At 44.5% G+C, this 72,089-nt stretch overlaps 2 protein-coding genes across 3 annotated transcripts; both read left to right on the top strand.

The window, feature by feature from the left end:
- The first annotated feature begins 12,860 nt into the window (after positions 1–12,860).
- TMEM106C (transmembrane protein 106C) lies at positions 12,861–58,646 on the top strand. Of its 2 annotated transcripts, XM_069758676.1 has the most exons (9): positions 12,893–12,979; positions 14,717–14,807; positions 35,929–36,144; positions 36,634–36,697; positions 38,580–38,739; positions 41,247–41,387; positions 49,156–49,205; positions 49,899–49,952; positions 56,823–58,646. In XM_069758676.1, exons 3-9 carry the CDS (start codon positions 35,946–35,948, stop codon positions 56,935–56,937), a joined length of 783 nt encoding a protein of 260 aa, XP_069614777.1. In that variant the 5' UTR covers positions 12,893–12,979; positions 14,717–14,807; positions 35,929–35,945; the 3' UTR covers positions 56,938–58,646. The 2 variants fall into 2 exon arrangements, with proteins under 2 accessions (XP_069614778.1, XP_069614777.1); XM_069758677.1 differs by lacking the exon at positions 14,717–14,807 and having other exon boundaries at positions 12,861–12,979.
- On the top strand, positions 42,914–45,410 carry LOC138671494 (lamina-associated polypeptide 2, isoforms alpha/zeta-like). The gene is made up of 2 exons (XM_069759669.1): positions 42,914–44,090; positions 44,169–45,410. Exons 1-2 carry the CDS (start codon positions 43,902–43,904, stop codon positions 45,408–45,410), a joined length of 1,431 nt encoding a protein of 476 aa, XP_069615770.1. The 5' UTR covers positions 42,914–43,901.
- Positions 58,647–72,089: the final 13,443 nt, after the last annotated feature.

Here is a 72,089-nt window from a genome sequence, read left to right as displayed (position 1 = left end):
TATGTAACACTCTGCTCTGTATGTAACACTCTGCTCTGTATGTAACACTCTGCTCTGTATGTAACACTCTGCTCTGTATGTAACACTCTGCTCTGTATGTAACACTCTGCTCTGTATATAACACTCTGCTCTGTATATAACACTCTGCTCTGTATATAACACTCTGCTCTGTATATAACACTCTGCTCTGTATATAACACTTCAACAAAGAATCATGAAGCACAAAAGTACTATAGGGCCGAGAGTAGTGCAATGCATCTCTCCCACTCGTAATACCCAGATAAACTGGTTTAATAGGGCCACTCCAAGGGTCATAAATACGAACAAAAAAATGGAGTAAGAAAATCCCAGATACCATAGTAAAAACAAATACCTTTATTTATACCATATAAACATTACAAAAAGTTCCAAAAATATAGCACCAATAAAATTGCAGATAAGCACCGTAACAGATGGAAACTAAGGAGGAAAAACTCTAGTAGTACAGGTGTACATGGGGAGTATAGCGTACATCCGGGGATAAGAATGTTACTAGTATAGGGCCATAGACATAGTTATATTATAAGGTTAAATCCTGCATATATCCCCCGCTGTCAATAGACAGTATTCTATGGGGTGAACCCTAAATCCATTAGTAAATGAACAATACCCACTGCATGCTTACCCATATGTAAACCGGACAGCTCACCCACTGCACACCAGGAACCCCTTGACGCACGTTTCGCCGCCAAGCTTTTTCAAAAGGGGATACTAGTCAGCTGTTCTGATGCCTTAATATAATGCCGAAACCGGAAGTGCCGCTAGGCTATTGGCGCATGCGCACCTGGATCCGGGCACCGCATCCCCAGCGGCCGTCACTGCCGTGCGAGCATAAAGGCGGAAGTCCGCCGTGTGACGTCATGACATGCGCACACACCAGTTCCAGATAGCCACAGGAGAGGCGGAGATAACCGCACCCAAGGAGCGCATGCGCCCACATAGCGGCCATTGAGATGGAGACCAAAGCTGCGGCCATACTTTGAAAGACCCATTAGTGTACGAACGTACTATAGATACGGTGGGGGCGGCCAATGTAACCAAAGCACCTACTCTGCCCCACCTCAACAATGCGCTGCGAGAAGCCTCAAGATAGTAAGAATACCAGCAGGTACTAAGTGTGACACAGTGAAAAAAATATGATATACACATATAGTGATATAAAATCTTAAATATACATAAGTGAACATATGTAGCTGCACCAACTACGGCTACAGCCACACATGGAACAATAAGGATATACAAGAAACATCCTATACTAATAAACAACATGAAATACACCATGGTAGCCTAATATTATAAAAATATATATATATATATAGTGCAGTAAAGTACATAAGATACACCATAGTAACCTATTATTATAAAAATATATATAGTGCAGTAGATGAAACCACAAGGATTCATATCAGTGATGCAGCACAGGGGCGATTCTCCAGCAGCAAAGGAAGACGATAGATGAAACCACAAGGATTCGTATCAGTGATGCAACACAAGGGTGATTCTTCAGCAGCAAGAAAAGAAGGCGGTCTCTAATAGGTTCCGCTAACCGGCAAGGCAAGAAAAATAAAATTAAAATAAGGAAAAAAGAACAATAAAATTACATACACATTAAAAACAAAGCGGGGACGATCCCACACAATATATTGAGAGAGGATGAGGACTCAGACTCCCAAATCTAATACCCTGCCCATATATATACCCCATCCAAGTAAAGAGGATAATTGAGATCATAAAAATGGGACAAAACTGATAGATTCATTTAGGCCCTTTGGGGCCATGGTGTCAAGGGTGACAATCCACCTACATTCACGTTGTGCCAACAATTGGTTTAGATTGCCACCCCTGACACCACCATGTACTCTATCAATACCCCTAATACTCAAGCCACTGGGATCGGACCGATGAAACTTTCTGAAGTGCCTCGGTAGAGTTTTAAGTAATGACACATCCAAGACATCCTTACCGGCTATAATATCCCGGACGTGTTCGCGCGTCCTAATCTTGAGTTCCCTAGATGTGAGACCCACATAAATGAGGGAGCAGGGACAAGTAGCATAGTACACAACATGGGTAGTACTACACGAAATGTAATCACGGATTTTATATTCCCTGCTCCCATCAGATGTTTTGAAGGTCCCACATCTAAGGATGTTAGGACACGCGACACACGACCCACACGGGAAACATCCAACGCGGGGAGGACAGTTGGTAAAAAAGGGTTTTTGTGCTGCCACATAGTGGCTATGCACCAAATTATCCCTAAGGTTTCTCCCTCTGCGTTGTGTCATCAATGGAGTCTGCGGTAATTGGGCCGCAAGAATACTGTCAGTTTTTAAAATTGGCCAGTGTCTAGTCAGAATTTCTCGCATCCGATCCCAGTGGCAGTTAGAGGTAGATATGAACCTAATTTCAGATCTGCCCGTAGATCTCATCCTCTTTGACTTAATAAGGAGATCCTCCCTTGCTGTGGCCTTTGCCCGTCTATAACCCGCCTTAATACATCTCCGACTGTATCCTCTGTTCCTGAATCTCTCAGCAAGGGCCAATGACTGCCCCTCGAAGCGGGCACTGGTAGAGCAGACCCGCCTCCCCCTCAAGAATTGACCAACTGGGATGGCTTTAATGACAGAATAGTTGTGTGCCGAGGAGGCGTGCAACAACGAATTAACAGATGTTTCTTTCCGGTACAAATCCGTTTCAATGGTACCGTCCTCCGCGACACACAACGTAATATCAAGAAAATTAATTTCCTTCTGATGCCAACAATAAGTAAACTTTAAATTAAAACAATTATCATTAAGGTACCGCATGAATGTGGATAGGCTGGTCTCGTCACCGCTCCAAATCATCAACACATCATCGATGTACCGAAACCAGCCCACCACTTGGTCCGCGGCATGTGCCCCGTCTCCCTGGAAGATAGATCTCTCCCAGTATCCAAGAAATAAATTTGCATAAGCCGGGGCACATGCCGCGCCCATCGCGGTACCTTGTAACTGTAAAAAAAACCGATCTTTGAAAACAAAATAATTATGAGTCAACACAAATTGAATCAAATCCAAAATAAACTCAGAAAAATGGCCATCCCAGTTTGTCGCCTCGAGGAAGAAGCGGGCCGCCCTAAGACCATCCTCATGCCTAATTGAGGTATATAATGACTCAATGTCTATGGTCACCAATAACATGCCCGCCTCGAGGGACAAGCCATTGACCCGAGACAGCACGTCAGTAGTGTCTCTGACATAGGAGGGGAGGGTTTCAACCAATGGTTTGAGATAGAAATCAATAAATTTACAAACCCCATCACTCAACCCTCCTATGCCAGAGACAATAGGACGGCCAGGGGGATTGATCATGTCCTTATGTACCTTTGGTAAAAGGTAAAAGGTCGGGGTTTTTGGAAACTTGGGCAATAGACCATCCAGGACCCTTCTAGGGACAATACCAGACTCACCAGCATTTGATAGAATTAAGTCCAACTCCCTAGAAAAAGTTGGTGTAGGGTTCTGTGATAACATTTGATAGGTAGTTTTATTTCTCAATTGCCGAAAGGCCTCTCTCTCATATTTGTCAGTTGGCCAGATCACCACATTCCCCCCCTTGTCCGCGGGCTTGATGACTACAGATTCCAATGCTTGCAATTCACTCAGGGCTCTCCTCTGTGGGCCCGTGAGGTTCTCATTACGTCTATACCCCGGGATCTTTCTCAGATCCTCCGTAACGAGTCTGCAGAAAATTTCCACTTGTGAACACAAGGACAAGGGGGGGAAAGTGAGAGATCTGGACCCAACAGGAGTAGGAAAATTACCTATATCCTCAGCATCTTGTTCCCTCAATAGATCTTCCAATGCTTCAAGAGCCTCCTGTTCCATATCATTAGAGAGATGTGGGTCTCCATTCCTTTGGCAGTGTAACTTCTTAAGAATAAGCTTACGACAAAACAGGTGTGTATCTTTCACAGCTGTGAAAAAATCAAAAGCAGCGCATGGAACAAAATTAAGACCCAGTCTCAATACTTCTAACTGTGTTTCTGACAAATTATGTGAGGAAAGATTTATTACCTCTAAATTTGTGTTTTTGGCTTTACGGTCATAAGTTGGAGAGGACAAAGGTTTTCTCTTATTATTATATTTCTCCTTGGCTAGTCTTCCTGGCTGTTGTTTTCTTTTTTTAGCACCCCCCGCTGTCCCAGATACATCGGAGGCTATGCTTGATTCATCTGCAGAGGTTAATGATGAAACAGAGCCTGACCTTATATGAGATTGAATCGGACGGGCCTTTTTATTGGCCCTCCAGCGGTACACTTTATTCTCTTTATAATCCGTGCCGTCTCTCTGTAGCTTTTTAGTTTTCACAGCTCCTATCTCCTGCTCCCACTTGGAGAAGTCTTTCTCCAAATCACCGTTAAGTTTATCCAGTGCCTCTGTTGTCAAATCATTTTTAACGGTGATCTGGATACTATCTATCTCCTTTTCAATATCCATCAATCTTGTCTCATCAAATTTCATCAGTAATTCCATAAACCCCCGGGAACATTTGGTGGCCAGATCTTCCCATTCTTTTTTAAAATTCTCATCCTCCACTGGAAATGATGGGAAAATCTGGACTCTTAGACCCCTTGGAATCAAGCTGCGAGCCAGGTACTGTATATAACACTCTGCTCTGTATATAACACTCTGCTCTGTATATAACACTCTGCTCTGTATATAACACTCTGCTCTGTATATAACACTCTGCTCTGTATATAACACACTGCTCTGTATATAACACTCTGCTCTGTATATAACACTCTGCTCTGTATATAACACTCTGCTCTGTATATAACACACTGCTCTGTATATAACACTCTGCTCTGTATATAACACTCTGCTCTGTATATAACACTCTGCTCTGTATATAACACTCTGCTCTGTATATAACACTCTGCTCTGTATATAACACTCTGCTCTGTATATAACACTCTGCTCTGTATAAAACACTCTGCTCTGTATATAACACACTGCTCTGTATATAACACTCTGCTCTGTATATAACACTCTGCTCTGTATATAACACTCTGCTCTGTATATAACACTGCTCTGTATATAACACTCTGCTCTGTATATAACACACTGCTCTGTATATAACACACTGCTCTGTATATAACACTCTGCTCTGTATATAACACTCTGCTCTGTATATAACACTCTGCTCTGTATATAACACTCTGCTCTGTATATAACACTCTGCTCTGTATATAACACTCTGCTCTGTATATAACACTCTGCTCTGTATATAACACTCTGCTCTGTATATAACACTCTGCTCTGTATATAACACTCTGCTCTGTATATAACACTCTGCTCTGTATATAACACACTGCTCTGTATATAAAACACTCTGCTCTGTATATAACACACTGCTCTGTATATAACACTCTGCTCTGTATATAACACTCTGCTCTGTATATAACACTCTGCTCTGTATATAACACTCTGCTCTGTATATAACACTCTGCTCTGTATATAACACTCTGCTCTGTATATAACACTCTGCTCTGTATATAACACTCTGCTCTGTATATAACACTCTGCTCTGTATATAACACACTGCTCTGTATATAACACTCTGCTCTGTATATAACACTCTGCTCTGTATATAACACTCTGCTCTGTATATAACACTCTGTATATAACACACTGCTCTGTATATAACACTCTGCTCTGTATATAACACTCTGCTCTGTATATAACACTCTGCTCTGTATATAACACACTGCTCTGTATATAACACTCTGCTCTGTATATAACACTCTGCTCTGTATATAACACTCTGCTCTGTATATAACACTCTGCTCTGTATATAACACTCTGCTCTGTATATAACACTCTGCTCTGTATATAACACTCTGCTCTGTATATAACACTCTGCTCTGTATATAACACTCTGCTCTGTATATAACACTCTGCTCTGTATATAACACACTGCTCTGTATATAAAACACTCTGCTCTGTATATAACACACTGCTCTGTATATAACACTCTGCTCTGTATGTAACACTCTGCTCTGTATGTAACACTCTGCTCTGTATGTAACACTCTGCTCTGTATGTAACACTCTGCTCTGTATGTAACACTCTGCTCTGTATGTAACACTCTGCTCTGTATGTAACACTCTGCTCTGTATGTAACACTCTGCTCTGTATGTAACACTCTGCTCTGTATGTAACACTCTGCTCTGTATATAACACTCTGCTCTGTATATAACACTCTGCTCTGTATATAACACTCTGCTCTGTATATAACACTCTGCTCTGTATATAACACTCTGCTCTGTATATAACACTCTGCTCTGTATATAACACTCTGCTCTGTATATAACACTCTGCTCTGTATATAACACTCTGCTCTGTATATAACACACTGCTCTGTATATAACACACTGCTCTGTATATAACACTCTGTATATAACACTCTGCTCTGTATATAACACTCTGCTCTGTATATAACACTCTGCTCTGTATATAACACTCTGCTCTGTATATAACACTCTGCTCTGTATATAACACTCTGCTCTGTATATAACACTCTGCTCTGTATATAACACTCTGCTCTGTATATAACACTCTGCTCTGTATATAACACTCTGCTCTGTATATAACACTCTGCTCTGTATATAACACTCTACTCTGTATATAACACTCTGCTCTGTATATAACACTCTGCTCTGTATATAACACTCTGCTCTGTATATAACACTCTGCTCTGTATATAACACACTGCTCTGTATATAACACTCTGCTCTGTATATAACACTCTGCTCTGTATATAACACTCTGCTCTGTATATAACACTCTGTATATAACACACTGCTCTGTATATAACACTCTGCTCTGTATATAACACTCTGCTCTGTATATAACACTCTGCTCTGTATATAACACTCTGCTCTGTATATAACACTCTGCTCTGTATATAACACTCTGCTCTGTATATAACACACTGCTCTGTATATAACACACTGCTCTGTATATAACACTCTGCTCTGTATATAACACACACTTCTCTGTATATAACACACACTTCTCTGTATATAACACTCTGCTCTGTATATAACACTCTGCTCTGTATATATCACACTCTGCTCTGTATATAACACACTCTGCTCTGTATATAACACACTCTGCTCTGTATATAACACACTCTGCTCTGTATATAACACTCTGCTCTGTATATAACACACTGCTCTGTATATAACACACTGCTCTGTATATAACACTGCTCTGTATATAACACACTGCTCTGTATATAACACACTGCTCTGTATATAACACTCTACTCTGTATATAACACACTGCTCTGTATATAACACTCTGCTCTGTATATAACACTCTGTATATAACACTCTGTATATAACACTCTGTATATAACACTCTGCTCTGTATATAACACTCTGCTCTGTATATAACACTGCTCTGTATATAACACTCTGCTCTGTATATAACACACTCTGCTCTGTATATAACACACTGCTCTGTATATAACACTCTGCTCTGTATATAACACACTGCTCTGTATATAACACACTGCTCTGTATATAACACTCTGCTCTGTATATAACACTCTGTATATAACACTCTGCTCTGTATATAACACTCTGCTCTGTATATAACACTGCTCTGTATATAACACTCTGCTCTGTATATAACACTCTGCTCTGTATATAACACACTGCTCTGTATATAACACACTGCTCTGTATATAACACTCTGCTCTGTATATAACACTCTGCTCTGTATATAACACTCTGCTCTGTATATAACACACTGCTCTGTATATAACACACTGCTCTGTATATAACACTCTGCTCTGTATATAACACACTGCTCTGTATATAACACTCTGCTCTGTATATAACACTCTGCTCTGTATATAACACACTGCTCTGTATATAACACACTGCTCTGTATATAACACTCTGCTCTGTATATAACACTCTGCTCTGTATATAACACTCTGCTCTGTATATAACACACTGCTCTGTATATAACACTCTGCTCTGTATATAACACTGCTCTGTATATAACACTCTGCTCTGTATATAACACACTGCTCTGTATATAACACTCTGCTCTGTATATAACACTCTGCTCTGTATATAACACTCTGCTCTGTATATAACACTCTGCTCTGTATATAACACTCTGCTCTGTATATAACACTCTGCTCTGTATATAACACTCTGCTCTGTATATAACACTCTGCTCTGTATATAACACTCTGCTCTGTATATAACACTCTGCTCTGTATATAACACTCTGCTCTGTATATAACACTCTGCTCTGTATATAACACACTGCTCTGTATATAACACACTGCTCTGTATATAACACTCTGCTCTGTATATAACACTCTGCTCTGTATATAACACTCTGCTCTGTATATAACACACTGCTCTGTATATAACACACTGCTCTGTATATAACACTCTGCTCTGTATATAACACTCTGCTCTGTATATAACACTCTGCTCTGTATATAACACTCTGCTCTGTATATAACACTCTGCTCTGTATATAACACTCTGCTCTGTATATAACACACTGCTCTGTATATAACACACTGCTCTGTATATAACACTGCTCTGTATATAACACACTGCTCTGTATATAACACTCTGCTCTGTATATAACACTCTGCTCTGTATATAACACACTGCTCTGTATATAACACACTGCTCTGTATATAACACTCTGCTCTGTATATAACACACTGCTCTGTATATAACACTCTGCTCTGTATATAACACTCTGCTCTGTATATAACACTCTGCTCTGTATATAACACTCTGCTCTGTATATAACACTCTGCTCTGTATATAACACTCTGCTCTGTATATAACACTCTGCTCTGTATATAACACACTGCTCTGTATATAACACTGCTCTGTATATAACACTCTGCTCTGTATATAACACTCTGCTCTGTATATAACACTCTGCTCTGTATATAACACACTGCTCTGTATATAACACTCTGCTCTGTATATAACACACTGCTCTGTATATAACACACTGCTCTGTATATAACACACTGCTCTGTATATAACACACTGCTCTGTATATAACACTCTGCTCTGTATATAACACACTGCTCTGTATATAACACACACTGCTCTGTATATTACACTCTGCTCTGTATATAACACTCTGCTCTGTATATAACACTCTGCTCTGTATATAACACTCTGCTCTGTATATAACACTCTGCTCTGTATATTACACTCTGCTCTGTATATTACACTCTGCTCTGTATATAACACACTGCTCTGTATATAACACTCTGCTCTGTATATAACACTCTGCTCTGTATATAACACTCTGCTCTGTATATAACACTCTGCTCTGTATATAACACACTGCTCTGTATATTACACTCTGCTCTGTATATAACACTCTGCTCTGTATATAACACACTGCTCTGTATATAACACACTGCTCTGTATATTACACTCTGCTCTGTATATAACACTCTGCTCTGTATATAACACACTGCTCTGTATATAACACTCTGCTCTGTATATAACACACTGCTCTGTATATAACACACTGCTCTGTATATAACACACTGCTCTGTATATAACACTCTGCTCTGTATATAACACACTGCTCTGTATATAACACACACTGCTCTGTATATAACACACACTGCTCTGTATATAACACACTGCTCTGTATATAACACTCTGCTCTGTATATAACACTCTGCTCTGTATATAACACACTGCTCTGTATATAACACACTGCTCTGTATATAACACTCTGCTCTGTATATTACACTCTGCTCTGTATATTACACTCTGCTCTGTATATTACACTCTGCTCTGTATATTACACTCTGCTCTGTATATAACACTCTGCTCTGTATATAACACTCTGCTCTGTATATAACACACTGCTCTGTATATAACACACTGCTCTGTATATAACTCTGCTCTGTATATAACACTCTGCTCTGTATATAACACTCTGCTCTGTATATAACACTCTGCTCTGTATATAACACTCTGCTCTGTATATAACACTCTGCTCTGTATATAACACACTGCTCTGTATATAACACTCTGTATATAACACTCTGCTCTGTATATAACACTCTGCTCTGTATATAACACTCTGCTCTGTATATAACACTCTGCTCTGTATATAACACTCTGCTCTGTATATAACACTCTGCTCTGTATATAACACTCTGCTCTGTATATAACACTCTGCTCTGTATATAACACTCTGCTCTGTATATAACACTCTACTCTGTATATAACACTCTGCTCTGTATATAACACTCTGCTCTGTATATAACACTCTGCTCTGTATATAACACTCTGCTCTGTATATAACACTCTGCTCTGTATATAACACTCTGCTCTGTATATAACACTCTGCTCTGTATATAACACTCTGCTCTGTATATAACACTCTGTATATAACACACTGCTCTGTATATAACACTCTGCTCTGTATATAACACTCTGCTCTGTATATAACACTCTGCTCTGTATATAACACTCTGCTCTGTATATAACACTCTGCTCTGTATATAACACTCTGCTCTGTATATAACACTCTGCTCTGTATATAACACTCTGCTCTGTATATAACACTCTACTCTGTATATAACACTCTGCTCTGTATATAACACTCTGCTCTGTATATAACACTCTGCTCTGTATATAACACTCTGCTCTGTATATAACACTCTGCTCTGTATATAACACACTGCTCTGTATATAACACTCTGCTCTGTATATAACACTCTGCTCTGTATATAACACTGCTCTGTATATAACACTCTGCTCTGTATATAACACTCTGTATATAACACTCTGCTCTGTATAAAACACACTGCTCTGTATATAACACTCTGCTCTGTATATAACACTCTGCTCTGTATATAACACTCTGCTCTGTATATAACACACTGCTCTGTATATAACACACTGCTCTGTATATAACACACTGCTCTGTATATAACACTCTGCTCTGTATATAACACTCTGCTCTGTATATAACACTCTGCTCTGTATATAACACTCTGCTCTGTATATAACACTCTGCTCTGTATATAACACTCTGCTCTGTATATAACACTCTGCTCTGTATATAACACTCTGCTCTGTATATAACACACTGCTCTGTATATAACACACTGCTCTGTATATAACACTCTGCTCTGTATATAACACTCTGCTCTGTATATAACACTCTGCTCTGTATATAACACTGCTCTGTATATAACACTCTGCTCTGTATATAACACACTGCTCTGTATATAACACACTGCTCTGTATATAACACTCTGCTCTGTATATAACACTCTGCTCTGTATATAACACTCTGCTCTGTATATAACACTCTGCTCTGTATATAACACTCTGCTCTGTATATAACACTCTGCTCTGTATATAACACTCTGCTCTGTATATAACACTCTGCTCTGTATATAACACTCTGCTCTGTATATAACACTCTGCTCTGTATATAACACTCTGCTCTGTATATAACACACTGCTCTGTATATAAAACACTCTGCTCTGTATATAACACACTGCTCTGTATATAACACTCTGCTCTGTATGTAACACTCTGCTCTGTATGTAACACTCTGCTCTGTATGTAACACTCTGCTCTGTATGTAACACTCTGCTCTGTATGTAACACTCTGCTCTGTATATAACACTCTGCTCTGTATATAACACTCTGCTCTGTATATAACACTCTGCTCTGTATATAACACTCTGCTCTGTATATAACACTCTGCTCTGTATATAACACTCTGCTCTGTATATAACACTCTGCTCTGTATATAACACACTGCTCTGTATATAACACTCTGTATATAACACTCTGCTCTGTATATAACACTCTGCTCTGTATATAACACTCTGCTCTGTATATAACACTCTGCTCTGTATATAACACTCTGCTCTGTATATAACACTCTGCTCTGTATATAACACTCTGCTCTGTATATAACACTCTGCTCTGTATATAACACTCTGCTCTGTATATAACACTCTGCTCTGTATATAACACTCTACTCTGTATATAACACTCTGCTCTGTATATAACACTCTGCTCTGTATATAACACTCTGCTCTGTATATAACACTCTGCTCTGTATATAACACTCTGCTCTGTATATAACACACTGCTCTGTATATAACACTCTGCTCTGTATATTACACACTGCTCTGTATATAACACTCTGCTCTGTATATAACACTCTGCTCTGTATATAACACACTGCTCTGTATATAACACTCTGCTCTGTATATAACACTGCTCTGTATATAACACACTGCTCTGTATATTACACTCTGCTCTGTATATTACACACTGCTCTGTATATAACACTGTGCTCTGTATATAACACTCTGCTCTGTATATAACACTCTCCTCTGTATATAACACTCTCCTCTGTATATAACACTCTGCTCTGTATATAACACTGCTCTGTATATAACACTCTGCTCTGTATATTACACTCTGCTCTGTATATAACACACTGCTCTGTATATTACACTCTGCTCTGTATATTACACACTGATCTGTATATAACACACTGCTCTGTATATAACACACTGCTCTGTATATTACACTCTGCTCTGTATATAACACACTGCTCTGTATATAACACTCTGCTCTGTATATAACACACTGCTCTGTATATAACACACTGCTCTGTATATTACACTCTGCTCTGTATATAACACTCTGCTCTGTATATAACTCTTCACATAAACAATCACATCCTAGCTGACGCCTCCCATACACGTGACTGATCACGTGGCCATGACATCATCGAAGGTCCTCTGGCTTACTGTTGTGAGCGCAGTTCCGGCTTTCTGCTTCCTGACCCCGCATAACTGGGGGACACCCGGCGCCCGTGCAGCCGGCAGGTGAGTGGCGGCTCCGTCCTGGCCTCCCCCTGCCCCCATCCGCCTGTCACGTGACGAGGGGCTCTGCATCTCTAGCGCTGACCTGGCCAGAGCCGGGTGTTATGGAGCGTCCCTTTAATTCTGCTTATGTACCTGTACATAAGCAGTTAGGGAAGAGGGCGCCTGAGCTTCATGTGTCTTGTTATTTTCTTCTCCCCTAACTGCATTACCCGTCTGCAGTACCGGTCCACATTACCGGTCCACGTTACCCGTCCGCAGCATTACCCGTCCACATTACCCGTCCACGTTACTAGTCCACGTTACTGCTCCAGAGTTGGTGTGTGGAGGTGGCCATGTTTATGTTTGTTGTTTCAGGGCACAGCCTCTGATTAATGGCCCAGGGAGGTGAAAAAGATAAAAAAATAAAGTGTCCCCCGGATTGTCGCTGCTGCTCCACACTGCTGTGTCCCCACTCTTCTGCTGATGGGGCGTCACATGAGCGCTGCAGCCAATCACCCTCTGACCATGTGGAGGAGCAGCGCCAGTCTGGGAGGGAAGTCTCCTGATGATCCCATTAATACAAGGATCTCCGGTAGAGGACAGCCCCTTTAAGTAGGTCTCTATCAAGGGTTAATTCAAAGTTTGCACATGGAATATCTGGATTATTACGCGGCGCCTTGGATTAGTTGGAAAATCTCGTTTCCCTGATGACGGCCGAGCTCACTGCTGTGTTTGCTCCGGTTTTGTCTGATTTTTGTTGTTTTCCGCCTCGTTTTCACTTGCGCCTTCTTCCTTAAACGTCGGCCCCTTTTAGGGTATGTGTCCACGTTCAGGATTGCATCAGGATTTGGTCAGGATTTTATGTCAGTATTTGTAGCCAAAACCAGGAGTGGAACAATTAGAGGAAAAGTATATCAGAAACATATGCACCACTTCTGTATTTATCACCCACTCCTGGTTTTGGCTACAAATACTGATGTAAAATCCTGACCAAATCCTGAACGTGGACACATACCCTTACTGCCCGCTGTTTTTCTGAACAGCAGATATTTTTGGCACTGATTTCCTAACATTTAGCAGCGCTCCTCACTTCTGCTAAACCGTGACAAAGCCGGAAAAGGGCAAAAATCAATTTCTTTCTTTCTTGAAGCGCAGGCGCCACTATGGCACAACAAGCTGCTACCACAAGACAAAAATGATTGAAAAACCTGCAAATGATGAATGTGGGTGTAATGTGATGAGACTGTATTCTTATTATAGGCCTGAGGCCAGGATCCCACGAGCGTACACTGTCACGCCAGAATTGGGCCGATTATTCTAACACTGGGCTCAAATGCTGATCCGATACTCTCGCGTGAGACAACAGTGTCACAGGTGCGGAGAACTTAATTTCTCCATCTTTTCTACTATCTGCATAATTCGGACTGCAGTTAGATGACATCAGAGTGCAGTCCGATCTTTCACAAGCACCCACAGGCTTGAATGAGTGAGTCTAATCCGATCTGCTGAGCCGATTCGGCATGGAAAAAAAAAGAAACGCAGATCTGCACTGCCCCATAGTATAACAGTGGGCCGAGGGCCATTCTGATAAAACATCAGGTAGCACTCACTCATATATGCGCCTGTGAATGAATCCGAGGAACTAACAGGCAGGTAGTTGCAGGCCATTCCTGCTGCGATTCTGTGGCTTCTGTTTGCTTCGCTGCCTAACTGCAAGGAGTCTTTTGTCAATCAACACAACGCCATATCTGTCGACAGATCAGCCGGCAAGAGGAAGAGCTGCCTTGTTGTCGTGAAGCAGCAGAGGCGCCGGTAGGAGCGGCCCACGATCACTCTGCGCTCAGGCCAGGTAGGACACTTAGGGGGCTAGTAACTACCTGCCTGCCTGTCCGTTCGTAGGACCATAGTAAAAAAAATCCACCCGTTCCTGATAACTCTATTAAGTGGCCATATGGATTTGATATCCCCATCATGCCAATTAATACTGCAGATATTGACTGCAGACATCACCTCTCGCTATGCGATGGCTGAAGTCTGCAGTATATCCCCGGCTGCAGAGGTTTCTACACGGTTTGTGCTGATTTTTTTGCTGTGAATTTGTGTGGACATCTCCCTATTGTCTCACTGCTATTGTAAATCCCATTTACTTTGTGGAATGCAAGAACAAAGCTTCCCAGTGATCTCCAGGGTGTCCTACACACAAGCTGTCCTACACACAAGCTGTCCTACACACACAAGGTGTCCTACGCACACAAGCTGTCCTCTGCACACACAGGCTGCCCTACACACACAAAATATCTCATACTTGGGCTGTAGATTCACAACAGCTGGAAAAGTCCTGCAGACATGTTAAGGTACCTTCACACTTAACAACGATAGCGATCCGTGACGTTGCAGCGTCCTGGATAGCGATATCGTTGTGTTTGACACGCAGCAGCGATCTGGATCCTGCTGTAACATCGCTGGTCGCAGCTAGAAGTCCAGAACTTTATTTCGTCGCTGGATCACCCGCTGACATCACTGAATCAGCATGTGTGACGCCGATCCAGCGATGTCTTCACTGGTAACCAGGGTAAACATCGGGTTACTAAGCGCAGGGCCGCGCTTAATAACCCGATATTTACCCTGGTTACCATTGTAAATGTAAAAAAAAAACAAACACTACATACCTACATTCCGGTGTCTGTCGCGTCCCTCGCCGTCAGCTTCCCTGCACTGACTGCGTCAGCGCCGGCCGTAAAGCACAGCGGTGACGTCACTGCTGTGCTCTGCTTTACGGCCGGCGCTCACCAGTCAGTGCAGGAAGCTGACGGCGAGGGACGCGACAGACACCGGAATGTAAGTATGTAGTGTTTGTTTTTTTTTTACATTTACAATAGTAACCAGGGTAAATATCGGGTTACTAAGCGCGGCCATGTGCTCAGTAACCCGTTGTTTACCCTGGTTACCCGGGGACTTCGGCATCGTTGGTCGCTGGAGATCTGTCTGTGTGACAGCTCTCCAGCGACCACACAACGACTAAACAGCGACGCTGCAGCAATCGGCATCGTTGTCTATATCGCTGCAGCGTCGCTTAATGTGACGGTACCTTTAGATGATAACCTCAGCAGGGGATTTCTAGCCTTGCTGCTTCATGAGAGCCTTCAGTCAGGCGAAGACTTGGGTCAGAAATACCAAAATAAATACTACCCATCACTCCTTTCCTAAGTGGTTGATACCTTTTAATGGCTAACTGAAAAGCGAAAACGCATACACAACACAAACCAGATTAAAAAACAAAAAAAAATTGCAGTATCCTCACCTAACGGCGTTCCCGCACAGCGATGCTCCCGGCAGCTAGCGTTACTTCCTAGTAATACATTGCGACTTCTCGCGAGATTTCGCAATGTAGTACTAGGAACGCTAGCTGCCAGGAGCAATGCTGCTCGGGACTCCGGTAGGTGAGGATATTGCGATTTTTATTTATTTTTTTTTTTTTTAATTATTTTTCACATTCTATCTTGTTACTATTGATGCTGCATAGGCAGCATCAATAATAAAAAGAGAAAGGGAGCGAGAGAGAAGTTTCCTGACTGGAAATTCTTCCACGCATGCTCTCTTTGCAAAAGTGGGACCCGTCGCTGGATTCCTTCTTTTCACAGGCAGCGACGCATCCTGCGCCCATAGACTTCCATTGTAGCCAGTGACGTGCAGCGCAGGATGCATCGCTGACCGATTTTCCGACGCGCAGAAAAAAACGTTCCTATGAACGTTTTCTCTGCTCGACGGACCGTTTTTTTACACAGGATCCAGTGAAAGATGGATGAAACGGATGGCCATCTGTCACTAATACAAGTCTATGGGAAAATGCAGGATCCTGCAGTCTCAAAAATCAACGGATTATGATGGGAGCCGAAAGACGGAAGTGTGAAAAAGGCCTTCTACAACATCTGAAGAATCACATATTTCTACACAACACATCAGAGAAGTAATGCAATAAATAAGACAAGTGACGTGATGCAGAACTATCATCATGGAGGGGGATAAACAGTCGTGTCCATAAATATTGGAGCTGTAATTTATAGTTTATATCAACTGTTCCAATATTTATGGACACGACTGTTTATCCCCCTCCCATGATGATAGTTCTGCTTCACGTCACTTGTCTTTATCTATTGCATTATTTCTCTGCTGTGTTGTGTAGAAATATGTGATTCTTCAGTTGTTGTTTTAGTCTTTGCCTGATGAAGAGACCTGTGTAGTCTCGAAAGCTTGCAATTTGTTACCATCTTTTCCGTTAGCCATTAAAAGGTATCAACCACTGAGGACTCTGAATTCTAAATATTTTTCTATCTGCTGGCTAACAAGGTACAAATATGTATCTTTCCTGGGATGATCGTCTTAAAGATTGTGAGAAAGCTGCTCTGGATAAGGGGGTGATCTTCCAAAAACGGGCATGTTGGCGAGGCTTGCAATATACAGATCCAGATCTTTATACTGACTGATGGTACTAGGAAAGTTATTCATTAGCCATCGCAGAGGTGATTGCTGACTTTTGTGTGACGTACAGATCAGGTGATTGCAGTTCGCATTCTTGGTATGAAGGTCTGAACTCTGGCGAGGTGACGTATGTTCTCTGGCATTGATATAGATTACGGTAGATATTCTATGGGCCCTGATTCAACATTGCATTTTCTCCTGTTTTTTTTGCGCGAATTCTTCCTCACTTAGGCTACATTCAGATTAGCGCTTCCCGACGCTGCGTCGGGAAACGCAGCGGCGACGCACGCGTCATGCGCCCCTATGTTTTACATGGGGACGCATGCGTTTTTCTTGTTGCGTTTTCCGACACGTGCGTCGTTTTTGACGCTAGCGTCGGACGCAAGAAAACGCAACAAGTTGCATTTTTCTTGCGTCCGATTTCGTCAAAAAAACGACGCACGCGTCGCAAAACGCAGCGTTTTTGCGTGCGTTTGCTCGCGTTTTTACGTGCGTCGTGCGTTGCGTCGCCGACGCAGCGGCGCGCAACGCTAATCTGAACGTAGCCTTAGTGACTGTTTTGTTTTGCAATAAATTCATCAAAAGATTTCCTCATTTTTGACACTGTGGTTTGCTGAGGGCCAGAAGCGGCTGTGTTTCTGTTGATCTCCTGAACAACCTTCAAGAGAAGCAACATCATGCACTGGGCAATATACTACGTGGCTGGGCAATATACTACGTGACTGGGCAATATACTACGTGTCTGTGCTATATACTATGTCGCTGTGCAATATACTACGTGACTGGGCAATATACTACGTGACTGGGCAATATACTACGTGACTGGGCAAAATACTACGTGACTGGGCAAAATACTACGTGACTGGGCAAAATACTACGTGACTGGGCAATATACTACGTGACTGCGCAATATACAATGTGACTGGGCAATGTACTACGTGAATGGGCAATATACTACGTGTCTGTGCTATATACTATGTCGCTGGTCAATATACTACGTGACTGGGCAATATACTACGTGGCTGGGCAATATACTACGTGGCTGGGCAATATACTACATGGCTGGGCAATATACTAAATGACTGGGCAATATACTACGTGGCTGGGCAATATGCTACGTGTCTGCTATATACTATGTCGCTGGGCAATATACTACGTGACTGGGCAATGTACTACGTGACTCGGCAATGTACTACGTGACTGGGCAATGTACTACGTGACTGGGCAATGTACTACGTGACTGGGCAATATACTACGTGGCTGGGCAATATACTACGTGTCTGTGCTATATACTATGTCGCTCGGCAATATACTACGTGACTGGGCAATATACTAGGTGGTTGGGCAATATACTAGGTGGTTGGGCAATATACTAGGTGGCTGGGCAATGTACTAGGTGGCTGGGCAATGTACTAGGTGGCTGGGCAATGTACTAGGTGGCTGGGCAATGTACTAGGTGGCTGGGCAATGTACTAGGTGGCTGGGCAATGTACTAGGTGGCTGGGCAATGTACTAGGTGGCTGGGCAATGTACTAGGTGGCTGGGCAATGTACTAGGTGGCTGGGCAATGTACTAGGTGGCTGGGCAATGTACTAGGTGGCTGGGCAATGTACTAGGTGGCTGGGCAATATACTAGGTGGCTGGGCAATATACTAGGTGGCTGGGCAATATACTAGGTGGCTGGGCAATATACTACGTGGCTGGGCAATATACTACATGGACATGCATATTCTAGAATACCCGATGCGTTAGAATCGGGCCACCATCTAGTTATTTTATAATTATTTTAGCACCTAATGTGCTGCAGATTCACAGAATTATGGGAGACCAACAATATGGAAGTAAATTCCCTGGATCAATGAAGAGACGAGCTTATGCTAAGGTGTCTGGGGAGAAGCTGAAGGCCACACGGCCTGTCTTCATACCACCAGCTGCATCACAGAAACAAATGAATGGGCCTGGACCTGCCAAGAATACAGTACAGCGTCTATATAGCAACCAGGAGAGTACAACAGCCAGGAATGGAGAGGAGGCAAATAGGTGATTGATGGACAAATGACAGGATTGTCTCCCTGTCAGACATAGGAGTCCATAGAGAGTGGCTGTTCACAGCAAGAGAGTGTCTGGGAACTGTCAGTGGCACTCACAGACCACTATTCCAATGTAAAACCTCCAGCCAAATAACACCCTGTAGGGAGAAGAACAACGACTTAGAGGAGTTAGGGAGTTTAAAGCAAACCTGTTGCCAAGTTTGGCTGATAAGAGATATGGACATCACCTTTCAGGGCTGATATACAGCATTTTATGATGCTGTATATCTGCCCCCAACCCAACAATAAAGATAAGAAAAAGAGCTTTTTCTTAAGCAGGGCGGTCCGTTCTGAGGGGTGTCGTTCTTTTTGGTCCGGTGCCTCCCTTCTTGTGAAGCCGTCCTCTTTCTTGCTTTGTGTGGATGGCATTTCCCTTCATCCACACAGTCTTCCTGGCAGCACGGTGGCTCAGTGGTTAGCAGTGCAGTCATGCAGCGCTGGAGTCCTGGGTTCAAATCCCACCAAGGATAACATCTGCAAGGAGTTTGTATGTTCTCCCCGTGTCTGCGTGGGTTTCCCCCTGGTTCTCCGGTTTACTCCAACGACATACTGATAGGGAATTCAGATTGTGAGCCCCATACGGGACAGTGATGATAATGTGTGCAAACTGTAATGTGCTGCGGAATATGTTAGCGCTATATAAAAATAAAGATTATTATTATCAAGCTCCTGTACAGGCATACTTCTCTGACCTGACTAGGACAGCATAAAATACTCAACATGTCCATTCCTTGTGTTCTTTAGCCCAAACAAGTCTCTTCTGCTTGTTGCCTGTCTTTAGCAGTGGTTTCCTAGCTGCTATTTTACCATGAAGGCCTTCTGCACAAAGTCTTCTCTTAACAGTTGTTGTAGAGATGTGTATGCTGCTAGAACTCTGTGTGGCATTGACCTGGTCTCTATATCTGAGCTGCTGTTAACTTGCGATTTCTGAGGCTGGTGACTCGGATAAACTTATCCTCAGAAGCAGAGGTGACTCTTGGTCTTCAATCCTGGGGCGGTCCTCATGTGAGCCAGTTTCTTTGCAGCGCTTGATGGTTTTTGTCACTGCACTTGGGGACACTTTCAAAGTTTGCCCAATTTTTCGGACTGACTGACCTTCATTTCTTAACCCCTTCAAGACCCAGCCTATTTTGACCTTAAAGACCTTGCCGTTTTTTGCAATTCTGACCAGTGTCCCTTTATGAGGTAATAACTCAGGAACGCTTCAACGGATCCTAGCGGTTCTGAGATTGTTTTTTCGTGACATATTGGGCTTCATGTTAGTGGTAAATTTAGGTCAATAAATTCTGCATTTATTTGTGATAAACACGGAAATTTGGCGAAAATTTTGAAAATTTCGCAATTTTCACATTTTGAATTTTTATTCTGTTAAACCAGAGAGATATGTGACACAAAATAGTTAATAAATAACATTTCCCACATGTTTACTTTACATCAGCACAATTTTGGAAACAAAATTTTTTTTTGTTAGGAAGTTATAAGGGTTAAAATTCGACCAGCGATTTGTCATTTTTACAACGAAATTTACAAAACCATTTTTTTTAGGGACCACCTCACATTTGAAGTCAGTTTGAGGGGTCTATATGGCTGAAAATACCCAAAAGTGACACCATTCTAAAAACTGCACCCCTCAAGGTACTCAAAACCACATTCAAGAAGTTTATTAACCCTTCAGGTGCTTCACAGCAGCAGAAGCAACATGGAAGGAAAAAATGAACATTTAACTTTTTAGTCACAAAAATTATCTTTTAGCAACAATTTTTTTATTTTCCCAATGGTAAAAGGAGAAACTGAACCACGAACGTTGTTGTCCAATTTGTCCTGAGTACGCTGATACCTCATATGTGGGGGTAAACCACTGTTTTGGCGCACGGCAGGGCTTGGAAGGGAAGGAGCGCCATTTGACTTTTTGAATCAAAAATTGGCTCCACTCTTTAGCGGACACCATGTCACGTTTGGAGAGCCCCCGTGTGCCTAAAAATTGGAGCTCCCCCACAAGTGACCCCATTTTGGAAACTAGACGCCCCAAGGAACTTATCTAGATGCATAGTGAGCACTTTGAACCCCCAGGTGCTTCACAAATTGATCCGTAAAAATGAAAAAGTACTTTTTTTTCACAAAAAAATTCTTTTAGCCTCAATTTTTTAATTTTCACATGGGCAATAGGATAAAATGGATCCTAAAATGTGTTGGGCAATTTCTCCTGAGTACACCAATACCTCACATGTGGAGGTAAACCACTGTTTGGGCACATGGTAAGGCTCGGAAGGGAAGGAGCGCCATTTGACTTTTTGAATGAAAAATTATTTCCATCGTTAGCGGACACCATGTCGCGTTTGGATAGCTCCTGTGTGCCTAAACATTGGCGCTCCCCCACAAGTGACCCCATTTTGGAAACTAGACCCCCCAAGGAACTAATTTAGATGCCTAGTGAGCACTTTAAACCCTCAGGTGCTTCACAAATTGATCTGTAAAAATGAGAAAGTAATTTTTTTTCACAAAAAAATTCTTTTCGCCTCAATTTTCTCATTTTCACATGGGCAGTAGGATAAAATGGATCATAAAATTTGTTGGGCAATTTCTCCCGAGTACGCCGATACCTCATATGTGGGGGTAAACCACTGTTTGGGCACTCGGCAGGGCTCGGAAGAGAAGGCGTGCCATTTGACTTTTTGAATGGAAAATTAGCTCCAATTGTTAGCGGACACCATGTCGCGTTTGGAGAGCCCCTGTGTGCCTAAACATTGGAGCTCCCCCACAAGTGACCCCATTTTGGAAACTAGACCCCCCAAGGAACTTATCTAGATGCATATTGAGCACTTTAAACCCCCAGGTGCTTCACAGAAGTTTATAACGCAGAGCCATGAAAATAAAAAATAATTTTTCTTTCCTCAAAAATGATTTTTTAGCCTGGAATTTCCTATTTTGCCAAGGATAATAGGAGAAATTGGACCCCAAATATTGTTGTCCAGTTTGTCCTGAGTACGCTGATACCCCATATGTGGGGGTAAACCACTGTTTGGGCGCACGGCAGGGCTCGGAAGGGATGGCACGCCATTTGGCTTTTTAAATGGAAAATTAGCTCCAATCATTAGCGGACACCATGTCACGTTTGGAGAGCCCCTGTGTGCCTAAACATTGGAGATCCCCCAGAAATGACACCATTTTAGAAACTAGACCCCCAAAGGAACTAATCTAGATGTGTGGTGAGGACTTTGAACCCCCAAGTGCTTCACAGAAGTTTATAACGCAGAGCCATGAAAATAAAAAAAAAAATTATTTTCTCAAAAATGATCTTTTAGCCTGCAATTTTTTATTTTCCCAAGGGTAACAGGAGAAATTTGACCCCAAAAGTTGTTGTCCAGTTTCTCCTGAGTACGCTGATACCCCATATGTGGGGGTAAATCACTGTTTGGGCACATGCCGGGACTCGGAAGTGAAGTAGTGACGTTTTGAAATGCAGACTTTGATGGAATGCTCTGTGGGCGTCACGTTGCGTTTGCAGAGCCCCTGATGTGGCTTAACAGTAGAAACCCCCCACAAGTGACCCCATTTTGGAAACTAGACCCCCAAAGGAACTTATCTAGATGTGTGGTGAGCACTTTGAACCCCCAAGTGCTTCATAGAAGTTTATAATGCAGAGCCGTGAAAATAATAAATACGTTTTCTTTCCTCAAAAATAATTATTTAGCCCAGAATTTTTTAATTTTCCCAAGGGTAACAGGAGAAATTTGACCCCAATATTTGTTGTCCAGTTTCTCCTGAGTACGGTGATACCCCATATGTGGGGGTAAACTACTGTTTGGGCACATGCCGGGGCTTGGAATTGAAGTAGTGACGTTTTGAAATGCAGACTTTGATGGAATGCTCTGCGGGCGTCACGTTGCGTTTGCAGAGCCCCTGATGTGCCTAAACAGTAGAAACCCCCCACAAGTGACCCCATTTTGGAAACTAGACCCTGAAAGGAACTTATCTAGATGTGTGGTGAGCACTTTGAACCCCCAAGTGCTTCATAGAAGTTTATAATGCAGAGCCGTGAAAATAATAAATACGTTTTCTTTCCTCAAAAATAATTATTTAGCCCAGAATTTTTTATTTTCCCAAGGGTTACAGGAGAAATTGGACCCCAAAAGTTGTTGTCCAGTTTCTCCTGAGTACGCTGATACCCCATATGTGGGGGTAAACCACTGTTTGGGCACACGTCGGGGCTCAGAAGGGAAGTAGTGACTTTTGAAATGCAGACTTTGATGGAATGGTCTGCGGGTGTCACGTTGCGTTTGCAGAGCCCCTGGTGTGCCTAAACAGTAGAAACCCCCCACAAGTGACCCCATTTTAGAAACTAGACCCCCCAAGGAACTTATCTAGATATGTGGTGAGCACTTTGAACCCCCAAGTGCTTCACAGACGTTTACAACGCAGAGCCGTGAAAATAAAAAATCATTTTTCTTTCCTCAAAAATTATGTTTTAGCAAGCATTTTTTTAGATTCACAAGGGTAACAGGAGAAATTGGACCCCAGTAATTGTTGCGCAGTTTGTCCTGAGTATGCTGGTACCCCATATGTGGGGGTAAACCACTGTTTGGGCACACGTCAGGGCTCGGAAGTGAGGGAGCACCATTTGACTTTTTGAATACGAGATTGGCTGGAATCAATGGTGGCGCCATGTTGCGTTTGGAGACCCCTGATGTGCCTAAACAGTGGTAACCCCTCAATTCTACCTCCAACACTAACCCCAACACACCCCTAACCCTAATCCCAACTGTAGCCATAATCCTAATCACAACCCTAACCCCAACACACCCCTAACCACAACACTAACCCCAACACACCCCTAACCCTAACCACAACCCTAATTCCAACCCTAACCCTAAGGCTATGTGCCCACGTTGCGGATTCGTGTGAGATTTTTCAGCATCATTTTTGAAAAATCCGCGGGTAAAAGGCACTGCGTTTTACCTGCGGATTTTCCACGGATTTCCAGTGTTTTTTGTGCGGATTTCACCTGCGGATTCCTATTGAGGAACAGGTGTAAAACGCTGCGGAATCCGCACAAAGAATTGACATGCTGCGGAAAATACAACGCAGCGTTTCCGCGTGGTATTTTCTGCACCATGGGCACAGCGGATTTGGTTTTTCATATGTTTACATGGTACTGTAAACCTGATGGAACACTGCTGCGAATCCGCAGCCAAATCCGCACCGTGTGCACATAGCCTAATTCTAAAGGTATGTGCACACGCTGCGGAAAACGCTGCGGATCCGCAGCAGTTTCCCATGAGTGTACAGTTCAATGTAAACCTATGGGAAACAAAAATCGCTGTACACATGCTGCGGAAAAACTGCACGGAAACGCAGCGGTTTACATTCCGCAGCATGTCACTTCTTTGTGCGGATTCCGCAGCGGTTTTACAACTGCTCCAATAGAAAATCGCAATTGTAAAACCGCAGTGAAATGCGCAGAAAAAAACGCGGTAAATCCGCCATAAATCCGCAGCGGTTTAGCACTGCGGATTTATCAAATCCGCAGCGGAAAAATCCGCAGAGGACCAGAATACGTGTGCACATTCCTAACCCTAACCCTAGCCCTAACCCTAGCCCTAACCCTAACCCTACCCCTACCCCTAGCCCTACCCCTAGCCCTACCCCTACCCCTACCCCTAACCCTACCCCTAACCCTACCCCTAACCCTACCCCTAACCCTAACCCTACCCCTAACCCTAACCCTACCCCTAACCCTAACCCTAACCCTATTCTAACAGTGGAAAAAAAAAATTTTCTTTATTTTTTTATTGTCCCTACCTATGGGGGTGACAAAGGGGGGGGGGGGTCATTTATTATTTTTTTTATTTTGATCACTGAGATAGATTATATCTCAGTGATCAAAATGCACTTTGGAACGAATCTGCCGGCCGGCAGATTCGGCGGGCGCACTGCGCATGCGCCCGCCATTTTGGAAGATGGCGGCGCCCGGGAGAAGACGGACGGGACCACGGCTGGATCGGTAAGTATGATAGGGTGGGGGGGGACCACGGGGGGGGGGGGATCGGAGCACGGGGGGGGGGAATCGGAGCGCGGGAGGGGTGGAACGGAGCGCGGGGGGCGTGGAACGGAGCACGGGGGGGCTGGAATGGAGCACGGGGGGGTGGAACGGAGCACGGGGGGGGGTGGATCGGAGTGCAGGGGGGGTGATTGGAGCACGGGGGGGTGATTGGAGCACGGGGGGAGCGGGCACGAGCACGGGGGGGAGCGGAGCACTGGACGGAGGGGAGCCGGAGCAGTGTACCGGCCAGATCGGGGGGGTGGGGGGGCGATCGGAGGGGTGGGGTGGGGGCACACTAGTATTTCCAGCCATGGCCGATGATATTTCAGCATCGGCCATGGCTGGATTGTAATATTTCACCCGTTATAATGGGTGAAATATTACAAATCGCTCTGATTGGCAGTTTCACTTTCAACAGCCAATCAGAGCGATCGTAGCCACGAGGGGGTGAAGCCACCCCCCCTGGGCTAAACTACCACTCCCCCTGTCCCTGCAGATCGGGTGAAATAGGAGTTAACCCTTTCACCCGGTCTGCAGGGACGCGATCTTTCCATGACGCCGCATAGGCGTCATGGGTCGGAATGGCACCGACTTTCATGACGCCTACGTGGCGTCATGGGTCGGGAAGGGGTTAAAGGGCCACTGTTACCCCCCTCCAGCCGTTATAAACTAAAAGAGCCACCTTGTGCAGCAGTAATGCTGCAGTCTAACAAGGTGACTCTTTTAGTTTTTGTTGCTGATATTCCCACAATAAAGGTATTTATAAATTTGCTCAAATACCTGTCTTTGTCCATGGAGGCGGGTCTGAAGCCTCCTCTTTGAAGCGCCCAACTGCCGTCAGTCATCTCTTCTGGGGCGATTGTCGCCGCCCCCTCAGCACTGTTATTGTCCGAAATCTGGCGCCTGCGCTCTGCTCTTCTGCCTGGAGCAGGCGCATAGAGCAGCGGCCGTCCTAGCTCTGATGCCGGGTTCCGGTATGCGCCTGTGCTGCCACCCTGTTACTGAATCCCCGCACTGTGCATAATGCATAACACAGTGCGGGGCGGGGATTCAGTAACAGGGTGGCCGCACTGCCCGCACAGGCGCAGACCGGAACCCGGCATCAGAGCTAGGATGGCCGCTGCTCTATGCGCCAGCTCCAGGCAGAAGAGCAGAGCGCAGGTGCCGGATTTCGGACAGTAACAGTGCTGAGGGGGCGTCGACAATCGCCCCAGAAGAGATGACTGACGGCAGTTGGGCGCTTCAAAGAGGAGGCTTCAGACCCGCCTCCATGGACAAAGACAGGTATTTGAGCAAATTTATTAATACCTTTATTGTGGGAATATCAGTAACAAAAACTAAAAGAGTCACCTTGTTAGACTGCAGCATTACTGCTGCACAAGGTGGCTCTTTTAGTTTATAACGGCTGGAGGGGGGTGACAGTGGCCCTTTAAAGTAATGATGGCCACTCGTTTTTCTTTACTTAGCTGCTTTTTTCTTGCCATAATACAAATTCTTACAGTCTATTCAGTAGGACTATCAGCTGTGTATCCACCAGACTTCTGCACAACACAACTGATGGTCCCAACCCCATTTATAAGGCAAGAAATCCCACTTATTAAACCTGACAGGACACACCTGTGAAGTGAAAACTATTCCCGGTGACTACCTCTTGAAGCTCATCAAGAGAATGCCAAGAGTGTGCAAAGCAGTCATCTAAGCAAAAGGTAAATCCAAAGGACCCGTGGAAGTGTGTATAACGCAAAACGGCCGTCATCCTTTTACTTGCACTGTCCCTGCTCTTATTACCTTGTCCATGAATTTATATTGGAAATAAAGGACTAAGGTTTCGTTGTCACATAACGGAAGTGTTGCTGCTTTCATCTTCCTTTGGATTTATCTACATGTTTTACTTCTGGCAAGCACCCTCCACCAAGTGACTCCACTCCCACAATGTGCCAATGATTCAGAGTGACCCCTCCATACCAGTAAGTAACTCATTACATTTAATCTCAGTGCCATTCATTTTTTCTTCTTTCTGGACATCTAAGCAAAAGTTGGCTACTTTGAAGAACCTAGAATATAAGACATAATTTCAGTTGTTTTACACTTTTTTGTTAAGTATATAATTCCACATGTGTTGATTCATAGTTTTGATGCCTTCAGTGTGAATGTACAATTTTCATAGTCATGAAAATACAGAAAAATCTTTAAATGAGAAGGTGTGTCCAAACTTTTGGTCTGTACTGTATATCATCAAAATAGTAGCTCAACTAATATAAAACATGCCCAACAATAAGATAGTTGCCAAGGCCTATAGGATCGCAAAGCCTCATTACATCTCTCCTGATATTCCAAGAGACGTTATAGTCACCTACTTCTTTCAAACAAGAAATAGCCTTTCTCTATCACCTCTCATTGGGGACACAGGAACCATGGGTGTATACTGCTGCCACTAAGAGGCTGACACTATGCAAATAAAAAAGTTAGCTCCTCCTCTGCAGTGTACACCCCACCGACAAGAAGTAGGATATTCAGTTTAGCTTAGTGTCAGTAGGAGGTGGACACGGGTCTTTCATTAGACCCTTATCTACCTCAATGTGCGTCGTTTTCTTTCAGGTTTTCTGGAGGGATACAGGGTGAACAGTCACACCTGTAATCCCACATTATGGACTATGAGTACGGCGTGTACTGCCACCCCGTATCCTCATAGATCCGACAGCAGGACCATGATCCTAGCACACAAGCGTGCTCAGAAGTCCAGTCCTAATTTAGGCCCGGCTTCTCGGGCCTACTCCGGTGCAGTAACTCCGCCCCACATTTGCTCTCCTTCGGGCAGGCTTTCTCCCGCCCGTACCTTCTTCCTGCAGCGGCGCCTAGCTCCGCCCCAATAGCAGTGCCCGCATCTGGCGCCATATTGGTTCCCCTGGTGTGCGCGCTTGTCTCCGCCCACTTCTTCCCAGCCACTGCTCTCTCTACAGCCGGCGCCATCTTTCTGCCCGAGGCTTGCGCTGTCGGCCCCTCTCATCTTCCAGCTTTAATGAGCAGGCCTTTTGCCCTCCCGCCCTTTTCCCTGCAGCACGCCTTTTCTGTTTCCTCTGGCGTCGCCATGGGTCATCGCATCCAGCGGTGCATCTGTCTGCAGGACTTGCTCCTCTACAGCCTGGAAGCTACAGGACATCTGATGTGAGTATATCTGCACAGCAGACTGACACTCCCCTCTGCTTCCGTCCCTTAACCCTGGAACCATGTCTAATTCTAAGGGAGAACGCTCCCGTCCTCCTGCTTCTTCTGCTATCTTGGTCCGTCACTTTGTACGTTCGCCCTACATAGCAGACTTCCCTCCCTCTGTCAGGACTGCAACAGCGCCACGGTGCCCACCGCCCTGGACACCCCTGGTGTCCGAGGGAGTGAGTTCCCTATCCTAGGGTGGGTCTCCTCTCTGTCCCAATCCCTGTGATCTCACCGAGTGTCTCAGACCCTAGTGTCTGTGCTTGAAAGGTTGCCCCTGATGACTTCCGCTGCGGCCATCGGGTCACAGGAAGCTCCGTCCGAGCCTACCAATATTGGCCGCAAAGGATCTAAACGGGAACGCCGGTCTGAGTTTTTTCCAGTTTTCCTCCTCCCGAGTCAGGCAAAGCATTCTCTGATGCGCCTTCGGAAGATGTTTTGAAGCGGGATTCTAACCAAATCGCTAGCATGAGGGATATGGTTCAGAACCTCATTGCTGCAGTTAACAGACCTGTGGCATCAAAGACTCCGTTACGGAACCCGCAGATCAGGCGGTTTCGTTTAGACGGTCCAAGCCACCTTCCAAAGTTTTCGCCCCTCATTCTGAATATGAGGAGCTGATGGCCAGAAAAAGAGAGAATCCGACCAGATGCTTTCAAAGAGGACAGTGCCTCGGCGTGTTATAACTTTTCCCCCCGGTGCACCGCCAACTGGACATCTCCCTCTGTGGACCCGCCAGTCTCCAGACTATCTACCTACATAGTCCGGCCCTCTTCCTGGTGCGGCATCTTTGAAGGAATCTAATGGTAGACTTTAGACTTTGCGAAGTCAGCCTTCGAAGCGGCTGAGTCCACTTTTTGCTCGGCTTTTGCCTCCTCATGGGTTTCAAAGTCTGTGGCCAAATGGGCAAAGCAACTCCGTCAATGCATTCTGGCTTGGCCCAACCAGAACAGGTAGCTGTGCTTGCCAACCAGATTTCTCACGTGAGTGAGTATTTGGTCTCTGCCTCCCTGGATGCCGCGTCTCGTGCAGCTTAGGCATCCAGCAATGTCGTTGCCATCCGCCGGACAGTTTTGCTTAAGGCCTGGCAAGCAGACATATTTCTAAGGAGTCCCTTACCACCTTGCCCTTTCAGGGATCGCGTCCTTTGGTTCCAGACCGGACCAAATTATTAAGAATGCGACCGGGGGGGACAAGTTTTTTATTTTTTCCCCAATCCAAACCTCGCCGACCTCTTCCTCCTGCAGCAGAGGTTGCAAGCGCGCCAAGATAGGAAGAAGTTTTCCTTTAGGCCCACTTCTTCCTGGCTCTCCCGCTATTCCCAAGGAAGATCCACCAGGTCTACACCTGGAAGATGTACCTCGGCATGATTCTCACTGGGATCCCGGTGCATCTCCCTAGCTGGGCAGTCGTCTTCTTTTCTTCAAAGGCGTTTGGCTTACGGCGATGGAGGATGCATGGGTCAGGGAAGTGGTATCCTCGGGATACAAAATCGATTTAGTTTCTTAGCCCTGGGATCGCTTTCTTCGAATCTCGCCCTCCAAAAGACCCGACTTTGGTTCCGGGTTTCCTTGCAGCCATCGTCTCTCTCCTCGGCGCAGGGGTAATAGTTCCTGTTCCAGAAAGAGAAGGATTCACAGGCTTCTACTCGGACCAATTCCGGATCTCAAGTTACTGAATAAAAGGGTTCGCCTCCGACTTTCAAAATGGTATCCCTTCGTTCGGTAATCACTTCCATGGAGGCATAGGAATTTCTATACTCCATAAACATTCTGGACGCCTATTTTCATGTCCCTATATTTCCAGGAAATCACAGATTCCTGCACTTTGCAGTACATCAGGAGAATTCCCAGTTTGTCGCCCTGCCTTTCGGTCTCGCAACCGCTCCCAGGGTCTTTACAAAGATCAGGGCAGCCTCGCTGGCCATCTGGTGGGTCAGAGGTCTGGTACTCGTTCCGTACCTCGATGATATTCTCTTCAAGACTCCATCCTTTTCTCAGGTCCAGGAAAACTTGTCCATCGTTCTCGACACCCTGTCCCGTTTCGGGCGGCTTGTCAACAAGAAGTCGTCTTGCCTTATTCCGACTCAGCGCCTCATGTTCCTAGGCATGCGGTCCGACACCTGTCGAACCAGGATTTTTTTTTTTCTTTCCGAGGAGAAGAGAGCTTCGCTCCGCCGGAAAATTCGCTTGTTTCAGGGTACCCAGCTTACATCCTTCAGAACGGCCATGAAGGCCCTAGGAAGAATGGTGGCAACATCACAAGTGTTCCCCTTTGCTCAATTCCACTCACGACCTCTTCAGCAAGCGATCCTTTGGCAGTGGGACAAGTCTGTCCTTTCTCTGGATCGTTCATCCCGCCTTTCGCCCTGAGTGAAACGGTCCCTCAATTGGTGTCTGACGTCTGCTCTCATCTTGTTAGGTCGGTCCTCCCTTCCGTTCCTGGCAGGTTGTGACGACGGAATACGGGCCTTTTTACCTGTCCCTCCTTCACTGGGAGAGACTTCTCATGGGTCTACCATTCCGAATTCAGACGGAGAATGCCAAGGCTGTGACATATGTCAAACACCAAGGAGGGATTCGGAGTTCCTTGGCGCTTTCCGAGGTCTCCAAGATCCTCCTTGGGTGAGGTGACGGTTTCCAGCGACATCCGCGGTGCATATCCCCGGTGTAGACAATTGGGCCGCCGACTTCCTCAGCCGGGAGGGCCTTGCGGCAGGGAAATGGTCCCTGCATTAGGTAGTCTACCAGCAAATTTGCCTTCTATGGGGGACGCCGGATGTGCACCTCATGGCGTCCCACCTGTATAGGAAGGTCCCTCGTTTTCGTCTCCAGACCCCACAATCCTCTCGCGGTGGGTGCCGACGCTCTGACCATTCTTTGGTTTCAGTTCGTGCTTCCCTATCTGTTCCCCCTCTTCCTCTGGTTCCCAAACTATTGAAGATCAAAGCGGAGGGGGTAACGGTCATCCTTATCGTTCCGGATTGGCCCAGGAGGTCTTGGTTCGCGGAGATCGTCAACCTTCTCGCGGACGCTCCCTGGAGGCTTCCAGACAGATCCGGTCTGCTGTCTCGAGATCGAGTGATTCACACCATGATCCAGGCTCGGAAGCCTTCATCTTCCAGGATCTACTATCGTACCTGGAAGGCTTACTTCCGTTGGTATAAGTCCAACCACGTTTCACCTGTGTACTTTTCCGTGCCTTCCATCTTGGCCTTCCTTCAGGCAGGACTGGGTTCGGGCCTTGCTCTTAGTTCCCTAAAGGGCCAGGTTTCTGCGCTCTCTATCCTTTTTCAGAAGACATTATCTTCTCGGCCACAGGTTAAGACCTTCCTTCAAGGAGTGGCCCATGCTCTTCCTCCGTACAGGGCCCCTGTGGACTCTTGGGATTTAAATTTGGTGCTGGATGTTCTGAAGGTTTTCCCCTTTTGCACCTCAGGGAGGTTCCTCTGTCAGTTCTATCTTGGAAGGTGGCCTTTTCTTGTGGCGATCACTCCTATCCGCCGCGTTTTCTGAGTTGGCGGCACTTTCTTGCTGACCTCCTTTCTTGGTTATCCACCAGGACAAGGTGGTCCTCAGACCTCCGCCTTCCTTCCTATGGTGGTTTCCACCTCAACGAGGACATTGTTCTGCCTTCCTTTTGTCCAGCTCCGACTCATCCCCTGGAGTGATCGTTGAACAAGCTGGACCTCGTCTGGGCAGTGAGGATCTACCTGGTTAGAACGGCCGCTTTCCAGAAGACGGATTCTCTTTTCGTCATTTCTGATGTCACGCGTAGAGGCCTGCCGGATTTTAAGGCGACTATTGCTCGCTGGATCAGAACTGCAATTTTGGAGGCTTACCGGGTCAAGAGCAGAGTGCCTCCTCCTGGGATAAAGGCTCAGTCTACCTGGGCAGTCGGCGCTTCCTGTGCCACAGGGCTTTGTTTTGCAAAGCGGCAACCTGGTTTTCCATCCACACGTTCGCCAAATTTTACGAGGTCCAAGCGCCAGCCTGGTCAGAAGGATCCTGCAGGCGGCAGTGGTGGGTCCTCTGACCTGATGGAAGTCTGTTTTTCCCACCCCAGGGACTGCTTTGGGACATCCCATGGTTACTGTGTCCCCCAATGAGAGGCGATAGAGAAAACAGGATTTTTGGTTGCTTACCGTAAAATCTGTTTCTCGGAGCCTTCATTGGGGAACACAGCACCCTTCCAAGTTGAACAGCTCTGTTTATTGTGTTATACTGTTAACGTTTGAGTTCTTTAACACTCTTTGAGTGTTTGAAACTGTTAATCTGTGGAGCGCTGCGGAATTTGTTGGCGCTATATAAATAAAGATTATTATTATATTATTCTTTCTCTTTTACACGTTGCTTCTCCTACTGCTTTCTCACTAACTGAATATCCTACTTCCTGTCGGTGGGGTGTACACTGCAGAGGAGGAGCTAACTTTTTTATTTGCATAGTGTCAGCCTCCTAGTGGCAGCAGCATACACCCATGGTTCCTGTGTCCCCCAATGAAGGCTCCGAGAAACAAATTTTATGGTAAGCAACCAAAAATCCTGTTATTGGCCCCTTATGACCGTAATCTCTTTATTTAAAGTGAACCTGTCACCAGGTTTGACTGATATGAGATAATACCATCACCTTTCATGCCTGATATACACCATTCTATAATGCTGAATATCTGCCCCCAACCCGACCTGAAAAAGAAGAAAAATACTTTTTATTATACGTGCCTGCTGTCCGGTCCGAGTGGTGTTGCTGGTCTTGGTTCAGCTCCTCCCTTCTTCTTTCGATGCCGTCCTCCTTTTTGCTTCGCGTGGACGGCACGTCCCTACATCATCCACACAATCTCTCTGTCATCACGCTCCTTAGCAGGCGTACTTATCTGCACTGTTGAGGGCAGAGCACAGTACTACAGTGCACAGGTGCCAGGAAAGACCAAAGAGCTCCAGCGCATGCTCACTTCAGTACTTTTGTCTGCCCTTGTCAGAGCAGGTAAAGTACGCCTGCAAAGGAGCACCATCCCGGGGAGACTGGATGACATAGCGTAGCGTCATCCACAAGAAGCCAGAAGGAGGGAGGCAATCGTAAGAAGATAGGAGGCATCAGACCAGGACCAGCGACTCCTCTTGGACCAGACCACCCGCAGGTGAGTATAATAAAAGCTCTTTTTCTTCTCTTTCAGGTCGGGTTGGGGGCAGATTATAGAATGCGGTATATCAGGCCTGAAAGGCGATGGCCATACCTTATATCCAACAAACCTGGTGAGAGGTCGCTTTAAAGATCCATCAAGAGCAACTCTACAAGCCAGGAAATCTCCAACAAACTACAAAAGAACTACTCCATGTAGGAATAAGGCTAGGTTCACATTGTGTTAGGGCAGTCCGTTTAGCGCATAGCGCTACGGACTGCGCTAATGCAATGTCCCAAAAGGGATCACGTTTGCCGATCCCGCTAGCGCTGATGCCCGATCTGCAATGTGGGCGTGCGCTAGCGGTGCGTTCGCCATTACAAGCAATGGCGGCGTTAACAGACTACGTTACACCGCGTTATGCCGCTGTGTAACGTAGTCCGTTTAACGGGTTCACATAACGCAATGTAAACCAAGCCTAAAGGTACCTTCACACTGACCAACTTCACAACGATATCGCTAGCGATCCGTGACGTTGCAGCGTCCTGGATAGCGATATCGTTGTGTTTGACACGCAGCAGCGATCTGGATCCTGCTATGACATCGTTGGTTGGAGCAAAAATTCCAGAACTTTATTTCGTCACTGGATCTCCCGCAGGCATCGCTGAATCGGCGTGTGTGACGCCGATTCAGCGATGTCTTCACTGGTAACCAGGGTAATCATCGGGTTACTAAGCGCAGGGCCGCGCTTAGTAACCCGATGTTTACCCTGGTTACCAGTGTAAATGTAAAAAAAACAAACACTACATACTTACATTCCGGTGTCTGTCGCGTCCCTCGGCGTTCTGCTTCCCTGCACTGTCAGCGCCAGCCAGCCATAAAGCAGATTACAGCTGTGACGTCACCGCTGTGCTTTACGGCCAGCCGGCGCTCACAGTCAGTGCAGGAAAGCACAGCGCCGGGGGACAGACACCGGAATGTAAGTATGTAGTGTTTGTTTGTTTTTTACATTAGCACTGGTAACCAGGGTAAACATCGGGTTACTAAATGCGGCCCTGCGCTTAGTAACCCGATGTTTACCCTGGTTAACAGGGGACTTCGCATAGTTGGTCGCTGGAGAGCTGTCTGTGTGACAGCTCTCCAGCGACCACACAGTGACGCTGCAGCGATCGGGATCGTTGTCTAGATCGCTGCAGCATCGCTAAATGTGACGGAATGTTGAATTTGCAAAGGTAAAAAAAAAAAAACCACCACTGACCAAACCAAAGTGCATTTTATTTAGGCCAGCGTAGAAGTTAAGGGTTTTTTTCATGGTTAGGCTGGCAAAAAATTCACAATAAAATATACAATTGCTTTTGTGTAAGGGCTAAGTTCAGATTGTCGTATTTCATGGTCGATATAACAAGTGCACTACCCAACCTGAGCGAATTTACAGACCTATGAGACTGTAAGTTTGGGACAGAAGGTCCGCGGGCAATCGTGACATTAAGGTCTGTATATTGGCCATGAAATATGACCATCTGAACCCAAATGAAAAGAAACCGGCGTCAATAGCTCATGGTTCCCAGACTGGAGCCCTCCTACCGGTCGGCTTCCCCGTTACCTGTTCTGATAACTACAGTCATAACACCAGTATGACCAGTGTCATAATGGTTCCCCAGCTCCACAGTTTTTTGTCCATGGCTCTGTTTCATGTAAAGGGTTAGAAAGTTGTCCAAGGTGTAAAAATATAACTTTTTAGTATAATTCCATTTCTGTTCCTTTGCCACATCTCCTTTTGCGCTCCTACGTGACGATGGGTGGTGTGAGCAGATCAGTTATTTTTTTTGTCCCTATCCCTTCGCTGCGGCCCCTCGATGTGTTGTTTCATTGTTTCGGATGTGCTGACTGTACATAGCCCTGATCTCATTCTTTGTGTTCAGGCTACAATTTAACCTCTTGATACCACATATTCGCTTGTCCTTTCTTTTACCAGACTATTAGACCATTCCGTTCCTTTTCGAGTGCTTCGATTAACGCTGTATTTTTTTCGCAGATGCTGAACAACAGATTATGGGGTCTATTATGTCTACGTATACCAGCCATGTGACCTCCTCGAAGCAGGCTAGCCGCTCGCATGTTGAGGATGATGACGATTTGCTGGATGGGAAGGACAGAGAGGAGGATATCGCGCAGTTTCCCTACGTTGAGTTTACAGGACGGGACAGCATTACCTGCCCATCATGCCAGGGCACGGGCTGTATTCCAACAGGTGACGCCCACCTCTGTTACACATTATTCTAAAATGGGGCTTTTAGTTATGTCACAAAGTTTAAAATCAATTTACTCTACTTGAAGTTACTCTACAGATGCCAAATATGAAGAATTCATTATATTTTAATAGTTTTACTCCAAGTAATTTTTCTTCCTACTTTTGTTATAATTTTTTTTTTCCCCGAAAACTTTACTTTTATATATAATTTTTATTTTGTGTGTTTCACAAGAGGACTTGAACACGTGATCCCCTGATGGTAAACCATCGATTTTTTTGAATCAGTTCTTATCATACTTAAAGGGATATTCCCATCTCCAGGATCCTATCCCAATATGTAGTAGTAATAATAATATTAGCAAAAACCTCCAATTAGAAATGTAGTATTTTTTTATTTTTTGCGGTTTATAAGATCTCTTTCTTTTTGTTACTTTTCTGCTTCATACTTTTTTTTTTTTTTTAACTATAAATTCTGTTCATCTGTTCTAGAGCACGTGAATGAGCTGGTTGCACTAATACCATACAGCGACCAAAGGCTGCAGCCGCAGAGGACGTAAGTGTATATGTGGGCATGTGCGCGCTGGCGCTGTGTCCTAGGTGGGAATTATGAGGACACCGTGTTTCCACCAGAAATCCGAAGTTAGAAGTTCAGGTTGATGAGATAAATTAGGGCTGAGGGTTTGTTCCTCTGTGTCATACCTAACTGCTGGATACTGGTGGTGATCTTCCATCTGCTTGCACCCATTATGTCCTCCACCCTGCATACTATTAGCCAAGACAACTCCCAGTTATGTCCCAGCAGCTCCAGTATTCAGCTTGTATGGAGATGAGTAGTTGCCAAATTATTCACCTCGTCCTAGTTGATTAAAGGGGATGTCCAGGCTGTAACGAAAAGTCTCGACCACAAGAAGAAAAGGAGTAGCATCAAGCCACAACATGGATAAAAACTACAAAAGAATTTAATTGTACAAATATAAAAGACAAATCACACAACATCCATATAAACATAATAATTTAGACAAAGGAGGAGAGAGCGGTAAGTAAGGGGTGAGGAAATGGTCAGAAACGTAGAAGGACTAGGGAAAATGCAGCAGCTATACCAAAATAGTAAAGAGTCAACAATAGATGGGGAAATACACATAAAGGATGGCCATAGCAAGCTTCCCCATAATGAGTCCGGACCAAGACTGCTCACGTGTGAATATAGGGACGTCTGAGAGTAGGCTTCCTTTACCCCGGAGTAGCACTGCAGACAGGCACAGGTGAGTTAGTGGTGCCAGCCCATGCGTGCAGCCAGCTATTACAACAGACATAGACTTCAATGGAAAGAGTTACATTTGTGCAGGGTGTCCTCGTCTAGAACACTGATTGTGTGAGTCCTGGTGGACAGACCTGTATCTCTTAGACTTATAAAGATATTGTTCTGTCTAAAGTCCCTCTTTGTGACTGCACACTTGTGCATCCTCCCACTGCACGCTGGGAGTATGCTCAGCTACTGGGAGAAGTGGTCATGTGACCACATGTATGCGATGTGCATACTCCCAGCCACATTCCGACTAGACTTTCTGGCCTCGCTTAATCCTCTGGCATTGAGCGAGGATTCGCCCATCTGGCCAGAATGTGGCTGGGAATATGCATAGCGCATACTTGTGGTCACATGCTGGTGCGTGCGATGTGAGGATTCACAAGTCTGCAGTCACAGAGAGACTGCAGACTTGTAGTTTTAGACCGGTCAACCTCTTTAAGGCATGTACTTTAGATACGCCCTAAACCTCTCAAAAGGTAATACCCCTTTAAGTTTTACTGCTGCCCTTCTACGTTGCTCATTATGACAGTGTGCCCTGCACCAGGATGGGCTGTGCACCCCGCTGTGTACCCCTCAGCCTCCTCCTGTGGCATGTGATCCCATCACAGGGGCCCTGATTACAGAGGGACCAGCAGAGGACTCTGCCAGGAGAGCTGACAACAGTGGATGGGTTTTTTAAGGAGTTCTCCGTTTTTTCTGCAGATCTCACAGAGTTTGTTGAGGATTTTGATTTCCCAATTAGACTCAATGGGGAAAATCTGCAACTTCTCTGAAACAAATAATCTGACGTCTTGAGGATTGAAAACCCTGAAGTTTCTTAAATATATTCTAACGAGAACCTTACTTTGGACTATGCTGCTGTTTGGATGCTCAGGTCCGCTTAGCGGTTAGCCATGTCATCACAAATAAATATTTTCCTGTGTGGCTTCTTGGATTACCCAGATAATGCGCTGGATACATGCCCTGCCATGCTCACCGACAGGCAGCCAGCGGCTGTCATTCCCGGACCCCATGTTATGCCCCACCATATTGCTCAGCGGAGTCTGATGTCAGATCCTTTTTAACTCTGTGATGAAAGTTGCACAACTTCCTAAATATACTTTACGTATCTATTTTCCAATTTTCTCAGGAAACTTTATGTCGTCCTCTCCATTCTGCTGTGCCTCCTGATCTGTGGTTTGGTGGTGTTTTTCCTGTTTCCCCGCACTGTTCTTGTCCAAGATGGTGGCATCAGAATGGTACAAGTGTGGTTTGATAAGGAAAATGACATTGTGAACATTGCTATGACGGTAAGTACACTGTATGGGAGATCTGTGTGAATTTGTAGAGCAGCAACTAAAAAAAAGAAAAGAAAAAAAACCAGCAAACAACTATGCATATGTATCGGATGTAATCCGCAAGAAAGGCAGAGCATGCTGCTGAGGGCAGAGACAGACTGCCGTATTTCTCCTGCGAGAATCGCACGGTAAACCTCGTACTGACCATCGGTCTCCGGACCTGAGCCTGACAGCTGCATAGTAATCCATCACGCTGACTTGCTCGGGTCAGGAGTGGTGCCGGCCAGTCCGTGCAGTGCCATGTGATTGACACAGGAGAAGTACGGCAGTGTGTCTCTGCCCTTATTCTTATACTGATATTCACCACTGCCAGAAAAGTAATCTATAGATTAACCCCTTAGTGACCACCAGTGCATCTTTTTACTGACCTGCTATATAAGAGACTAGCATCCCCAATGGGTGACAATCCTGTGGCTGTCGGCTGTACGCTATAGGTGACAACTTTCTGCATCAGCCACAATCAGTGTTGGCACTGACTATGGTCGTTTAAGGCCTTAAATACTGCTGTGATAGTGACTACAGCATTCAGATGGTCAAAAAAGTGTTGGGGTTCCCTCTTTAAACTCATTGGCACCCTGAGATATTGATCGTGTGGCCCTAATGTTTGCCATGACATTTAACGGCCAAATAATGGCCTTAAAGTCTGCCAGCTATAGCGGCCTGTTGAAAAGTTACCAAAATTTAGGTGGTAAAAACAAACATTTTCATTCCTGTCATGCCACTTTGTATTAAGTCCTGAAAAGCACCTGAAGGGTTAATGAACTACACGAAAGCAATTTTAATTATGCTGAGGGGCGCTGTTTTTTAAATGGTATCACTTTTGGGGGTTTCCAATATATATGACCTCCCAAAGTCACTTCAAAAACTGAACTGGTCCCTAAAAATAAAAGTTTTGTAAATTTCTTGAAAAAATGAAAAATGACATTTTCAAACCTCCTCCTAAAATGCTAATAAAATAAAGCAACATTTTACAAATGGTGCTGATGTAAATTAGACATGAGGGAAATGTTATTTATTAATGTTTTTTGTCTAGTATGACAATCTGGATTAAAGGGATAATCATTGAAAGTTTGAAAATTGCAATTTAAAAAAAAATTGATATTTTTATAAATACCGTATTTTTCGTACTATAAGATGCACTTTTTCCAACAAAAATGTGGAGGAAAATTGGGGGTGCATCTTATAGTCTGGATGTACCTGCTCTGGCTGTTGTGGGGGAGCGGCAGAGCAGTGGGTCATAGGAGACAGGAGCCGGCGGCTGCAGCTAATGCCTATGCCCACTGCTAAAGAGAAATGAATATTCACTACATGCCACATCCATAGGTGTGGAATGCAGTGAATATTCATTCAGTTTAGTAGCGGGCACACGTGAACGCCTGCCAGCAGCAGGAAGCCGGCAGCTGTGGCTAACACTGTGCCCACTATTAAAGAGCAATCAATATTCACTACTGTCCACGCACATAGCCCCGGCGTGGAGAGCAATGAGTATTCTGGCAGCTGTCCTCTGTTTATAGGCAGCACTTTATATCACTGCCATGCTCTGCTTCCAAGCATAAATAAGCTGCTGGCATCTGAACAACATGCCACAAGGAAGCGCAGGAAGGTTATTATAATGGTTTTTTTTTTTAGGCTTTTCTGATGGGGGTCCATGCATACCAGGATAGGAATGAGGGGGCCGTGCATACCAGGATGGGGATGAGGGGGCCGTGCATACCAGGATGGGGATGAGGGGGCCGTGCATACCAGGATGGGGATGAGGGGGCCGTGCATGCCAGGATGGGGATGAAGGAGCCGTGCATACCAGGATGGGGATGAGGGGGTCGTGCATGCCAGGATGGGGATGAGGGGGCCGTGCATACCAGGATGGGGATGAGGGGGCTGTGCATACCAGGATGGGGATGAAGGGGCCGTGCATACCAGGATGGGGATGAAGGGGCCGTGCATGCCAGGATGGGGATGAAGGGGCCGTGCATACCAGGATGGGGATGAAGGGGCCGTGCATACCAGGATGTGGATGAGGGGGCCGTGCATACCAGGATGGGGATGAGGGGGCCGTGCATACCAGGATGGGGATGAGGAGGCCGTGCATACCAGGATGGGGATGAAGGGGCCGTGCATGCCAGGATGGGGATGAAGGGGCCGTGCATGCCAGGATGGGGATGAGGGGGTCGTGCATGCCAGGATAGAGAATATTAGTACAAAATTGACCAAATTTTTTGCTACAAATTTTTTTTTCTAATTTCCTCCTCTAATTCCTAGGTGCATCTTATGGTCCACTGTGTCTTATAGTTCGGTAAATGCAAAACATTTCAATCTAAATTTTACCACTATCATAAAGTAGGATGTGTCATGAAAAAGCAATCTCATCCATTGCACAGCTGCGCTGTAGTCTGCGGATAGGTGCTGTCTGTACGAGGCATTTTACTGACTGACCTCTGCTTGTGTCCTCTCTGTTACAGAGCACCCTGCACATAACCAACTCCAACTTCTATTCCATCAATGTAGACAGCCTCATAAGCCAAGTGCAGTACATGAACACGGTGATCGGCACTCAGCAGCAGACCAACGTGTCTGTCCTCCAGCCGCTCAGCGAGAAACTGGTACATTACTGCTTTCTTCTATTCTCACCTCACAATGTTCATTTTACCATTTAAGGCTATCTTCATACTTTGCTGCTTTTCTTGCTGCATATTTTGCCACATTTTTCAGGATCCCAGAATTCAGTTTTTCCTTCCGCCAGACAAGCCATGAGCATTTCACATAAATCGTTTTTGTTTTTTAAAAAAGGGCAAATTGATCAAATTATTTTGTGGAAAAAAGATGTTTGTCTGAAAAAAAAATAGTGACTATTGTGAACAAAAAAGCTCATGAAAAATAAATAATTACAAATGTAACAACAGCAGAGGGCGGTGAATTGGTCAGGAATAGTTTACTTAACACATTGACACTGCATTTTGTAGGGCGGACATTGTTTACTTTTACAGGCAGGTCAGGGCTATTGAGTTGGTCAGGTACTGTTCAATTTCACACATTGGTCAGGCAATATTTAGTTTCACACATTGGTTGGTCAGTGAATTGCTCAGGCAATCCTGCTGTACCTGTTGTTTTTTTTTTGTTTGTTTGTTTTAATTAAAATCACAGAAAAAACTGACAACAGTTTTTGCTGCTTTTTTTTTTTACACTTACCCATTGCGTTTTATGAGTTAAAAAAAAACGCTGCAAAAATGCTGAAGTGGCATGAAAAAACCAATGTGTGTGCATGAGATTTCTGAAATCTCATTGCTTTTGCTGGTACTGTAAAACTCCGCTTTTAATTCGCATAAAAAATGCAGCTAAAAAAAGCGCAGCAAAAACACAACATGTGAACATAGCCTAAAAGTACCGAGACCTACAACTGGATGTTTAGCTATTGTGTACGGCAGGGTATTATAGCCACTTGTGACATATACGTTAACTTTGCACCGTAGGGTGTAATATTTATATTTTATGCTTTTGGTAAAGATATTTTTACCTCTTGGCTCCTGATTTTGGTATTCTGCATGAGCCCGCTGCGACTTCTATGACAATGATCATTAAATGGAATCTGTCAACAGGTTTGTTCTGCTGAGATATTCCATTTAATGATATTAATTAAAGGGAAGCTAAGTTAGGGACTGAGACACTGATTTCAGGGGTGTCATTAATTAGGCTTTGTGCTGTTGTTTCGATACAATGAGTGTTTTATCAGCAGGAGATTATCACTGCCTGATTTGGTGCTTGCTTACCTCCTGGTCCAACCCCGCCACCAGCCGTAATTTAACATCTTAGGCCGTAGGCACACGACCGTACAATACGGCCAAGTGCTATGCGATAAGACATCTCATAGCACTCGACCCAGTGTTACTCTATGGGGCAGCTCACATCTGCGAGCTGTGATTGGCGCCGAGACTCTGCTCACTTCCACTCTCACCTCTTACAACACACCGCCTATATATTCAGTGGTGTAACTCTAGGCTATGTGCACACGTTCAGGATTTCTCGCAGAAAATTCCTGAGAATTCCGGACATTTTCTGCAAGAAATCCACAAGAAAACTGCATGCGTTTTTGCCGCGGTTTTGACGCGTTTTCTCTGATCGCCCATGACGGCACCACGGAGAGAGGGGATCCGCCCACCAAGGACAGGAAACCTACGGATAAAAAGGCGGTACCACTCTCCTGCATCAGTTGGTTTCCTGTCCTTGATGGGAGACCTACGGACTTACCAGTCATCGTTGGAATTCCGGGGCCAACCAGTCCGATTCAGGCAGCTGGGGTCCCTCTGCCTCGGCTAGGGTGGTGACCCGAAGCGCCACCGCTGGGAGCTGTGAGCCGACAGGGTGTGCGGGGGAGGTGACAAGGAATTCGCGGTCACCTCCCCAGGTAAGATGCAGCAGCGACAACATCCAGGGGGGTCCCTCTGTGGTTGTGGGAGGTGCAGCGCAACCCTCCCTAAAAACTAGCATAAGTCTGCACGCTGCACTGCCATCGGGCGTGCAGAAAAAGCGCTACAGGGCTGCATAGGACTGGGGGTGCCGGTCAGCAGCGCCTTTCTGCCTCCAGCACGCCGGGATCTAGGTGGTCTCGCGGTGCGCTTGTGCGCCGGTATATGCAGGCTTCCGACCGGGTGCTTGTGCGTTCCATGCAGGCGCCGGTGTATTTCCGGGTGCGTTCTGCGCAGGCGCCGGCGGGACTTCCGGCCGGGCGCCTGTTACGCTCTGCGCAGGCGCCGGCGGGGTTCCGGCCGGGCGCTGGGGCGCATGCAGCGGCCGGTATGTTTCCGGCCGGACGCTTAGCACAGGTTCCGGCGGATCTGCCGGCCGGGCGCCTGGTGCGCTGTGCGCAGGCGCCGGCGTGGCCCGGCCGTCAGTTTGGACGATTTGCGCAGGCGCTAGCAGGAGGCTGTTAGGGACCATGTAGGAGTTATTGCGCAGGCGCCGGCGTTCAGCGCTCGCTTCTGCGCAGGTGCGGACAGCGGGAGGATTCAAATAGGAGAATCTACTTCCTCCCAGTGGCTCTGCAGTAAAAAGCAGGAGCCTCAAGAGATAAAAGCGCTAGCTCAGCCAAGCTCGAGGCAGCATCTGCAAACAGCAGCAGTATGAGTAATCCGGCATCACCTTTGCCCGAATCACCTCCACCTGCAACATCGCCACAGCAGCAGCAGCAGCAAAAAAGGCGACAGCAGAAGGGACACCAGGACACCAGCAAGGAACGCCAAAGGTCTCAACACAGTAAGGAGTCCAGTACGGCGTCGGGGAGAAAGCCAGAGGCAGAAAACCCCCAACCGGTATTTATGGGTCCTGGAGGTGGTAAGTGGATCTTCGTGAATGTCAGAGACAGTAAGAGTGTTATTTGTCTCTTTTAGGGGAGGAAAAGCGTAGCTAAAACTAAGCACAAAAGTTGCGCCATCTGTAGAGAGGATCTTCCACCTACATGGGATAAGAGACTATGCAATACCTGCATTCAGCAGACTGTATCTGAAAACCTTCCAGGGTTTGCAACAGATCTTAAAACCCTAATTAAGGAGCAAGTGGAGGACACCTTTAGGTCACTAAAAAGTGGGAAAAAAAGGAGGAAGTCCAAACACAGGTCCCCATCTCCGGTCTCGAAATCCGAAAGTGATAGTGAGAGTTCAATGTCTTCACCCTCCTCTGATTCATCTGCATCATCTACTTCTTCCTCTGGGGGACATAATTGTTTCCCTCTAGAGGATACTGATGGCCTCATAAAGGCGGTGAGAAGTACCATGGGGTTGGTAGACTCCCATCCTAAAAAAACAGTACAAGACATCATGTTTGGGGGCCTAGAACAAAAAAAGAGAAGAGCTTTCCCGCTTAACGAAGCAATCGCGGCCTTAATTAAGAAGGAATGGAAGAAGCCCGTGAGGAAGACTCTCTTGACGCCAAAAAGGAAGTACCCCTTTGAGGAGGAATCGTGCTCCTTTTGGGAAAAGGCCCCCAAATTAGACGTGGCAATTGCTAAAGCCTCAAAGAAATTCGCCCTCCCGTTTGAGGACATGGGGGTTCTGAAGGACCCAATGGACAAAAAGGCAGATGCATTTCTCAAGGGCTCTTGGGAGGCAGCGGGAGGAGGCCTGAAGCCAGCAGTTGCAGCAGCATGTACTTCACGCTCGCTGATGATCTGGCTAAACCAACTAGAAGGTCAATTGAAGGGGAAAACTTCCCGGGACTCAATTCTAAACACACTACCCGTAATGAGAGGGGCCGCGGCTTTTCTAGCCGACGCCTCAGCCGACTCCATCAGGCTATCCGCCAGAGCAGCAGTGTTTGCTAATGCGGCTAGACGTGCTCTCTGGCTTAAGAATTGGCCGGGCGACCTGCAGACAAAAACGAAATTGTGCACCATCCCTTGTGAGGGAGAGTTTCTGTTCGGGTCAACTCTAGATGACATCCTGGAAAAAGCAGGAGACAAGAAAAAGTCCTTCCCCTCTCTGGGTCTCCCTTCTTATAGAAAGCCCTTTCGGAACAAGAGGTTTTTCCGTAAGAACCCAGGGAGAGGCCAGGGGAAGTGGGAAGATAAGAAGACGAAGAATAAAGGGTTCATCTTTAACAAAAACCTCAATGACAACAAGAAACCTCCACAATGAAGGTTCGCCCCAGGTGGGAGAGAGATTATCCCTCTTTCTCCCAGCCTGGGAAAAGATCACCTCCAGTCAATGGATCTTAAGTATCATAAAATCAGGACTAAGATTAACATTCAAGAGGTACCCTCGTCCCTCTTTCAAGATAACACCTATGAGATCCTCGGCAGAAGAACAGTTAACACTGGAGAAAGAGATTGTGGGGTTAGTAAAAAAAGGAGTACTCCTGGAAGTTCCCCCTCAAGAAAGAGGGCAAGGGTACTATTCCCCTCTATTCCTGAGGAAGAAACCAGACGGTTCCTTCAGGACTATTATCAATTTGAGGAACCTAAACAATTACCTAGAGGTTCAGGCGTTCAAGATGGAAACAATAAAGTCATCAATCAAAATGCTGTTTCCTCAATGCTTCATGGTGGTCCTGGACCTGAAGGACGCGTATTATCACGTCCCAATACACAAGGATCACCAAAGATTCCTGAGAATGGCAATCCACATCAAGGGAGTCCTAAGTCACTTCCAGTTCACAGCCCTACCATTTGGCCTAGCAATAGCCCCGAGGGTCTTTACAAAACTGGTCGCGGAGGTAATGGCTCACCTCAGGGAAGAAAACACCCTGATCGTACCATATCTGGACGATTTTCTGGTGATAGGCTCCTCCCCGCAACATTGTATGAATCAGCTAGATTTAGTGATTCACTCTCTAAAAGACCTGGGCTGGCTAATAAACCTAGAGAAATCCAGACTGGTGCCTTCTCAGGTTCAGGAGTACCTAGGTCTCACTCTAGACTCCAGGAAAATGGAATGCCGGCTCCCAGAGAACAAGATACAAAAGATAATGAGTTTAGCGTTAAGAGTACAATCTCTCCCCTCTATAACTCTCCGTCAGGGCATGTCCCTGTTGGGCTCTATGACCTCGTGCATTCCTGCGGTCCAGTGGGCCCAACTACACTCAAGAGATCTCCAATGGCAGCTACTTTCAGAGCAAATCCTCCTAGGAGAGTATTTAGAAGGGCGGTTAGCATTATCTCCTCGCACCAATCACTCTCTGATTTGGTGGACGTTGCGGGAAAATCTTTCCCAGGGAGTTCCATGGGTGATCCCAATATCAAAGGTCCTAACTACGGACGCAAGCCCCTCAGGGTGGGGAGCTCATCTGGGCGACTTGGTAGCTCAGGGCATTTGGTCCCCTTCCCTGGCAAACAGTTCCTCCAATATGAAGGAACTCCTGGCCGTAAAATTTGCCCTTCAGGAATTCTCGGGGGTCCTTCAATCTCACCACGTAAGAGTAATGTCAGACAATCAGGTAGTAGTATCCTACATAAACCATCAGGGGGGTACCCGTTCCAAAAGCCTAATGGAAGTGACCAACTCAATCCTTCAGTTAGCCGAGAACAACCTTCTATCCCTGACAAGTCTACACATAAAGGGGGTAGACAATTACAAGGCAGACTTCCTCAGTCGATCCAGCCTAAAACAGGGGGAATGGGAACTAAATGCGGAGATATTCACCCAGATCACACAAAAATGGGGTGTTCCCAAAATAGATCTCTTCGCGAGCCATTTAAACAAAAAAGTAGCCTCCTTTTGCTCCCTATCTCCCCTGGGGAACCCAGTAGCTGTGGACGCGTTCCTGATCCCCTGGGGTCATCATCTGGTCTATGCCTTTCCTCCCCTCTTTCTGATTCCAGCAGTGCTGAGGAAGATTCGGGAGGACGGGGCGCTGGTCATCTTAATTGCCCCGTTCTGGCCGAAGAGACCTTGGTTCTCATGGATGAGGAAAATGTCAATATCCGACCCTTGGGTATTACCAGACCTCCGGGATCTGTTGTCACAGGGCCCTATCTGTCATCCACAAGTCAAGAACTTGCACTTGACAGCTTGGCTCTTGAGAGGAAAATATTAGAAAACAGAGGGTTCTCTTCGGGGTTAATTTCAACTCTGTTAAAAAGTAGGAAGCCGGTTACAACGAAACAGTACGGTAAAATATGGAAAAAGTTCCTGTCCTTTTCAGGTGCAAAAATAGGGAAAGAGATTCCCATCAATTCCATATTAGAGTTCCTACAAAATGGCCTGGATATGGGGTTAGCCACCAGTACACTAAAAGTTCACGTGGCAGCATTAGGAGCCCTATTTAATTTTGACCTAGCTTCAAATAGATGGATCTCTAGATTCATTAAGGCAGCAGGAAGATCTAGGCCTCTACCAGTAAAAGTGGTTCCTCAATGGGACTTAAACTTGGTCCTTAAAGCACTGACTAGTCCTCCATTTGAACCATTGCATGAATCTACTATAAAAACGCTATCCCTCAAAACCGCTCTATTAGTTGCACTCACTTCTGCCCGTAGGGTCAGTGACTTACAAGCTCTGTCAGCCTGCCTTCCTCACACACAATTTCTAGAGGATAGGGTTATTCTAAAAACAGACCCAGCATATCTCCCGAAAGTGGCTTCAAAATTTCACAGGTCTCAAGAGATATCTCTCCCCTCCTTCTACCCCAATCCTAAGAACGAGGAGGAACAAACACTACATACACTAGATGTAAGAAGATGTCTCTTACACTACCTAGAAGTCACTAGAGAGAGTAGGGAGGATTCCTCTCTGTTTGTGTGTTTTCAGGGTCCCCGGAAGGGGAAAAAAGCATCTAAGGCCACCATAGCAAGATGGATCACAGACGCCATCAGTCTATCTTATTCAGCAAGTGGGATGTCCGTTCCTGGGGAGGTTAAGGCTCACTCAACGAGGGCAGTAGCAACTTCCTGGGCGGAGAAGGCCGGAGCTTCCATAGACCAGATATGTAGAGCTGCTACCTGGTCCTCACCATCCACATTCTATAGGCACTATAGATTGGACCTAATCTCCTCTTCAGACCTTACTTTCGGTAAAAGGGTTCTGGAGGCGGTGGTCCCTCCCTGAATGTACCATCTATTCAAATCTCTCCGTGGTGCCGTCATGGGCGATCAGAGAAAAATATAGTTCTTACCGATAACGGTATTTCTCTGAGCCCATGACGGCACCCGTACATTCCCTCCCTTCACTTATGGGTGTACACCTTGAAATAGTGCCATAATCCATTTATAGTTGGAAGTCACGCGGTATCTTGTTATGCTAAGCAGTTAAAATTATTTTACAAATGTCTTAGTAGTCTCCCATCGTTATCTATGTAAACAAACTGATGCAGGAGAGTGGTACCGCCTTTTTATCCGTAGGTTTCCTGTCCTTGGTGGGCGGATCCCCTCTCTCCGTGGTGCCGTCATGGGCTCAGAGAAATACCGTTATCGGTAAGAACTATATTTTTTGCCGTGGTTTTTTCCGGACACTTCCAAATGCATTTTGGAGTGGGAAATCCGCAAAAAAAACCTGAAAATTGATGAACATGCTGCGTTTTTTGCCGCGATGCGTTTTTTTCGCGGAAAAAAAACGCATCATGTGCACAAAACATGCGGAATTCATTCTAAATGATGGGATGCTTATTGTATGCGGTTTTGTTTGCGGTTTTATAGCGTTTTTATCGGGGAAAAAACGCAACATGTGCACACAGCCTAAGGGTTGTAGCCAGAATCTTTACACTACTCAACTCTTTATAGCGAGCTTTCCAGTTTTCTATGTATAAAATTAATGATTTTTTTAATTTAAAAACTATATAGTGGTGTAATTTTCGTTGTGTGTTCCTGTGTATAGTCTATATGTGGCCCTACACTACAGTATACACCAATGCGATTCATGGAGTAAATAATAATAACTTATATTTCAGGTGAATTTTACAGTAAAGTTGGAATTGGGGGGAATCCTGTCTTATTTATAGTAAGTATATGACTTCTTTAAAACAAAAAAAAAAACTTAAAGATCAATACAAGATGCACATTTTAAAAACACATGTTGTCTGCATTCACCTTTTTCTATGACATTGGCTATAATCTAATATACAGGAACCTCCACCTGTGCCGGATAGCAGATGTGTTGGGAAGGGGGCATCGATGAGGGAATAACAAAAGTTTTCCAGCTCTCGAAGATAAAACTCCCAATGCTTTGTTACAGAAGTTATTCAAAAACTCCACCTGCAATCACATTTTATTGAATTTTGAGATATTTTTTTTTACATTTTTTTTTACATTGGACGTTTTATCTTCAAGTACTAGAAGACTTTTGTTATTACCTTAGTTTTGTGTACCATAGTGGTCATAGACCAAAGAAAGCTGAGGAGAGTTGTCTCAGGTGATTAGATAAAAAATGATAGACAAACATGTTAAAAGTAAAGGTTATTAGATTGGTTTTTTTTGTTTGTTCTTAAACTCTGGTATAACAGAAAAATAGTGTTTTATTCTCAATAGTTAATATTCAGTATATTTTAAACAGAAAATTGCTTTCCTCCGTTTGAAATAATTTTGGTGGCCACTGTGAGTATCTCTTACGCTAACGGAAGGCACTGATATATATTTGAAGCAGTGAAGCTCGTAGGAAATGTATATTACCAGGTTAATCTTTTTCTTGTTTCAGTAACTTCTGCACCCTGACCACAGTTAAAGTGCACAACATTGTCGTCTTTGTCCGGTATGTGGAGCTATGTTTTTGCTTAATGTGTACTTTATCAATTATGTAATGCTTTTATATTTCTTAACATTGAAGGTTTCTCGTAAATGATCAAAGAGTCTACGACTACATATGTTGTCTAATTAGTTTTCTATATTTGGGGCTATTTTAGTGGTTATTTGTCTTTCTCCTTTTTTTGACTTTCTAGTTTATTTGGGGAAGTTAGTTAAGTATTATGAGGAATCATTTGGCCCCTTCCGGCATCGATCTTAGGTGCAGCTTCAACCTCTGCACCTCATATACCCCCACTCCTTTGAAATTGCACGCCGTGATGTCACTGCATCAGAATAATTATTGTGGAGCCATATAAAGATAATAAACTCAGTAAAATTATAACATGGGCGTAAAATATAAAGAATTGTCACAATGTAAAGAGTCCTCTCTCCTCGAATGAATAATAAAGACAATGATGTCGCAAAAGCTGGAAAAGGGTAACGATTAAATTAAAGTAACAAGGTGACAGTGATGTCATGGGTAGTGCACAAAGTGATTAAGTAAACGTGATAATATCGTAGCTCACTGATGTGTGATGTCATAGGAAAGAATAATTCCAAGCAATGATCTCCGTGTTGTCACACAACCGTGGTAATAAACTCAGCCTCATAAACAAGCTTAATACACTGATGTCCCACCAGAGTGATCAAAAACACAGTATCTTCACCTGATAATGACCAAGCCATGCAAATATGATTTCTTGGGCAACTTATGATATGAAAACAAATTGAAAAATAATTATATGTATGTGTATTTATCAAATTAGCTACCAAAGAATAATATATACAGCACTGTCAAAAGTTTTAGGCAAGCGTGGGAAAATGCTATAAAGTAAGAATGCCATAAAAAAATAAAAATTGAAGTGTTAATTTTTATCAATTAACAAAATGTAAAGTGAATGAAGAAAAGAGAAATCTAAATCAAATCAATATTTGGTGTGACCAATCTTTTGCCTTCAAAACAGCATGAATTTTTCAAGGTATACAGTTTTTGAAGGAGCTCAGCTGAGAGGTTGTTCCAACATCTTGGAGATCTAACCACAGATCTTCTGTGGATGTTCCTTGTGCAAATCCTTCTGTCTAAATGAAATCTCAGACAGACTCAATGTTGAGATCAGGGCTATATCATCACTTCCAAGGCTCCTTGTTCTTTCTTAAGCTGAAGATAGTTCTTAACCCCTTTCCGATGTTCGGCATAATAGTATGCCCACGTCAGAATCCCTCCCTTTGATGTGGGCACCGGCGCTTAACCCACATCTTTCCCGGCACATGTCAGCTGTTTTGAATCGCGATCCACCCGCGGCTGTTAGCTAGTTAAATGCCGCTGTCAATGTCTGACAACAGCATTTAACTCGCACTTTCCGGAAGCGCGCCGGAAAAACCCGCTCATCGGAGACACCGTCACATGATCGTGGGTCACTGATGGGTTGGCATGACAACCAGAGGTCTCCAGCAGACCTCTATGGTTGTCACTGTTGGATTGCTATGAGCGCCCCACATAAGAACTACTGCATCTAGTATTTTGTATAACTGCCATGAATTTTAAAGACAGCACCAAATCTTGTAGGCCTGGAATGAACAGGTTAACGACAAATTGCAACATCTATCTTTTTCCATTCTTCAAGAACAATCTCTTTTAGAGCCTGGATGCTGGATGGAGTGTGATGGCAACTTGTCTCTTCAGAATCCCCCATAGGTGTTCGATTGGGTTCAGATCAGGAGACACTTGGCCACTGAATCACTTTCATCCTGTTCTTTCAGAAATGCAACGTGTGCTTTGGATCACTATCATGTTGGAAAAGTGCACGTCTACCAAGGGCATGGAGTGATGGTGGCATCTTTTAATATAGAACAGTACATCTATGAGTTGACGATACCATCAATAAAAGCTAGCTCCCTGACCCCAGCAGCCCTCATGAGCCCCCACATAAGGACACTGCAACCACCATGTTGCAGTGCAGTCAATAATCTACTATATAATTGTCTAAGGGTCACTTCCATCTGTCTGTCTGTCTTTCTGTCTGTCTTTCTGTCTGTCTTTCTGTCTGTCTTTCTGTCTGTCCTTCTGTCTGTCACAGATATTCATTGGTCGTGGCCTCTGTCTGTCATGGAAATCCAAGTCGCTGATTGGTCGTGGCAAAACACCCACGACCATTGCCACGACCATTCTGCGACGGGCACAGTCCGGTGGAAAAATGGCCGTTCCTTCCTCACCGCAGTCAGTGCCCGCTCCATACTGCCCTCCAGTCAGCGCTCACACAGGGTTAATGGCAGCGTTAATGGACCGCGTTATGCCGCGGTGTAATGCATTCCATTAACGCAGCTATTAACCCTGTGTGACCAACTTTTTACTATTGATGCTGTGTATGCAGCATCAATAGTAAAAAGATCTAATGTTACAAATAATAATAATAAAAAAAAAAGGTTATTCTCGCCCTCCAACGTGCGTCCTGTCCTCGGCAGTGCACGTGGCAAGTTCCGGTTCCAAAGATGCTATGCAAGAAGGACCTGCCATGACGTCACGGTCACGGACATGCATATTCTAGAATACCCAATGCGTTAGAATCGGGCCACCATCTAGACCGGAAGCTGCCACATGCACCGCACACAAGCGCCAGGACTAGAATGGGCCCTCGGAACGTGAGTATATGTTTATTTTTTATTTTAAGTCTTTTTTAACCTGTTACATACGTGGCTGGGCAATATACTACGTCGCTGTGCAGTATACTACGTGGCTCTGTGCTGAATACTACGTCGCTGTGCAATATACTACGTGGCTGGGCAATATACTACGTGGCTGGGCAATATACTACGTGACTGGGCAATATACTACGCGACTGGGCAATATACTACGTGGCTGGGCAATATACTACGTGACTGGGCAATATACTACGTGACTGGGCAATATACTGCGTGACTGGGCAATATACTACGTGACTACGTGACTGGGCAATATACTACGTGACTGGGCAATATACTACGTGACTGGGCAATATACTACGTGACTGGGCAATATACTACATGACATACAAAGCCATCCACAACCTGTCTCCTCCATACATCTGCGACCTCGTCTCCCGGTACTCTCCTGCACGCAACCTCCGATCCTCACAAGATCTCCTTCTCTACTCCCCTCTTATCTCCTCTTCCCACAATCGCATACAAGATTTCTCTCGTGCATCCCCCCTACTCTGGAATTCTCTACCACAACATATCAGACTCTCGCCTACCATCGAAACCTTCAAAAAGAACCTGAAGACCCACCTTTTCCGACAAGCCTACAACCTGCAGTAACCACCGATCGACCAAACCGCTGCACGGCCAGCTCTACCCTACCTACTGTATCCTCACCCATCCCTTGTAGATTGTGAGCCCTCGCGGGCAGGGTCCTCTCTCCTCCTGTACCAGTTGTGACTTGTATTGTTCAAGATTATTGTACTTGTTTATTATGTATACCCCTCCTCACATGTAAAGCGCCATGGAATAAATGGCGCTATAATAATAAATAATAATACTACGTGACTGGGCAATATACTACGTGACTGGGCAATATACTACGTGACTGGGCAATATACTACGTGGCTGGGCAATATACTACGTGGCTGGGCAATATACTACGTGGCTGGGCAATATACTACGTGGCTGGGCAATATACTACGTGGCTGGGCAATATACTACGTGGCTGGGCAATATACTACGTGACTGGGCAATATACTACGTGACTGGGCAATATACTACGTGGCTGGGCAATATACTACGTGGCTGGGCAATATACTACGTGGCTGGGCAATATACTACGTGGCAGGGCAATATACTACATGGTTGGGCAATATACTACATGGGCTGGGCAATATACTACGTGGCTGGGCAATATACTACGTGGCTGGGCAATATACTACGTGGCTGGGCAATATACTACGTGGCTGGGCAATATACTACGTGGTTGGGCAATATACTACATGGGCTGGGCAATATACTACGTGGCTGGGCAATATACTACATGGGCTGGGCAATATACTACATGGGCTGGGCAATATACTACGTGACTGGGCAATATACTACATGGGCTGGGCAATATACTACGTCGCTGGGCAATATACTACGTGGCTGGGCAATATACTACGTGACTGGGCAATATACTACGTGACTGGGCAATATACTACGTGACTGGGCAATATACTACGTGACTGGGCAATATACTACGTGACTGGGCAATATACTACGTGGCTGGGCAATATACTACGTGGCTGGGCAATATACTACGTGGCTGGGCAATATACTACATGGTTGGGCAATATACTACGTGACTGGGCAATATACTACATGGGCTGGGCAATATACTACGTGGTTGGGCAATATACTACGTGGCTGGGCAATATACTACATGGGCTGGGCAATATACTACGTGGCTGGGCAATATACTACGTGGCTGGGCAATATACTACATGGGCTGGGCAATATACTACGTGGCTGGGCAATATACTACATGGGCTGGGCAATATACTACGTGACTGGGCAATATACTACGTGGCTGGGCAATATACTACGTGGCTGGGCAATATACTACATGGGCTGGGCAATATACTACGTGGCTGGGCAATATACTACGTGACTGGGCAATATACTACGTGACTGGGCAATATACTACGTGACTGGGCAATATACTACGTGACTGGGCAATATACTACGTGGCTGGGCAATATACTACGTGGCTGGGCAATATACTACGTGGCTGGGCAATATACTACGTGGCTGGGCAATATACTACGTGACTGGGCAATATACTACGTGACTGGGCAATATACTACGTGGCTGTGCAATATACTACGTGGCTGGGCAATATACTACGTGACTGGGCAATATACTACGTGGCTGGGCAATATACTACGTGACTGGGCAATATACTACATGGGCTGGGCAATATACTACGTGGTTGGGCAATATACTACGTGACTAAACAATATACTACGTGGGCTGTGCAATATACAACATGGACATGCATATTCTAGAATACCCGATGCGTTAGAATCGGGCCACCATCTAGTAACTGTATAATTATGCGTGTGTGTGTAAAATATATATATATATATATATATATATATATATATATATATATATATATATATATATATATATTTACAAAACTATTCACCCCCTTGGTATTTTTCATGTTTTGCTACCTCCCAACCTGGAATTTCACTGTTTTTTTGTTTGTTTTTTTGATGGTTTGTATCAGTTCATGTAAAGAACATGCCTACAACTGAACAATTTGGTTTTCTTATTTTGTGAAGCAAACAACAAATAGGAAAAAGTAACTGAAAACTTCAATGTGCATAACTATTTACCCCCTAAAATCAGTACTTTTGTAGAGCCTCCTTTTGCAGCAATTACATCTGCAAGTCTCTTTGGATAGGTCTCGATGAGCTTTCCACATCTTGCCACTGGGATTTTTGCCCATTCCTCAAGGCAAAACTGCTTCAGCGCTTTCAAGTTACCGTAGTTGGTTTCCTTTGGTAATCAGCAATCTTCAAGCCTCACCACAGATCTGGGATTTGACTGGGCCGCTACAAAACATTTACATGTTTACCCTTGAACCACTCGAGTGTTGCTTTAAGTCTTTGGGTATGTGCACACGTTGCGGTTTTTGCTGCGGATCCGCAGCGGTTTTGACGCTGCGGATCCGCAGCAGTTTTCTATGCGGTGTACAGTACAATGTTAACCTATGGAAAACAAAAACCGCTGTGCACATGCTGCGGAAAAAAACGTGCGGAAACGCTGCGGTTTATTTTCCGTCGCATGTCAATTCTTCGTGCGGAATCCGCAGCGGTTTGGCACCTGCTCCATGTTAAAAATCCGCAGGTGTAAAACCGCAGTGGAAACCGGACAAAAAACCGCGATAAATCCGCAGTACTTTTTGCACTGCGGATTTAATCAAATCCGCTGCGGAAAATTCCGCAACGGAATCCGCAGCGTGTGCACATGGCCTTAGTCTCGTGGAAAATTGAACCTCTATCCCAGTCTCAAATCACTTTGCACCATCCATCTTCCTTTTAGCTCGTGCCATTTTCCCTGTGCCTGCTATGAAAAACATCACCGCAGCAGTAAAAAAAAAAGACAAAAAAAAATCTAAAAAGTAAAGTAAACCAAAAAGTTGCCTTTTTTCCATGTTTGCTTTGCAATATATATGTGTATATACATATAGCAGTAATTTTATATGTAGCCCAAAACGGCACTAACATAATACATTTTTGTCTCACATTAACCAAAGCCTCAAATGGCCACATCAGTGAAGAAAATAATTATGGCTGCTGAAAGGCAAAAATGTAAAAAACTGTCAGTAAGGCCCTTCTGTTTGTGTGTGCCACAACTTATCTTATCTTATCTTTTTTTTTTTCTCCATTTATAAGGAAGATTTTTATGTCTGTTTTATAAATCTAGCACATTAGCAGTACTGTGGTCTTCCAAGTCCAGTATGAAATACACTTACAGATTCATGCTGCCCGAAAATACTATGTTGAAAAGCTGGCCGGTGACTATCTCTGCTGACTAGTCCGATGCGGCTTCTAGACGGCTTCTTCCTGCCCCAATCCCTTTGACGGACAGATCTCTCCTTATGTATGTACATAGTGGGAGACTTGTCAGTCACTTTGAGCGGGGCAAGGAGAAGCTGTTCAGAGGTGACCGGACTAGTCAGCCGCCACACACAGTCCGGCCTCTCCAAATTTACTTACTCTGAAACACCGCAGCATGGTTCGGGCAGCATGGATTTGACAGGTTCCCTTTAACAGGTAAGGCATTGCATTACTGATTTTTTTTTTTTTTTCTTTCCGTCTTGCAGAACATCGGTGAAGTTTTCTTACGTCGGGCACACCTCGCAGAGCTCCCTGGAGACTTACCAATATATCGATTGTGGTGCAAATTCTACAATACTGGTTGACCACCATGCTTTATAAACTAGCTGAAGCATCCTTAGCAATATGCGATCTTCTCCAGGGCGTCATCCACAGAAGCGAAGAAGCTACAATGGCACCAGCTTGGCACACATGTTTACAATGTAAAGTACTGGAATCTGCACTGGCGCTTTTTTTCTTGAGCATGCAGAGTTTGCATGATCACTGGATACTGGTGAAGAGGATCGATCACTGTTTTCTGAGTGGCATTATTTTTATTGCACTGGTGCCCCTTTTTTTCTGTACTATATTTTAGTCGGTTGTAAACTGTTTTCTAGTGATTAAAGACAGAGTTTTCAAAGTTTTAACATTTATTTTGTTAAGTTGTCCATGTTGTGCTGCAGTGTATAGCACAACGAGCCGCACAATGTGTCCCAAGTAAAATAGCAAAACTGGAGAAATGGCTAAAATACTTTTACCGTCGAAAGCTACAGGTAATTATTGCCCGGTAGAAGTATCGGAGCCATTGTGAAATTTTAAGTAGATATTTTCGTCATGTTTTGCTGCAGTATAAAATGTAACCTTCCCTTTATACATGGTATTATTGACCTTTGTGCTGAATGTTTTGCTTCTCCTTAGAGGGCTTGTCCAGCTAAAGAAAATGTATTTTTAAAATGTGTCTCTAATCTAAATATACTAATTTGAGGGGAATTAAATTCTCGAATTTAACAGAAAAAAAAAAATTCTCTAGAATAGTTTTTTTTTTTGTCATTCGCCCCACAAAGAGAGGAGCGGATCGCTTTGTGCAAGCCCGATCTATGGTCCAGGTCAGTGCATTTTGGCTGTGGCAGGAGATGTGTGAAGTTACTTACCCCATTGGGATCCCAGGCTCAGCTTATGAGTAGCCAAGCTGGCGAGACGTCACCTGTGTCCCACGTAGAAGATGCCAGGCCAGTGGATCAAACTGTTGAGGAACCTGAGGAAATTCTTAGATATCTTCTCCATGGCCTGAGAGCACTGACCTAGACTGCACAAAGTGATCTTTATCTCTAGCGCCATACTAATTCAGTGACATGGCAGGCAGCTGCGGCTGCCATTATGCTGATCCGTAGAAGGCCAGGCAAGCTTTTAAAAAGAAGACTAATACTCACCTTACCGCTCACCTGAACCGCCGTCCCTTCAGTCCATCGTCCAGTTTTCGACAACTCTTCTTTTCCCTTTATTTTGTCGTTCGGATTCTCTTTGGCCTCTTCACTCCAAGCCAGCACCTGTGATGTGAATAGTTCTCTGCTGTCCAGCGCACCATGCAGTCCCCCTAGTAATGGTACGGGGCACACTGACGTCTGAAGCTTTGGTGGAAGTCTTGGCCTGGAGGGAAGAGACCGAAGAAAATCTGTATGACGGGGAATGCAGAAAAGAAGAGATTTGGAGTACCGGATGACAAGCTGCAGTGTTGGTGGCACCAGTGATCAGTAAGATGACTATTCATTTTTCTTTGCGTTCTATCCTAGAGACCCTAGACCATAATAAGCCATTCAATTTGCAGAGAATTGAATGTGCCTGTAAAATCGACACGATTTTCCAAATTTGAATTGCATAATCTGACTGAAGAAATTCCCTGAAAATGTCTCGCGTTGACATATATTAAGGGATCCTGAACTGTTATATGTTCTGTTCAGATCAATGGACGCAATTTATTAGTCTTCAAAGATAAAAACCAAAAATGTTTAGGGAACACGCTTGCTAGATGGGTTTTTTTTTTTTTTTTTTTTCCACACAGGCGTACCCAGAATAATACCTTCAATGTATTATGTTAAAAAAAAAAAAGCTTACAAATATTATTTAGTAATTTTCTAGGAAATACTTATGCAAAACATAGAATTTCTACTGTACAAAGTGTAAAGAATTGTAAGATTGTGTATATGTCAAATAGTGGAAGCCAGTATAGTGTTTAAAGGGGCCTAGTTCTTTTAGATTAAACACTATCACCACAGTATTTGCAGACTGTCGCCACCTTCTCTGTCGCCACCTTCTCTGTATCCACTCTCCTTATTACTCCATTTTATCACAAAAATAAACTTTGCAAATAGTTTTTATAGAAAATGCCCATGGTCACTCACTGCAAACACTGACCTAGTACATGTCACTTCTTTGAAGCAAATCCTGACAGAAATCCCTTCAATCTAGGCCTAGGCACTGTCCAAACAGCTGCAGTCAGTACTTCAGGGGAAAAAAACTCTTCCAAAACTGCTTCAAGAAAAGAAAAACTTTCCCAATTCATGAAACACTTTCTCTTTGAAAAACACATGTTTTTTGAACATCTCAAAAAGCTTAATGTGAACACTGCCTCTCCGAGAAAGCTTAAACGTATCTCTTGTAAATAAAGTATTAAAGTGGTTGTACAGGACTTGTATATTAAGGACCTATCGGTACGGTAGGTAATTGATATCCCATTGATGGGGGCCCAATACTTGTTACCCCCATCGATCAGCTGTTATCTGCTCCAGCGGTTGCTGGATAGAAGCAATGTACAGGGTGGAACACCGCAGCCCCGCACATTGTATAGTGGTTGTTCTTGGGTATTGCAGCTTTGCTATTATTAAGTGCACTAGATGGAGGCACGATGCTATCGCATCGGGAAGGCGGTAGTGTCACGATGGGGGCAGGCATGCAGCGCTGTTGTTGCCTAATGGCATCCTGTGATAATCTAATGACTTTTGCATCAGGGGACTCATGTGCTTGACGCCTACGCTTATATGCATTGTTTTTTTTCCCAGCGATGTTGTTGCTCTTCAAGAGTCTCATTTGCCGTTTGTTGTCTTCGACGTTGTGCCTTTGCTGCTTTCCTTTCATTTTCATTGGCGTACTTTTTAGGAGGAGCCATGTTGGCGTTGATCTTTGCTTTTTTAAAGGGGTTTTCCCACGGACAAAAGTTCATTTTAAAAATTGACTGTGTCTGACCATGTACCGAACATACCACAGCTCCTGGGCAGGGGAGGAAGCAAAAGACAATACTGACATTACAGCAGGAGATCGCAGAGGATACATTTTGTGAGGTAAAATATTGTTTTTAAAACAGTCAGTGAAATATTTTACCTCACAAAATGAATCCTCTGTGATCCCCTGCTGTAATGTCAGTATTGTCTTTTGCTTCCTCCCCTGCCCAGGAGAGGTTGCATGCTCCGTACACGGTCCGACAAAGTCAATTTTTAAAATTAACTTTCGTTCGTGGGAAAACCCCTTTATTGTGACCGGCTTCCTCTGCCAGTAGACACGTCGCGCATCTGCTGCCGGGATCAGCCGAATGATTCACTGCGCCTGCGCGTAGTTCACGCTGGTGCAGTAAATCAGACCGCCACCATCTTTGTGCAGACAGATAGCGGCGGTCACATTAAAACTGCGCATGCGCTCCTCCTGTACAAAGCTGGCGGCAGTGAATCATTCGGCTGATCCCGGCGACGGCGTGTTCACGACGGTGTTCCACTGCTGGTACCGCGCAAGAGGCTGCGTAGAGCGTATACAGTGTGTGAGTGTGTGTGGTGCGTACGGCGTATACAGTGTGTGTGTGGTGCGACGGTGTTCCGCTGGTGGTACCGAGCAATAGATTGGTATCAGCAGCAGTTTCCATATTGAGACACCCATCACTTGGGTGTCCCAATGTGGCGGTCAGTGAACTTCCTCCGCTTGGAATTCTGGGATACGGTTACATCTGGGCAAAACAGGAAATGAAAACATTACAAGGCAATTATATAAATAGGAGATAAAGTGCAGAATGTGGGACAGACCACTAAACAATGTACGTAGCTGTGCTGTTCTGCTTGATACTTCGCTTATATCAGCGAATCACTGGAGCAGATAACAGCTGACTGGCAAAGTGCCGGACCCCTCACCTATCTGATATAGATGACTATACTGACCGCTACAAATGTCCATTCTGTTGTTTTTATATTTAAAATGTATAAAGAAAAAAAAAAAGCTCACCAGATGGTATAACAGTCTAAGGCCTGAAGTAAGGTCACCAAGGGTTAATTGGAGTCTGTCCAAACCGTTGATTGACAGCTCTGGCTGAGAGCAAGGCAGAGAGAGGTGGAAAACATGTTGGTGGTGCACTGAGCACATCATTAGAGTATTTGTATAAAAAATTATTTCTGAAAAACGCAGCAACAATTTTGGACATTGAGTATGATATTTATTATGTGACCCCTTTCTGCAGGCTGCCCTTGGTTTGCAGAGTCACTTTGTGCGGACAGACCCCCTTTAACATTCCACAGAGCATTACATATTATACCTCGCTGTCTGTTTGGTTTTACCTCATTTTAGTTTTGATGTCACTTGTCTGACATGTTGGTGTTAATTATTAAAGGTCAGTCGTGTGTTGTCAATACTTGGAATACTTTAGACTTCATGTTTTGACTGTTCAACTTCATGAAGTGGGATCTGTTTGCATTCTTATCTTGATTGTGGACATTGGTGACCTCTCTGATTTTCCTATATTTAAATTGTAAGATAATGTCCAGGATTTAGATATTGAGAACCTATGCTTAGGATCGCTATCACATCAGTGGAGGCTGTACACCTGGCATCTCCATCGATCAGTTGCTTGCTTGTCCCAGGGTGGCCAGAACCAAGCACCACAGCTCGATACACTGTGTAGTGGTCGCTCTTGGGTACTGCAGTTCAGCTCCTATTCTCTTCAATCAGAGCTGAGCTGCAGTACCCCAGAACAGCCACTAGGTGTGTACTGACTGTGTGGCGCTCCAGGTGTATGAGCTGTCTACATCCAGCCACACAGCGGATCTGTGGGATGCCTGATATTGATGACCAATCCTAATGACAAGTCGGTATTATTTTACTTCTGGACATCCCCTTTAAGAGTTTTGCAGGGATAGAACTAATGGTCTGCTTTTTTTGTCCCCCAGTTTAAGCTTTTGTTCATGAGTTGTTTGGTATTTTAGCTCGGCCTAATTTACCTAAATTGGAGCTGCCTTCAGTACTAAACCTAACCCATGGACAGGAGTTTTGCATTGTCTGTGCTGCCGATTCTCGGGTCATTTATTCCAATCCTGGAAACCCCTTTAGTGTATAATTATACAACTGTAGAGATCATTATTTTCTATGATTAGGATAAAATGTCCGTGTTTTTGGGATCTATAGTTTTCTGATATCCGTTAGTTACACCATGCTCGCCAGCGTTTACTCATATATAATAGTCTTATTATTTGCTTTTCTCTGTGTCCTTTATGAGAAAATAGGACATATTTCTATTTAATTGTTGCTTTGGCAACATCACTAAGCGCAAACTCTTTATTACTGCACATAGACCTAGATTTACTAGTTTAATTTCAGTGGTACAAATGGGATTAAAACCCATCACATTAATAAAATGATGTTTTTTATGTATTGTTTGCCTCCATGTATGTTCAGTAGATGTTCTAGTGCAATAATAAGGCTGGGTCCATTAGATGTTCTTCTCATGCAATAACATAAATAAACTCCTACAATAACCTTTGTGCTTCTACATTTTTATGTTATGTTAGAGAACTTATTTTTTGTATTTATTTTATATTCTCAGGTCAAAAATCATCACGGTTGGTAAAATGTGGTTGTGATGAGGACAAGAGACTGTGGATGTGACTCAAGTAGTTCTGCTCTTCGGTACCGTAATGGTATCTTTTACATAAGAAGTGTAAATTGCAAAGTGCCTGTAAGGGTACCGTCACACAGTGCAATTTTGATCGTTACGACGGCACGATTCGTGACGTTCCAGCGACATAGTTACGATCTTGCAGTGTCTGACACGCTCCTGCGATCAGGGACCCCACTGAGAATCGTACGTCGTAGCAGATCGTTTGAAACTTTCTTTCGTCGTCTAGTGTCCCGCTGTGGCGGCATGATCGCATGGTGTAACAAAGGTGTGCACGATATTGTATACGATGTGCGCATAGTAACCAACGGCTTCTACATCGCACATACGTCATTGCAAAGTGTGACAGCAGTCTACGACGCTGGAGCGATATTGTTACAATGCTGAAGCGTCACGGATCATGCCGTCGTAGCGATCAAAATGCTACTGTGTGACGGTACCCTAAAAACAAGCAATTTACTGCTCTTTAAAATTCCTCTCTGTTCAAAGATCGAAGTGCTTTTTAATTTGATGCTTTGCAATTCGTTCCCTAGGTTACAAGTATCGGAGGTGGACGGTTACCTAGGCAAGGAGCGTGCACTTGTACTCTTTGCTACAGAGCTGGTAAGTGCTGCTGTGAAGCTGGTCAGGTCTCTGGATCCTCCCAGCTTCAGTGTCCCTGCACTCCCTGATGCTGAAGCGCTCACAGTTCAGGCCAGCAATGCAATAATGCCTCTGGTCCAAACTGTCAATCAAACAGGAATGGGGGTGGTGGGACGTGACAAACGTGTACCCCCTGGACCTCTTTAGACGTCATGTATTGAAGTGGTAGAAGTACCTCGATGATGTCCTCTTCTTTTGGACTGACTCTTCAGAATTGTGTTCCAAGTTCATTTCCACTCTTAACTCTTGTAACATAGTTCTAGCCTCGACTATGGCCACCAGCTGGAATTTTCTGGATGTGTAGCTCTCAATAAAATCATGTGTAGTTCCTGTGTTGAAAGCTACACTTCCAGAAAATTCAAGCTGGTGGCCAAAGTAGAAGCTAGAACTATGTTACAAGGGTGACCTCGACACTTTTTCGTAAAGTTACTTCTACAAACAGCTTACTTCACTTCTGTATCTTTCATCCTTCACACCTTCCTTTCGGTCAATTCATCAGGGCTAAACGCAACTCTAGTGACATCTGAGTTTTAAGAGAACCAGTCAGGTCCCCGTGCCCACCAATTTAGCAGCATTCAGCAATATATGATTAAACTCCCTCCCTAACCAGGCCTATATAGCATAATACTATTAAATGCTTTATTAAAGCATTTATATCTTCCGGTTTTCCTATGCTAATGAGGGCTTTGACTAGTCAATGGGGCGTTATTTCCCCAAACTAGTCTGCTTTCTTTCCATGTTTCCATCATTTGCACAAGCCAAACATGCACAGAGCGTGCATCTGAAGCTGGAGAGCGTACACCCAGCGTCAGAGGCGCACTGTGCATGACTGAAAGTTCAGAAGATGGTTTCCGGTCATTCACAGTGCATGCCTCTGAAGCCAGGAAGCATAGACCCGGCTTCAGAGACGCCATGTCGCTACCTGAATGAGCGGCTGGTGTGCACAGATTTGCATGATGTCTGCTAACATGGAAAGCTAACGCCCCTTCGACTAGTAAAAGCCCTCATTAGCATAGGGAAAGCGGAGGTTATAAACCCTTTTTTTAAAATCATTTATATAACTGAGTTGTGTTATGCAATGATAGATAGGAAAGAAATTTAATCATACACAGCTGTATGCTGCTGGATTGCAGGCCATGGGGGACCTGACAGGTTAACTTGCAGGCTGGAGAACTCGCTCAAAGGTTTAGGACCAGAGAGTACCCTAAACAAGTGATTAATGACACCCTTCATTGTGTTCATCAACAGAATAGGACCGACTTGTTACATCCTAGGACTAAACCGTGTGATAATTTCATCCGGCTGGTCACCGCCTTCAATAACCAGTGGCAAGATCTCCGCAAATTGCTCAATTAAAATTGGAGTATCCTACTGGCGGAACCAAAATTGAGGGACACTCTTAATGGCTAGAAGGGCTAAGAATTTAAGGGAAGTGCATTGAACAGCAAGGTGGATTGCTGCTGAGGGGAAAGAGAGAAAAAAAAAAAAAAATATATATATATATATATATATATATATATATATATATATATATATATATATATATATATATATATATATATATATATATATATATATATATATATATATATATATATATATGTTACATATGGGCAGCACGGTGGCGCAGTGGTTAGCACAGTAGCCTTGCAGCGCTGGGGTCCTGGGTTCTAATCCCACTCAGGACAACATCTGCAAAGAGTTTGTATGTTCTCTCCGTGTTTGCGTGGGTTTCCTCCGGGCACTCCGGTTTCCTCCCACATTCCAAAGACATACTGATAGGGATTCTAGATTGTGAGCCCCATCGGGGACAGTGATGATAATGTGTGCAAACTGTAAAGCGCTGCGGAATATGTTAGCGCTATATAAAAATAAAGATTATTATTATTATTTACATATAGACCAAAAATTTGGACACACCTCATTTTAAAGATTTTTCTGTATGTTCATGACTGTAAAAATTGTAAATTCACACTGAAGGCATCAAAACTATGAATTAACACATGAGGAATTATATACCTAACAAAAAAGTGTGAAACAACTGAAAATATGTCTTATATTCTAGGTTCTTCAAAGTAGCCACCTTTTGCTTTGATGACTTTGCTTTGCACACTCTTGGAATTCTCTTGATGAGCTGCAAGAGGTAGTCAGCGGAAATATTTTTCACGTGACAGGTGTGCCCTGTCAGGTGTAAGTGGGATTTCTTGCCTTGTAAATGGGGTTGGGGCCATCAGTTGTGTTGAGCAGAAGTCTGGTGGATACACAGCTGATAGTCCTACTGAATAGACTGTTAGCTGCTTTTTTCTTGCCATAATACAAATTCTAAGTAAAGAAAAACGAGTGGCCATCATTACTTTAAGAAATGAAGGTCAGTCTGTCCGAAAAATTGGAAAAGCTTTGAAAGTGTCCTCAAGTGCAGTTGCAAAAACCATGACGCATGACGAAGCTGCAGGACAGCGAAACGCGCGTCGAGGTCTTCTGGGTACCGCATATTCACCTATACTATGGCTACAGGTAATGGACACATTAGACTTTCTATATGGTAGATGGGATATGACGTTTAGTTGGTACGGCCTTTTCACAGACTTTATACTTAGATACCGGCATATTGGTTGTGTACCATATGGGCTTATATCTATAGGCCTATGGCCCATCTATTAGGCATATGAGGTATGGTCCGCCGTAGTACCATAATTACTTATAGTATATTTTACTCGGATATTAGATGTTATGTATATTGGTGTCTATGGGAGTTCCCAGTTTGTATGTCTCTGTTGTCACATCATATAGTCCATTGACAGCAGAGTTTTAGGATTTCCATCTCTGTTGCTACTATTTATATATCAGTCTTGATATTTGTATATATACACATGCATTGTCATTGTTGGATGTATTTTTCCAATATATAATAAAGAGTTGTTATTTCTACTTATTATCGATTGTGTTTACTTCACTATCTCTATTGGTTATAGTTGTTGAGTTGTGGAGAGGATCGCTTTACCTAAATTTAGAGGAGTGGTTTTTGGTGGTAAGCACTACAAATAAACTGGCTCACATCAGGAAAGGAAGACCAAGAGTCACCTCTGCTTCTGAAGTTTCTCCGAGTCGCCAGCCTCAGAAATGGCAGGTTAAAGGGACACTGTCACCTGAATTTGGAGGGAACAATCTTCAGCCATAGAGGCGGGGTTTTCGGGTGTTTGATCCACCCTTTCCTTACCCGCTGGCTGCATGCTGGCTGCAATATTGGCTCCAGTAAGTCACTGGAGTGACTGCTCCAGGAAGGAGGGAAATAAAAGAGCAGGGCAGGCCAGACAGGTGCTGGTAGTGGGGGACTCAATTATTAGGGGAACAGATAGGGCAATCTGTCACAAAGACGGATCGTCGAACGGTGTGCTGCCTACCTGGCGCTCAAGTCTGACACATCACTGATCGGGTGGACAGATTACTGGGAGGGGCTGGTGAGGACCCAGCGGTCATGGTGCACATTGGCACAAATGACAAAGTTAGAGGTAGGTGGAAGGTCCTTAAAAACGATTTCAGGGAATTAGGCTGCAAGCTGAAAGCAAGGACCTCCAACATGGTATTTTCTGAAATACTGCCTGTACCACGTGCCACGCCAGAGAGGCAATGGGAGATTATGGAGGTTAATAAGTGGCTCAAGAATTGGTGTAGGAAGGAGGGGTTTGGGTTCCTGCAGAACTGGGACGATTTCTCAGTTGGCTACAGGTTCTACGCTAGGAACGGGCTGCACCTCAATGGGGAAGGTGCAGCTGTGCTAGCCATTTTCTCCCCCAGAAGGTTGGAGGAGTGTTTAAACTAGGGAATGAGGGGCAGGGTATTCATTTTATAGGAGGGGAAGATAGTGCAAATAGAGACCTGGGCACAAATAAGGAAATTGGGGGTGGTGGTGGCATGGGGGGTGGGGTTAGATCAATTAATAATTTAAGAAAGAATAGAGGTGCAGAGAGATGCATAAAATGTATGTATACTAATGCCAAAAGCCTTGCCAACAAAATGGACGAATTCGAATTAATGGTGTTGGAGCATAATTATGACATGGTGGGGATATCTCGTTAATAGAAATAGCGCGTGCACTATTAGAAATGGTGCAAAAGGTAGGTTCCCACATCTTTGTAGTACATAAAATGATAAACCTTTGCACTCAACTTAATGCTCAGGTGAACTTTATTGTAGTACTTAAACGTTTCGGTCCAAAACATACAGGACCTTCATCAGTAACTACAAAGGTGAAATAAATATATACATAAATACAGTGCAGTGAAAAAATAAAATATATACAAAATATATACAAAATCCTGCCAGTATATAATGAAGCTGAGCCAAAACTGAAAATGGATCACATGAAGGAAATATGTATTTAGACATAATGTCAAGCAGAGCGAGAGGTATAATATCTGGCACCAATGTGCACTTAGAGAAAGGTGAAAGAAAATGAAAGATGGAAAAAATGAACGAAACTACAACATACCGTACTAGTGGGTAAATGAAGGAATAAGGTATGGAACAAACTAGTCCCAGGACACGAGGAAGGCAGCGCCTATATGGAAAATTGTGAGGGGTGTTATGTAAAAGGAACCACATCTAAATGCCCAAGCTAAAATAAAGGGAAGCCGTACCTGAAATAACCCTGAGAGTAGCGCCCAAAAGGCTAAGGGAAGGGAAAAAGATGTATATGTAAACATATAAAAAGGTACCAACGGAAGAATACCATGTGCCAAGGGAAACATATATATATATATATATATATATATATATATATTATATATTACCTGCGGGATGATAACGAGTGCCCCGGATAGACGCGGTGTCCCCCGCTAGTCTGTGCTAAGGCCGGCAAGTACGCATACAAATAGAAAGAAGGCGTGTCCCAAGAGGTGGCGCGCACGAATCAGAGAGCGCCACACGTGGGCGAAAGTGACGCCGCGGGAAGAGCAACAGGCGCGTCTCCTAGGAAACGAGGTGTAACGCCGGTAAATGGTCCGCAGGTATGGGGAAGTACTACAACAGGAACATTCCCCCCGGAACGAGGAGCGGCAAGGGTGGTTCCTGATGGGGATGTAGCGCTAAACAAATAGACAAAAGGGGGAAGGACCTATAATAGAATGACGTGGCCACAGTGGGTGTACACACAAAAAGAGAATACATGCTGAATGGTGAAACATATAGTGTCTCCGAGGTATATGGCATAACAAATGTGCAGTGGGTAAAGTCCAGTGGTACGGAGTCCGGGCGGTGGTGTGACAGCAATGGCAGTATAGCAGAGATATACTTCAATAAAGACGACTCTATAATAGAAAAAAGAAAATTAGGACCAGAAAACAAGGCACATCTGTATTACATACTCTATCTTAGAACAATGGTAATGAGCCTACATAGAGAACTAGTGACACCTGGGAAAATCCCGAAGGGCTAAACAAAGAAACATATGGCTGATATATCAACTGGTGACATAGATGAGCTAAACACACTTAGATATAGAGACATACACCAATATATATGTATATATACATATATACGCGTGTGCCCACATCAAGACACCCACATGATACCTGGACTAAAAATGCATACAACTACATGAGGTATAAGGACGGAACCTATGGATAAGGTGGATCACATACTTATATATTTACAAATGAGACCGGGCCCAAGATAAAGGGGGGCTCACGATTATAAGAAGGCTGCCAGGTCATAGTCCCTATTGAGGCCCTTGGGGTATAGAGTGTCCAGAGTGAATCCAAAAGGCCTCTCTGCGTTTTAGGTGAGATATTCTATTCCCTCCCCGTCTGAGTATGGGGACATGCTCAATGACCTGAAATTTGAGCTGTGAGACGGTGTGACCCTTGTCACTGAAATGTGCGGGGATGGGTAATAACAAATTTTGACAGCGTATAGTAGATTTATGTTTTGAAATTCGGTTGCAGATGGCCTGCGTTGTTTCACCCACATATAGTAAGCCGCACGGACATTTGATTATGTAGATGGCCCATGATGTGTCACAGGTGAAAAAATCCGGTATAGGGAAGGTTTTACCCGAATGAGGATGGTGAAACAAAGAGCCCTTGAGTACGTTGTTACACTGGGAACAGTGGAGGCAAGGGAAGGTTCCTATACGTGGAGTTTGTAGGAACCGTTGGCGTGGTATCAATTTATTGGTGCCAATATCCGCTTTCACCAGTGAATCTTTAAGGTTTGGTGCCCGTCTAAAACAGGGAAGGAAAGGTTCATGAAATTCAGGAACCTCCGGGTGAGCACTTGATAGGAGATGCCAATGTCTACGGATAGATTTGTGTAGGACAAATGCGAAAGGGTGAAACGAATGTACGAAGGGGATGCGTTTGGCTGATTTATTAGGTCTCGGTTGAGAAGGGGCCAGTGCTGTCTGGAGTTTAGAAGCTGGGTAGCCACGTTGTGAAAATTTGGATGCCATTTCACGCAACCTGGTAGGGCGGAGTTCTGGGTCTGAAACTATTCTGGAGACTCGATGGAATTGGGACCGAGGTATAGACTGTTTTGTAGAGGGAGGATGAAAGCTGGTAAAGTGTAATAGGCTATTGCGGTCGGTGCTTTTGGTGTATAGATCAGTCGAGATGGCCCCATCTGGTTTGCGTATAACCATAGTATCCAGGTAGTTGATCTTACTGGAATCATGTGACATCGTGAAAGAAATCCCGGGCCAGGCTGTATTAAGCCACTCGAAGGAAGTGAGGGCTTCCAATGTGCCCCCCCATATGCAGAACACGTCGTCTATATAGCGCTTCCATAGGAGGACGCTGGATAGAAACACCGGGTTAGGATAAATCTTACTCTCCTCAAAGTCGGCCATGTAACAATTAGCATAGGGGGGTGCTACATTGGAGCCCATCGCGGTGCCACGGACCTGCAGATAGAAATCATCCTGAAACATGAAGTGGTTAGACGTCAGAATAACAGTTAAAAGTTCAATGCATAGGTTGACCTGGTCATTGTGGAGACCTGACTGTGTTAATAGCTTATGTACCGAGTTTATCCCCTCTAGGTGTGGAATCGAAGTATAGAGATCTTTGACGTCCATAGTTACTAGTAAAGCTGTAGGTGGGATATCATTAAGACCTTTTAAGACTTTAAGAAAAGCTCCTGTATCAAGAATGTAAGATCTAGATTTCTGTATCAGGGGTGTCAGAATTTTTTCGAGATATACTGCTAGAGGAGATAAAATGGAATCAGTGGAGGCCACAATAGGCCTCCCTGGGGGGTTTTCCAGGTTTTTATGTATTTTAGGAATGGTATAGAAGACCGGGGTAACCGGATCCAAATTGGTTAGAAAGTCACAAGTTTTCGAGTCTAAGATACCCAATGAAGTGTATTTGGTAAGTATATCAGAAATACTCTGACGAATGGACGCCGTGGGGTCCCCAGGGAGTATACGGTAAATGGATGTATCATTCAGTTGTCGGGAGATCTCACGTAAATAGTCCGTCTTATTCATGACCACTAGGGCCCCGCCTTTATCGGCCGGTTTGATGACTATATTCCTATCCTCCTGAAGCCCTCGTAGAGCCTGGCGTTCAAGAGGGGTTAGATTGGGGGGGTAAAAAAGTTTACCTCTATTGATATCATCTTTTAATTGGTAAAAAGAAGTTTGAACAAACCCAATGAAGGTCTCCATGGCATGGGACCCATGGGGAGGCCTAAAACGGCTCTTCTTATGTAACCCCAGACTGCGAGCCGACATGATGGAAGGAGAAATATCTGTCTGAGGGGGAGGAGTGGTAGAAAAATATGCTTTTAGCCTAAGTGTCCGGAAAAACCGCTGAAGGTCCATTTCCAAATCAAAAGTACGACAACGATAAGTAGGACAAAAGGATAGTCCTTTTTGTAAAACATTGTGTTCCGCCACCCCCAGAGTCCTGTCCGAAATGTTAATCACCAGCGGGTTTGTACCTGGGATCTCGTAACTCGTACTGGATCTGGAGTGCGACCTGTGCCCATGGCCCCGCCTCGTTGCTTTCTTCGCGGTGGACGTTGACGTTGTCCTAAAAAATGTGGCAAGGTAGGTGGAGGGTCGTTGCGCTCTTGTTCTGAACCCGAGGAGGCATAGTCGAAGGATGAACGGGGAGAGGGACGAGATGGATATCGTCGGTTGGAGGAGGCGTCCTGCCATTTGTATACCTGATTCCGCTCGTAATCTACCGTGTCTCTATTGAACTTGATTCTTTTCCTCTCCTCAGTCTCGTGGCGATGTTTTTCGATATTCTTGGAGATCTGTTCCTTCAGGGAGCTCAGTTCCTCAGGAGAACCTGTTGTCATGAGTTGCGCCTCAATCGATTTGATGTTCTCCGAACTCGTGGCGATGGCTTTCTGTAGGTGCTCAATGGTCAAAGTAATAATATCGAAAGAACATTTATTGAGAATCTGTTCATACTTGGTACAGTAGTCAGGAGAGTCCCGAAACAGTGTGGGACGAAGAGGTACGCGGAGGCCCCTAGGGATCCTCTGTACCCGAAGGTATTCCGTGAGAGTGGCACAGTGAAGCTCGATATTAACAAAGTGGCGGAGCTCTCGCTCCAGGTCACGTCCCCGTGATTCTCTCGGTGGAACTTTCAAGAACTCACAACTAAGTGTAGAACGTGCCAGAATATTAGAAGTCTCCTCTGCATTATAGGAGAAGGTGGTCATGACCCACTAATGTGCTACGCGTAAGGGGATATAACGTTAATAGAAATAGCGCGTGCACTATTAGAAATGGTGCAAAAGGTAGGTTCCCACACCTTTGTAGTACATAAAATGATAAACCTTTGCACTCAACTTAATGCTCAGGTGAACTTTATTGTAGTACTTAAACGTTTCGGTCCAAAACATACAGGACCTTCATCAGTAACTACAAAGGTGAAATAAATATATACATAAATACAGTGCAGCCATATGTTTC

The sequence above is a fragment of the Ranitomeya imitator genome, chromosome 3 (assembly GCF_032444005.1).
Source record: "Ranitomeya imitator isolate aRanImi1 chromosome 3, aRanImi1.pri, whole genome shotgun sequence".
Lineage (NCBI taxonomy): Eukaryota > Metazoa > Chordata > Amphibia > Anura > Dendrobatidae > Ranitomeya > Ranitomeya imitator.
The sequence above is the reverse complement of the archived record's forward strand: the minus strand, read 5'-3'. Positions and strand labels throughout refer to the sequence as shown.

Excerpts from the sequence above, each read along its gene's own strand:
- LOC138671494 (XM_069759669.1), top strand. The coding sequence starts at position 43,902 with ATGAGTAATCCGGCATCACCTTTGCCCGAATCACCTCCACCTGCAACA. Across the intron at positions 44,091-44,168 it reads AGGCAGAAAACCCCCAACCG|GGGAGGAAAAGCGTAGCTAA; the intron begins GTATTTATGGGT and ends TGTCTCTTTTAG.
- TMEM106C (XM_069758677.1), top strand. The coding sequence starts at position 35,946 with ATGGGGTCTATTATGTCTACGTATACCAGCCATGTGACCTCCTCGAAG. Across the intron at positions 41,388-49,155 it reads AGCCGCTCAGCGAGAAACTG|GTGAATTTTACAGTAAAGTT; the intron begins GTACATTACTGC and ends CTTATATTTCAG. Across the intron at positions 49,206-49,898 it reads GGAATCCTGTCTTATTTATA|TAACTTCTGCACCCTGACCA; the intron begins GTAAGTATATGA and ends TTCTTGTTTCAG.